At 36.3% G+C, this 60,948-nt stretch overlaps 1 protein-coding gene across 2 annotated transcripts; it reads left to right on the top strand.

Annotated features, from left to right (window-relative positions):
- Positions 1–4,074: 4,074 nt before the first annotated feature.
- LOC131157188 (uncharacterized) lies at positions 4,075–34,950 on the top strand. 2 transcript variants are annotated; one of them, XM_058111159.1, is made up of 7 exons: positions 4,075–4,455; positions 12,983–13,070; positions 14,235–14,320; positions 14,580–14,638; positions 25,841–25,932; positions 34,603–34,721; positions 34,848–34,950. In XM_058111159.1, the coding sequence occupies exons 2-6, from the start codon at positions 12,990–12,992 to the stop codon at positions 34,693–34,695; spliced, it is 411 nt and encodes a 136-aa protein (XP_057967142.1). In that variant the 5' UTR covers positions 4,075–4,455; positions 12,983–12,989; the 3' UTR covers positions 34,696–34,721; positions 34,848–34,950. The 2 variants fall into 2 exon arrangements, with proteins under 2 accessions (XP_057967142.1, XP_057967143.1); XM_058111160.1 differs by having other exon boundaries at positions 14,580–14,644; positions 25,850–25,932; positions 34,603–34,950.
- The last annotated feature ends 25,998 nt before the right edge of the window (positions 34,951–60,948 follow it).

Genomic DNA, 60,948 nt, shown 5'->3' with positions numbered 1-60,948 from the left:
GGAAACTGAGCCTTACCTTGATTTTAGACCAAAACCCAAAACTGCTCGAAATGAGATTTCGATCCGCTATTCGTGAAGAGAATCCCGCCCTAATCTACGTGGTAACGTCGGATTTATGAATCAGGCGATGAATGATGAAGAAATCTAGAGAGAAAGAGTGGTCTTCAAGTTTTAGAGAGAGAGGAAGGGGATTTTTTTTTAGATTACTTAGTTTGGAAGTAAGGAAACTGGTATTTATAACCCCTTTGACTCTGCCACCCTCGTCGACGAATGGCGTCCTCATCGACGAGGCCATATAGATAGCTCGTCGATGAGACAAGGACCTCGTCGACGAACCTGATATTACCAGTTTCCCGAAATCCCTCGGCTTCTCCTCGTCGATGAGCCTCTGAATTTCATAGACGAGAACATAAGGGACTTTGTCGACGAACTTTGGCTTCGTCGAAGCTTGCCTAATTTACCAATTACCCTTCTTTATATAATTAATCCATATGTCACAGTTCGGGTTCTTACACCCGGCCACAAAATACAACCCAACTAAAAGCCGTTTAAACAAAATCCCCGCCCTCGACCGTCATATCAAATCTCTGCATTATTCACAAGCAGTTCCAATATGTTTCACAAATAGTTCCAGTATGTTTTACAACCATTCTCAATTTTAGTTTCACGATAAACCATAAAATTATTCATCTACCACACAATTTCAGTATTTGGAAACATTCTAGAAGACAACTAAGATACACAATATTTTTAATTTGTAAAATAACTCAAATTTTCCACCGTTCATAATATTCAAAAATACCATACCATATATCTTAGGTTTGTAAAATCCACTCCGAACAATTGGTTTTCAAAATAATCTTTAAATTCTGAAATAAATAAATAAATAAACAAATAAATAAAAATATAATCAGTTCATATTTAATAAAATTCTGACTTAACTTAATCCCCTTACCTGATAACTAAAAAGCGCACTAACACCCTAGCCTACGCCCCATGACGTTCAAAATCCTTGAAACCCTAAAATTAAAATTTCACTACATTACTCATCACAATCTCTAGAGTAATTTTTCCTAAAATTCTCCTAAGTTCTAAATACCCTAAATAGCCTAATAAAACCTAAATTATTAAACTTACCCCCGATTTAGGGTTGGTACCTCGGAGATCCAATTCGAAAACCCGCTCCAGCTAGATTGTAAAGAATCTCCCTACGAGTCTCCCTAGGAGATATGCCTATGCCGCTCCCACGATAGATCTGCTCCAAAAAAAGTGTCGGTGGCGATGAACAAAGGCCAACAGTTTTTTCGAATTTCTAATCGACTGAATATTAGAGACGATATTGAGAAAAGTGGGAGAGAGGGGACGAAGACTGCGCAACAACAGAAGGAGGGGGGGTGGCGACTCTCTATTTAGGTTATTCCTGAGATTGATATAACCTTATCCCATATATATTATATATATGATAATAATTATGATTATTTAAATTAAAAATTAATTAAATTAAATTTTAATTTTAATTTAATTAATTAATTTTTTATTTTTTTAGGATCACTACAATACATAATTTATAGAATTATGATTTATAGTATATACATAGAAAGATATTTTACAGCATTTTTAGAATATTATGATATAAAGATTGCAGAACCATAACATTCAGATATTTACCGTTTACTCAGATAAGATATTACAGCTCATTCAAATAAGCTTTTATAGTATTATGGTTATTACAGTTGAAATAGAGTCATGGTACAACAGTAAGATATATTAAACAGTATTATATATTATCAGACCCTGATGGGACAGTTCATATTACAGAGCACGGTACCGTAGCTATTCAGATCTGAGTGCAACGACATATTTCAGATAATGTGCGGATTTTATGAGTAGTCAATCATGCCTTAGAAGAGATTGCAGGCTCCCCGGTAGTTTGGGTTGAGGCGGCCAATATGATGATAGAGGTTTCAGTTGACTTATCCTGGTAGACCAACCAGTGTCAAGTCTTGCCTACGAGCTGTACAACCTTGTTATGAGGGGTTAAATCATGACATACAATCATCTAGAGAAGTTTTCATAGTTAGTATATCTATAGATTTACAAAAAAACAGCAGATATATTTATAATTACTAGAAGTATGATTAAATAGAAAGTTCTGAAACAGTTGTATTTTAAGTTACATAGGTGTGAGTTATACTGTATATTATTTTACATGCTATCGTAGTTTTAGCTGTTTAACAGTATATTATTCATGTAAACTCAACTGCCACACACTGGTAATATCATATTTCGTTTTACTGAGAGTTGTCTCATCCCAGTATTTTAACATATTTCAGGTGACCCAACTAGACAAGCAGATCAAGCTCAGAGATAAAGGACACATTTGTACTACCCTGTCTGTAGGGTAAGTGTTTTAGGGAGATGTATTTTTGAGTAGATCTTAGGAGGTCTAGTGAATGTTTATAGAGTGATGTGCATGTACATGTTTGGGAAAATACTGAAATTTTGGTATTGTATTTATGGTAATATGATTTTATGTTTTCTGCTGCATAAGTGTGTTATCTTATGAACAAGTATTCCTCAGCGCCCACTTTGGGATTGAGATATTATAGTAGATGTTATCAAGGGTATCAAAGTAATACGGTTATATAGCATATATAAAAGAAAATGATATGATTTTTTGGGTTTTTATAGTTTGGTATCAGAGTTTAGGTTGCTAGATTCTGTAGGCTTTAGAATACAACGGAAAACAATACCAGAATATAGGAATAGAATTCTAGCAAGTTAATGTTGGAGAGTTAAGGCAAGAATTTAGTCTGCAATCTGGAGGTAGGGACTACGGGGTGGTTTATGTGATTTTCTTAGGGTGATGATTTCAGGAAAATCATAGTAAACTATCGTCGGTTTCTATTTCCATATGGTAGGACTAAACCTTAAATTAGTGATAGGTGGTATGAGGATTTCTTAGTTAGATTTATGTAAGAATAACATTATTTGGTTCAAATTCTTAGAATAATTTGGTATTATTGCAGGATAGACCCTAGAGATAGTAGTGCTCATGCTAGCGGCAATGATGGTGCAGGGCCTTCTAGCATGGGTGTGGGGATTCAGTGGGGGCAGATTGGCAGTGTCTGTGGGTGACTATGGTGTTGTTTTTGCAAAATCTATAGTAGAATTGGTGTTCTTGAACTGGCAGTGTTGCCTAAAAAATTCCAGTGATTGGTCCCACTTTCGACTGCTGCTGGCTGTTTTCTAAGGCTAGAGAATTGCTGGAAATTCTTTTATGATGGTAGAACATAGACCTGGCAAAATGGATAAAATCCGTTAATCCGAACCGCATCCGACTCGTTTTAATAGACTTATAATTAACTGCTTGCTAAGTGAGTTGAATATGATTTTCCATTTTCATATCTGCCTCCTTAGCAGGTCGGGTCAAGTTTATTAGACGGACAACCCGCTTAAAAGCCTAACACTAATTAACCCATAAAAGCCCAACAACACACAACTCAAGTGCCCGGAGCCCAAAGCCTAGTGCCCACATGTGACACGGTCCACATGCCACTATCGCCACATAGACGCAGCCGACAACCCCCAGCCCCTTTCGAGTTTTATACCAAAATATTTTTTAAAAAAAATAAAAGAACACAAATATGAAGGAAATTGAGAAAATTTACACAAATATACCCAATCGACTTTTCAAAAGTCGTTTTGAACTTTAAAATAATAAAAAAAAGGTTAGTAATCAACTCTTGTCAATCAAAAAAATAAAAAAAGAAATTGAGAACCGATAATTCAAAAGTTGGTTATTGACTGCAACAAGCCTCCCCCCTCTCCCTCGCCCAAATCAAATTCCCACCTCCCCCCTCCCAGAGTTGATTGCTGAGAGGGGGGAGACTTGTTGCAGTCAAGAACCGACTTTTGAAAAGTTGGTTCTCAATTTTTTATTTTTTAAAATTTTAACTTACTTGACAGAATTTTTTTTTAAAATTATTTTAAAGTCAAACCGACTTTTGTAAATTTTTTCAGTTTTCTTCGTATGTTTTTTTATTTTTATTTTAATATTTTGGTAACAGACCTCAGCCCCGTCCTCCCACTCCCAGCCCCATGCCAGCCCAGCACCCCTGTTCCAGATTCTCAAATTGCCAGTCTCCAGAGCAGAACAAGCCCTAGCCCAATTCCGGCACGAAACCCTTCTTCTTCGACCCTATTCCGGCACGAAACCCTTCGTCAGGAGCCCTTCGCGAGTTCGTCAGTAGCTTCGTGAGTTTGTCGTCGACCCTTCGTTCCAGCAGCAGGAGCTTCGTGAGTTGGTCTTCCACACTGCGAACCAGCAGGAGCCCTTCGCAAGATCGTCAGGGGCTTCGTGAGTTCATCGTCGACATTTCGAACCAGAAGGAGCTCTTCGCAAGCTCGTCTTCGTGCCTTCGAGCCTTCGTGAGTTCATCTAAGTTCGAACTTGTAAGTCTTCTCCTTCTTCTTCTTCTGCAGATCTGCTTCTTCCGCTTCTCTTTTATTGCATATTAGGACATTACAAATTTCTACAGAATTTTCTGCTTCTACACAAACAAGAAGGTAGGGCAATGAAAATTAATTCTTTCGCAGGCCTTTATAATTCATAAATTTCATCTTCTCTTTCTGTTGGATGTTTTGGTGATACATGACATGGCTTTAACCAAGTGCAGAAGCAGCAGAACTGTCCATGGTTGTAATCTGTGCTAAATCAGCTTGTTGTATTAAATTGGGTATGTTCTGGTATATATATGTACATGTATGCAGATGCAGTATGCCTGTTTGTACGTACATGGTCTCTTTCAGGATACTTCTAAAGACTACGGATATATCATAACAACTGATATTTCACAACTCCCTATCCAGCATAAAAATTAAGTTCAATGTTTGAGTTGAGAATTGATATCCATTTAAATTATATCATAGTTTAGCCTAACATAAGGAAAGAAAAGAAAGAAAAAAAAAAGTATACAGGCATGACACTGGATTTTCAAAATCTGTTTAAAAAAAATGCTGAGTAGATTAGTGGGGATTTTCTCAATCCAGCACTTCTGCAAGCAATCGTTCTAATGATCAAATGAACAGAAATTCTTCAATATTGATTTCTTCAAAATTTCATGAACATTATATGCATGCATGGTACCATATGCGTAAAAAGGATGAGGAGTCATATTCAGCCTCACTGCCTAGGCTTCCAGGGAGCTTTGGTTCTTTAATTGGCTGTGGTTCAATGTTATGTGGGTTGTGCCAAACTGCCTTAGTTCTCTTGTTCATTGCAGGAAAGGAGAGGATCAACAATAAATCGAGGAAGGTTTAGGCTGTGTGTTCTTGTGTTTTTGGAGGGAGAGGAATGGAAGAGGTTTTTAGATGGTTAAATTGCATGGGCAGAAAGTTGAAGAAATTGTATACTCTTGTTTGTTGTGAAACTTTTACCCCAGGCCTCCTTTTTTGGTTGGATTCTTTTGATAATCACCCCCTTATTGTCCGGCACTGTGGGCCTGGTGCCGTGAATACTTCTCAACGCAAACCATTACCTTTATTTTTCTTTTACATGCTTCTTGCTCATTGTTCTACCTACTGCAAATTCTTTTTGCAATTAGCACTCATGATAAGAGTCTACTCCAATGCTTTGAATTAAACAAGACCTCAATTTATATTGGGTGATTGCTTGAAATTAAACCTGAACGTTGTGTTTAAATGCTATGTTATATATAAAGTACTCTCAGATGCTTTGTAGCTCAATCCAAGGCACTCATTTTCTATTCCTTTTGAAGTTCTTTTTGGGGTTACCTATTGACTGCTACTGTTTAATGTAATTTATTTATGTTTAAAAAAGTTTTGGTTAAACTCATTTTACCCGCCATTATTGGTTACCTTTTATATTAATCTATGAATTATTTTATTGTTTGGTAATTTGTTTCTTTGAAAAATTATGTCGAAATAAATTATTATTAAAATTATACTTGAGAATGCCAGAATGGCGGATTATGTGCCCATCTGACGTGAATTATCCGACCCGAAACCGTCTAATCCGCCACTTAAACGAGTTGAATATGGATTATGATTTTTTCACCCGATGATCCGCCTTATCCGTTACGGATTATCCGACTCGATCCACTTTGCCTGGTCTAGTAGAACATGCAGCAGATTTTGGGTTTTAGGCTTTAGTTTTGATGTTGGTGGTAACAATTAGGGTTTAGGTTTCTATATCATGCTTTAATACCGTGTTGAATAATTGGGTAAAATGGAAAACCTGAACTCAATGATAGGTCTCTTCCTCTATTTATAATATTTGTCAAGTACAACATGAAGGACCATAATACCCTTACTAACTTACACTTACTACTAACAAAACTCTTAACACATAACAATAATGTTAAATGACTAAATGAACATTATTAAATACCAAGAAAGTAAATTGATATATCCTTGCCCCTCATTACCCAAGATTGTATCCATGTTTATTTGAGTGGATGTGAAGCATCATAATTAGGAAATTTTTTAGGAATTGAGCATTTCATTGTTTCCTTCAGAGCATGAACTCTTTTACTCAAATGTGTGCAGACTCCAGAGGCATGCACATAAATTGCTTCTTGGCTATGTGAGGGGGGTGGAGTGAAGTGAAGTGAGAGGGGCTGGAATGAAATTTTCAGGGTTTGATATTTATTGTAAGAAATTGTGTAACGTTTATGGGTGTGTTTGATTGCTTTTGTGTTTTTCGCTAACAAAATTAAATACTACTGTATTATAAGACAAATTTCAAAGACAGATCAACAGCATTACATTAACGTTTGGGAGAGAGAGAGAAAGAGAGAGATTTCTACAAAGCTGCATTTGTCCTGAATTTTTCAGGGGAAAAGATCAATTTGTGGACTTCTAATTGGTTAACCAAGGAGCGTAATTGAATCAATCAGGTTAATTGATAATGAGGTTAGGAAAAATCACGGATTCTGTGAGCTTCAATGCTGGTGGAAACATCTGATAATCAGATCGCCATTACTTACTAGTTTAATTTAAAAGTTGATGATCATATCATTCGTAAGAAAAAAACACCAAATCCATGAAACAAAAATTAGACAAGATTCATGCACCTTCCTGGTAATCCCTAACTGCAATACTCGAATTCAACTCTTCAAAATTGAGCCTTCTAACTAAAAATCTTCAATTCCTAATTATCAAATCTTCGATCCCTAGCTCCAAAACTTGCAACTTGAAACCCAAGCAGCAGTTCCTTGGTTACCAATGGCAGTGCGAAGTAACAAACGAGTGCCCTCTGGCATTGTGAAACTTTGATCTCAAAGCCAGACACGTTGACACATCTGCAAATAACAGCCAAAGTAGAAAAATAAAAGAAAGAAAGTCCACGTTCGCAAGAAGTATTCTTATGTGAGGAGCATACATAAAATGTCTAACCAAACAGTACCTTAAAAAATACAAACCTTAGCCTAGTGGTTTATGTTTTGATTTTCTTTGAGGAGGTTAGAGATCTAATTTGGATAATGACATTCTTTGAATTTTAGGTCATAGATTCTACTGATTAATAGTCTAGTAGTTTGTTGTAGAGGCTCCTATAGGACCTATGAAGAATATTACAGCTATCTTTAACCTGAAAAAAAAAACACTTTAGATGTTCCTCTATTTAATGAAATATTTATTTTGTGAAATAAAAAATATCAGAATTTGATATCTCACTCAAAAGAGAGAGAGATTGTTGTCATCATAAAACACATGATAACAAAGATATTTTTATTAATTTATGATTTCAAATTGATAAAAATGACTATTTTCAAATATTATCATAAATATATGTATTCTTATATAATTATAGCAATGCAAACTTTTCATTATTATTTATTTATGGGAAGCAAACAATATTTTTTTTCTTCATAAATCATCAAAATTTTATGTTATTACCATTTTATTTTTTATAAATATTCGTTCCATAAACCAAGTATAAAAAGACTAATAAAAGTTAGTGAGGACGTAACCATAGGCAGAATGTGAACTAATAAATTGTTAATTTTCTCCTTGACTACTTGCAAAGCATGGTGTAGGTAATTTAGTACAAATAAAAATTAGACAAAATACCAATAAAATACAAATACAATTTATAATTAGGCTGGCACATGGATATCTTGCTTTCTTTAAAGAGATTCAAGTCATCTGCGATTTTGTCTTAATCCATGAACCGATACAGCAGAACTACGCTTAACTTGTCTCCTAAGATACACAACTCGATTTGAATCATATGACTCTTCAATTTTGCACAAATAAAAGAGTCTAAAACTACACAAATGATTATTTTTTTTTTGGTTATTAAACTCTTTGTACTTAAATTGTGAATTTTTAGTTTGAACAATGTAACAATCTTGGGCCCAACTCCAGTGAGGTATTGTTTGCTTTAGCACACTGGCCTCACGGGTTTGTCCTATAAAAGGCACCTCACATAGTCGGAGCCCAAACCATCCTTATAAGCTCAAGATCTCCTTAGTACATCTTCGATGTGGGACTATGACAGAATCTCCCGTCCAATCTCTAACACCCTTGTCAGAGTGGCTTACACCCTTGTGTAGGATTCACCCACATGATAGTACCCCTAGGGTGACTTTGATACCAAATATAACTATTTTGGGTTTAAGTCTAGTGAGGTATTGTTCGTTTTGACCCACTTGCCTCACGGGTTTGTTAGTAAAAGGTGCCTCCTTACGTAATCGTAGTCAAAACCATCCTTAGGGTCCATTCATATCCTTTATGCATGAATCTAATACATAAAATATATTTAAAACAAATAAATACATGTGTAAATTCAAGTTTCACTCCATTAATATTGTGAACTTATGAAATTCATGAATCAACTACTCATTAAATACAAATACATATCCCAATTCAAGATACATTTATTAATATATGTAAATTAATAATATATTAAAATGCACTAACACATGGAAAAATACAAGGTGACATGAAAGGATTTTCTTAGAAAGGGAAGGGACAGAAGTTTCTAACTAAGACAATAAAGAATTTTGAATGGATCGGTCCAAAAGAAAACCAAAAGGCAAAAGCTAACCTCCCTCCCACCAATAAAATGGAAAATGACATTGGCACGGGGCATGCAGAACATTTAAAACTGACGTCGTTTGACTCTGTTTTGTACGAGCCATGCAGTGAAGGTAGCCTGTTAACATCACTTCTTTAAAATTGAAATAAATGTTTTTTGGAGTGATCTGTGCCTGCAGCTTGCTCCCTCATCAATAAAATGTCACCCTCTGTTCTTGATGTAAAATCCCATATTTTGTTATCTTCCCTAAGGCTCCTCTGCTCCTTTCCCCCTCGTATATTCGACTGTGTGTCCTTCGTGCATCAGTTAACTCTAGGAATAGATGAGTTGGATCCTCGTGCTATCAAATGTATTTTTCTAAGCTATTCCTATACTCTAAAGGGATATCGATGTTATAGTCCTACTTTACATCAAATCTCTGCTGATGTCACCTTTTTTGAGTCTACACCAAGGTTGTTAGAATCAAGATTCTAAGTGGGATCGTTGGAGGGGTCTGCAAAATCAAATCGTAGAATCGAATCAAGAATCGTAAGATTCTACTTTCAATGTAAAATAAATGTTAAAAAATTATGTATGTGGAACTTTATGACTATTCTTAAGACTAAGAACTTGGGTAGTAACTTAGTCAGTATAAGAAGTTAAAAATACAACAAAAAGTTCAAACCATAAAAAGAAGAAAAAAAGAAGAGCAAGAAAAGGAGAAGAAGAAGGAGAAAAACAGTGCTTACTATTGAGTCTTTTCAAGAAGAAAAAAATTTGTTTGAAAGCATACCTCTGCAGCTCTGCTAGGCCAGCTGGCTTGGCTCTTTTCTTGGCTGCTGCTGATCAAACAAGAACTCTGTGTTGAAGAGGACGGATGTGTTCCTGTCGAACACCAAAGAAGGAAGAGGACTGAGGACTGAGTTTTTGTTGAACCCCAGGAACTCTGGTTGTTGAACACCAAAGAACTGTTGATCAAACAGCAAGTCTACTAGCTGCTGCTGATCAAACACCAGTCTCCAGATGGAGGTCTCTCTGGTTGTGAACAGGAGAGAAATTCAGGTGCTGGTTGCTGAATTTCAATGAGTAGAGGACTGAGTTGTTGAACTCCAGGGAAGTCAGGTGCTGATTCCGCTGAATCTGTTCACTGATGGGAGGCTGGGAGCCATTTTGCCCTGGTTTTAGAAGACTTTGGACTAAACATAAACCTTTTGGGGCCTTTAGGTGAATAAAACCACGTATTGGGCCACATTATTGAAGCCCAAAAAGGGGAGAAAAAATCCCAATCCAGGTAACAGAGTAGGATCTGTACAATCCTGCAATTCCTATTCTACGATCTACCGATTCTTTTATGATTCTACCACGATTCTACTTGATTCTGATTTTTGTTGCAACTTGGAATGTTTGGGTGAATCCGGACCGTAGAATTGTACAATCCGATGATCTATATCGCGATTTGATTCATTGAGTTTTGTTGACTTTGATGTGTCCCTTCCTCTGCCTTGCCTTCCAGACCCCAACCTATTATCTATGCCCAATCCCCCTACATCTTTATCCAGTTTGAGTTCATCTTGTCGCTTGGGTCATCCCAATTTGCAAGTATTCACATGACAACTCAAGGGGGAAGTGCCTCCTCCAGCTTTTGCTACTGTGCCTCTAGTTTCTCATCGGATGATTTTATTTCCCATGATGTTGATCCTTCAATAGCTGTTCAAAGAGGTAAACACACTTGTACCCATCCAATCTCTAACTTTGTTTGTTATGATTTCTTGTCACCCTCTTATTGTTGTTTTGTTAGTACTCTTTGTCTTCTATTGCTCTTCAAAAATCTATTTTTGAAGCCCTATCCTATTCTAGGTGGAGGACAGCAATGGTTGAAGAGATGTGTGCACTACATGGTAATGATATTTGGGATTTGGTACCTCTTCCTCTTGATAAGTTTGTGGTTGGTTGTCGTTGGGGTTACAATGTGAAAGTCGATCCTGATGGTTCTGTGGCTTGTAAGCTCGTCTTGTTGCTAAGGGGTACACTTAGGTGTATGATTTGGATTATTCAAACATACTCTCTCCGGTCACTAAACTTGCCTTAGTACAATTTGTTCATTTCTTTCACCATCACTTGTTATTGGCCTCTACATCAGTTAGATGTGAAGAATGCTTTCCTCCATCGTGATCTTCACGAGGAGGTATATATGGAGCAACCACTTAAGTTTGTTGCTCAAGGGGAGTTAGGCTTAGTATGTCCTCATAAGAAGTCATTGTATGGATTAAAAAAAATTTCCAAGGGCACATTTGGTTGTTTTAGTGTTGTAGTACTTGAGTTTGGCCTCCATTGATGTGTAGTGGATCACTTTGTATTTAAATGGGGAGACTTCATTTTTCAGGATTTTGCTTATTGTGTATATGGATGACATTGTGATCACTAGTGATGATGATCGAGGCATCTAAGGACCTAAAGATTTTCCTAGAAAGTAAGTTTTAGACCAAGGACTTGGGACCATTGAAGTACTCCTTGGGTATAGAACTATTGAGATCTCGTACGAGAACTTTCTTGTCATGAGGAAGTATGCTCTTTTAGATGAGATGTGGCTTTTGGGATCCAAACCTATTGATACACCCATGGATCCCAATAGTCAGTTAGTGCCATATATGGGTGATTTGTTGCCTAACGCAGGTCGGTACTAGAGACTTGTTGGAAAGTTGAATTATCTCACAATTACTCAACCAGATATATCCTTCAGAACAAGTGTTGTGAGTTAGTTTCTCGATTCCCCGAGAACAAGTCACTGGAATCTAGTAATTTGCATTTTGAGATATCTCAAAGGTGCACCGGGAGAGGTCTCTTATATCAAAATTGGGTCACTCTCATATTTATGGATGTACAGATGCAAATTGGGTCGGGTCACCTTTTGACCAAAGATCCACAACCAGGTATTGTGTCTTTGTCGGTGGTAAATTAGTGGCTTGGAAAAGTAAGAAACAAACTGTGGTGGCTAAGTTGAGTGCTGAGTCAATGTATAGGGCTTTGGCGTATACTACACGTAAACTTGTTTGGTTGAAGAACATGTTGGAAGAACTAGGTTTTCCACATTCTCAGCCTATGGAGTTGATGTGTGATAATCGAGCTGCTATTCATATTGCCGGCAACCCATCTTCCATGAGCAAACAAAGCACATGGAAGTTGATTGCCACTTTATTCGAGAGAAACTTGTACCAAAGCTCATTACAACCACTCATGTGAAGTTTGAGTTTCAACTTGCTGATTTGTTCACTAAAGCCTTGGGAGGTGTTCATGTGAAATTCGCTTGTAACATGCTAGGAGCATATGATATATATGCTCCAGCTTGAGTGGTAGTTAATGGTTATTTAGTCATTTAGCATTATTATTATGTGTTAAAGTTTTGTTAGTAATAAGTGTGAGTTAGTAAGGGTATTATGGTCATTCTTATTGTACTTGACATATATTATAAGTAGAGGGAGAGACCTATAATTGAGTTTAAGTCTTTCATTTTACCCAATTATTCAACAGTATTAGAGCCATGCTCTAACAAATTCTAATTTTGGATTACTTTGATTGCTAAAATATTTTACCTAGTCTGTATTATTGATACTCTCTCTTTTGCTTTATTTGGACTGCTGTGAAAGCCAAGGGAGAAAAAAATGCAAAAATAGATATCTGGCTTTACATTTTCATCTGTTGGGTTCCTCGATAAAAATAAAGAAATTTTTTTTTTTCAACTCATCCAAACAATTACACAAGATTCAATTTAGTTAGTTTAGGGATTTTTTTTATGTATTTAAACATCAAAAACTGTTAGCTTTGTACTAACAAATTAGAGCACTGATTATTGAATTCTTTTGCTTTCTTTATGTGATACTTGTAATTTCAGCTGCTTTCAATTTGACAATAATTAGTTAACAATTACTCATGCTTGTGCAGGATAGGCATGGCTAGCACAGCGTGTTTTATGATTGTGAGCAGGAATGACATTCCCATATATGAGGCTGAAGTTGGCTCTGCAGCAAAAGTATGAATTCTTCCCTAGTTTTGAGTTTCACCTATTCTTCTTTGCTGTCAACGTAATTGATTGGATACTGAGAAGTTTTGAGTTTCCCCTGTTCTTCTTGTAGCATAAATTTTTTCTTTCATGATAATTGATTGGATACTGAGAATTTTCCTAATTATTGTAATTTACAGGGAACCATGGAGTTAACATTATGATTACCTGTCATCCATCTGTCAAATTCTGCAATAGTTTCTTTGGAAATGCATAGGGCAAGAAATCATTACCCTTCGTTTAGTTTCCAAACGAACTAAGAAAAATAGAAATTGAATTTATGCTGAGTGTTCTTTTGGTTTCCACCTAAGAGGGGTTCTATTTTTCTTCAAATCCTTTATTATTCTTAATTTTAAGATACAAGAAGAAGATATTTACCCTCTACTTAGTTTCCAGCTAAGAAGCAGGTTCTTAGTTGGTTTCCAACCTAAGCATAGGTTTTAAGTTTTCTCAGGGTCCTAGACATTCAGAATTTTATAATACTAATTTTTAATTCATTTTTCTGCTGAGCTATTTAACAGAGACTTATGGACAGCATTTTTTACAGTACTTATTATATTCAGTACATTCTGAGGCATATTTCTGTAAGTCTGTAATTCAATGTCTGACCATATTTAGTTTTTGCAATTGATCCGATCACAGCTTTATTTCAAGCTTCCATGCTTATTGAACTGCTGACAATAGAGTAAAACCGAAAACATAGAATCCTATAATATGTTTGGCATGGAGTTGCTGTCATTAGATTTTGAGCTCTCTGTTTGTTTCTATAAAACCTGTCAGTTTTAAGGCTTGTCTAAGGATTTCAGATCTTAAGTGTCAATATTCTCCTCAATTTTCTTGTCAGACGTTGTAGTCTTTTTCATATTTATCCAGCTTGCATTGTGAAAATGTGGATAGAATATCGCATTAACTTCCAAGACTTTGCAATTTTGAAAACATTGAGTGCGTTATATTTACTTTTTAACTTTCATTATTCCCATCAGTTCTTTTTCTGGAGTTTCACATTTAAACTCTTCTCTAGAATACTTTGAGCTTATTTTCAGCTATCTGTAGTTTTTTCTTGATAGATTCATATAACATGTTGTTTATTGTCGAGTGCTTACTAATATCACTGGTGTCATTATCAACTAGTAGAAAGAAGATGCTGCTCATCAGCACCAGTTCATATTACATGCAGCTTTGGATATTGTCCAGGACCTTGCATGGACAACAAGTGCCATGTAAGTTTCTCTCACTACTGCCCCCATCTTTGTGTTCTTCCTTTTTTCTATTTCTTTTGTCCCTTTCTCCTGCATCATGAAATTTTTACTGACGTGAACTGATGGGTTGAAATAGTGTTTTTTTTTTTTTTTTTTCATGATAAGCAAGTGAGGTGAAATAAACTCTGTTGCATGATGATTTATAAGGTCAACATCTTGATTTCCATCAGCATAGCATCTTCATAATACTTTTTTTTTTTTTTCCTGTTTGTTGATCCAGGTTTTTAAAAGCAATTGACCGATTCAATGATTTGGTGGTCTCAGTATATGTTACAGCAGGTCATATCCTACAGTTTTACAAATTGATTTAAAATTTATGTGTCCACTTTTCTATTTCATGAAGATTCTAGGTCACCCAAGTCATGCCTATTTATCCATCTTGATAAAAAAAGTGTCCCTGGGCCACAAGGCTCCTTGCTTGCAAGCATCCCTGTGTAGTGTACGCAGCCTTACCCTTTTATGCAGAGAGGCTAACCCCTTGGACTCAACCTATGTCCAACCTCCAACCAGTCACAAAGGAGTGACCTTAATGTTGATCCAAGGCCTGCTGTCATTTATCCATCTTGTTCGCTTTTGTAATTTGTTGGAGTAATGTGACATGTAGATCATGGTTAATTGTGTTTTTTTTTTTTTTTTTGGCTCTTCTCATGTGGTTTTATGCGACCTACATTCCTTTTGAGATCCAACTGGCCTTAGCTAGCCTTGCATCAGTTAGGTAATTTTCTTTTAAGATTAGGTTGGCGTGAGACCTTTCAGTTGGAGTGTATTGGATTTAAAGTAATTTTCTTCTGAAAGAGAAAGCAACAACAACAACAACAATAACAAGCCTTAAGTCCCACTATGTGGAGTTGACTATATGAATCCTCTTCCACCAATTCACTCATTTGAGGCATTTTCTTTGACTAACTTAAGAGCTATTAAATCCTTCCTCACTACCTCATTCCAAGTTATTTTAAGTCTTCACTTTCCGTTTCTAGTATCATTTATAATGACTAGCTTGCTCTTCCTCAATTGTGCACTAATTGGCCAATGTTTCAAATGTCCAAACCAACTACGTTGTCCTGCCTTTATCTTATCTTCTATTGGTACTATGCCCAACTTACTACGAATATTTTCATTCTATACTTTATTTTTTAATGTTATAACACTCATCCACCTTAACATGCACATTTCAAATACTTTCACTTTTTGAATGTGTTGTTTTTTAGTTGGCCAACATTCTGGCCCATAAAGCATGGCTGGTCTTACAGCCGTCTTGTAGAACTTTCCTTTTGGTTTCAATAGTATTCTATTATATTGTAGCACACCCGATGCACTCCTCCATTTTACCTAACCTGTTTTGACTCAGTACTACATCCTCTTCAATTTCTCCCTCTTTCATAATAGAAGCAAGATATTGAAATCTTTTAGTGTTGTTGATTTCTTGATTATCAAGTTTAATCTTGTCTTCAATATTCCTCCTTATATGGGTGAACTTACATTTCATATATTCTATAATATTTCTACTTATCCTAAATCCTCTAGACTCTAATGTTGCTCTCCAAAGTTCTAGCTTAGATTCTACTCCACTCTTGCTTTTATCAATCAAAACAATATCATCTGCAAACAACATACACCATGGGATATCATTTTGGATATTCTTAGTAAGTTCTTCAATCATTAGAGCAAATACATAGTAGCTTAAAGTAGAACCTTGATGTACATCTGTTGTGATTGAGAATTCTCTAAACTCTCCTGCAACCCTAATGCTAGTTGCTACTCTATCATACATATTCTTAATGACATTAGTATATCTGGCTGCATACTCCCTTATTTTCTAAACTCACCATGGAACTTCTCCGGGTACTGCATAATATGTTTTCTTTAAGTCAATATAAACTATTTGCAAGTCTCTTTTTTTTCCTAAACTTTTCCATTAATCTTCTTAATAGGAAAATAGCTTCTTTTGTAAATCTCGTAGGCACAAAGCCAAATTGATTCTCTAAAACCCCCGTTTTCATTCCTATTCCTTGCTCAATTACCTTTTCCCACTATTTTATCATATGACTCATAAGTTTAATTTTGCGATAGTTATAGCAATTTTGAATATCCCCTTTGCTTTTGTAAATGCATTAATGTGTTTTTCCTCCATTCCTTTGACATTTCTTGGTTTTTATGATAGTGTTGAATATATTAGTTAACCATATACTTCCTTTATTCCTTAAATGTTCAAACTGCAATTGGAATGTCATATGGTCCTAGCGAACTCCCACATTTTTTTTTTTTTTTTTAAAGCCATCTAACTTCAATGACTTTAATTTTGCAAATAAATTTTAGATTTTTTGTATTTTCCTCATTGATACTTCTAGGTTTAAGCTTTCATTTGATTTCATTGAACTACTTGTTAAAGTATTTTCGCCACCTCTCTTTTATTTCTACTTCTTCTTCTACCAAGACATTATTATTCTCATCTTTTATGCATTTTACATTCCCTAAATCTTTACAATTTCTTTCTTTAGCTCTAGCTAGTTTATATGTCTCCTTCCCCTTATTTTGTATCAATTTTAGCATATAAATTATCATAAGCTTTGTGTTTAGCTTCACCAATAGCCGTTTTTGCCTCTTTATACTTTTCAAAATTTTCTATATTTCTACACTCTGCCATGTTTTATATCAATTTTTTTTCTTTGTCTTTACTGCTCTTCAAACATCTTAATTCCACCACCAGCTTTCTTTGCTATCCAAGACTCTTCCTTTGGATTCGCCTAAAATCTCTTTCCTTATTTATTTATTTATTTATTTTTTATAGAGTTACCCATTCTACGCTGCAAAGTGTTTGCATACTAGATCCCCTATTGTCCAATACCACCCTTTAACAATTAGTTTCAACTTTTACTATATTTCTCTCTTTAAGCTCCACCACTGTCTCCTCTTGCATTGATTTATGTTGCTCTTTTTCTTTTGTATCTTTGTACAAATATCTAATACTAAAACTCTATGTTGTGATATCAAACTTTCCCTTGAGATAACTTTACAATCCTTACAAGGTAAATTGTCTCCCCCCCTAGTTAAGAAAAAATATATTGGCTTTTATTTTGTCCACTCTTGAAGGTTATTAATTGTTCTAGTTTCTTAAAACAAGTATCCATCTTAACAAGATGGTAAGAAATGGCGAGATCTAAAATTATATCACCAGGCTCATTTTTATCTCCTTAACCATGGCCTCCATTGATTATCTCATAACCTTTATTTTCCTTTCCAGTGTGTCCATTCAAATCAGCTCCCATGAATTTTTTTTCCGATCCTGGCATCCCTTGTATAATGCTACCAGTATCTTTCCATTATCCAAAATTGTCTTTTAAGGTTTTGCATTAATCCTAGTTGGGGAATATACATACTAATAAAATTTATTATCACTTGGCCTACAACTATCTTGATTTTTATGATCCTATCCCCCATTCTTTTAGCACCTACCGCATAATCTTTCAGGTCCTTATCTACAATGATTTCCAACCCCCCCCCCCCCCCCCTCTTTTTTTTTTTTCCCCTTTTTCCAGTATATGAAAGTTAAAATCGTGATTTTTCAATTTTTCTAACTTTCTCCCTTAACCACCTAGTCTCTTGGAGCCATAATAACTTAAATTTTTTTTCCCAATTATTGTATTGAGTGTCCCTAGGTTACAAGTTGCTAATCTAACCTAGTTTCTTGAACTACCTTGTTGACCCTTTTTCTTCTAGAATGGCCTCGTCTTGCCCACCCTTGTCCATTTGTTGCTACTTGGACATGATAAGTGCAACACCTCACTTGTAGGGCACACCCCAATGAACATTTGGTAAGGATTCATCTCATAAATACTTGACAAATTTTACACTGGCTATTAGCTACCTAACGCAACCCTCCTTAATCTCGGCTTGGGACCGGCTGTGTATAAAGATATTCATGGCAAGAGCAATTGGTGGTACACAGATGGAGTCCAAGTTTCTATCTAAAGAAGAAGAATACAAATTAAGTAAATGTTGTGAAAGAAAAAAAAAAAATGTAATAGAGAACAATATTATGCCAAACTTGTTGAAAGTAGTGCTTTGTATGATGTGCTGTGAAATTTCAAGTCATTTTGCATGCGTAATGTATTTATATGTAAAGTTAAGGGAGTGGATTCATTATTTAAGTTTCCTTGTTTTTTCACTTTTTTGGTTCCTCTTTCTTGCTAGAGTTGCAGATTTGGGGTGTAATTTAGCCAATAGACAATATGAGCGGCATAATATTGTGCCAAACTTGTTCAAAGCCGCAGATTGTATAGTGTGCTTTGAATAGGAATTTTGCTTGAACAAGGTATTTATATGCAATAAGGGGAGTGGATTCATGAACTAAGTTTCCTTGAATTTTCAGTTTTTCTGGTTCCTCTTCATTTTCTTAATCTACCTTTAAAAAAAAAAATTTTTTTTAACAGCATTTTGTATGTTTTTAAAATTTGGATTCTTTTAGCAGTTGTATATAATTTTACATGGGCACATGGATATAGACTTGCACTCCATATTACACAATGTTTTGTTATTTATTTATTTATTTTAGTTAATGTGCAGTGTGATTGTTCTGATTTGGATGAAGGTTGCATGTGCATGCTTCGTCTTTCACCGAGGGAAAGGGAGCGGTGCTGTTTATACAATAACATTTTATTTTTTTAGAGTAATGAAATTGGAAAAAGGAATAGAAGATTGTATGTGAGACAAATAAATAACAGTGCTAATTTATGTGCTTCATTATGCCTAGCAATGGGTCTGAGAACCTTAGATCTGTACCATTGAGAGGTACTTGGTTGGTTTCCTTTGTGGTTTGTGTCTGTTGCAGTAATTTTCAATTCTTTTTTATTTCTATTTTCTTCATCTATTTTTTAAATAAAAGAAAATTTTGACAGCATTCTGTATTTTTTTACATTTGAATACTGTTAGCAGTTTGATAGAATTTTACTTGGGCACATGCACACAAACCTACAATTTATATTATGCAATGTTTTGTCATTTTTTTTTAAGTTAGCATGCAGTGTGATTGTTCTGATATGGATGAAGATCACATGTGTGCGCTTCTTCTTTTGCTGGGGGAGGGGAGAGAGATGTTGTGTATACAATAGCAATTTATTTGTAAGTCATGAAATGGGAAAAAAAAAATAAAATAGAAAAGAGTTATTTGAGACAAATAAACAACAGTACTTACCCATGTGCTTCATTAAGCCTAGCAATGGATCTGAGAACCTTAGATCTGTATCATTGAGAGGGACTTGTGTTGGGCTTTGTAGAGCCTAGTTGTGTTTGATCCATGGAGTATCGGCCCAAGCCTGGCTGAGCCAGAAATACTGAGAGTCTCGTCCAAGTGCTCGACCAAGAAGACCTTAAAGGGCGACCAAGTTGAGATCCTGAGCTTTCCTGAAGAACGAGATCCTGCAAGTCTCGACTAGCATCTCGACCAGCAAGACTTAATGGTGCAACTAGGTCAAGGATGTTGAAGTTCAAATTCTTGATTTCTCATGATCCTCGACTGGGGCGCGACCATGGAAATACAGGGTTTTACTAGGCCGATGGCGACGATCTTCTGTGTGAGATTTTGGCAGAACTTTCCTATTTTGAAAGCTCAAACCTTTTAAACCCTAATGTATATAAATCTAAAGTCCTACTATGTGTGTTGTAGAGTGTGAGTCCTTGTGCGCACGATATAAAGCTGTTTGCTTTGGTGATTAGGGTTGGTGCATATAGTTCTTCTCCAAGAGAGAGTGAGAGAAACTGTACTTTTGCACTTTGTATTTCTCTTCCCTGATTCTAGTGAAATCCCTGCAATTCCGTGGACCTAGGCAAAATTGCCGAACCACATAAATATTGTCTTGTGCGTGTGATTATTTCTCTAGTGTGTGTTCTTCTCCATTTTGTTTCTCACAAGCTTTTGGGAATTTCCGTGTTTAATTTCCCCTTCAACTTTTTGGTCTTCTTTTTAGTTTTTGTCTGTTGCAGTATTTTTCAGTTCTTTTGATTCCTTTCCATTTTCTTCATCTACCCTTTTAAATAAAAGAAAATTTTGATAGCATTCTGTTATTTTTTTTTTTTTTTTTAACATTTGAATTCTAGTAGCAGTTAGATAGAATTTTACATGGGCGCATGCACACAAACCTACACTATATCACATAATGTTTTTTCATTTTTTTTTTGTCAGTTAATGTGCAGTGTGATTGTTCTGATTTGGATGAAAATTGCATGTGCATGCTGGGGATGGGGGAGCGGTGTTCTTTATAAACTAGCATTTTATTTGTGGGAATCGTGAAATTGGAAAAAAGAATAGAAAAGTGTGAGACAAATAAGTAAATAATTAATAGTACTTACCCATGTTCTTCAATTTGTCCGGTGATGGGCCTGAGAACCTTGGATCTGCACCATTGAGAGGGACTTGGTTGGTTTTGTAGTTTGTGTCTGCTGCAGTAGGTTGATCTGTTCTTATGTGGGCCCATACCAAATTTATAAATTTGGATCATCATCTGATGGGGTGGTTATCAGATCCCAGAGAAAAGTCAGCTCATCTATCATGCTTTGACTAACTTCTTTGCCCATTTAAGAAAATTTTAGTTAGAAAATTGCTGACAATTGGATATAAATGTGGTTGAGTTACATCTCAGTGGGGCTATTTCTTTTTCGTAATGCATCATTTGTTTTTTCTTCATCCTGAGAGTAATCTAAGGTACAATCCTAAAGATTGTTGGACTGTAATTGTCAGCAAGTCAAGTGCAGATGAGTGTGTTACTCTGCCGTTAAAACTAAAGGGGGAAACTAGGTTGAATGTTTTGAAAGAGGTTTGACTTGTGTTTGAGTGCTGTTGCATGTTGGTCTACTTGGAAATTGAAGGGAAATGATTAGGGTAAATGCATTGAAATGGCCTTGACTTATAGTGAAGTGCCGTGGCATATTAGGTTCTGAACTGACTATAGAAACCTGGACTGTGATTTGATAAACTGGAAGAATTGTTTTGGAGGCTTATATCTAGGGTTGTTTGATGGCAAAAGGATCGAAAAATATGTAGGCAGTTGAGGCTTATAAAGGTTATTGTTAGGATCTGTATTGGATGAGGAAATCTAACCCTTATAAGCCTCGATTGCCTATATATTTTTCGATCCTTTTGCCATCAAACAACCCTAGATATAGCCTCCAAAACAATTCTTCCAGTTTATCAAATCATAGTCCAGGTTTCTATGGTCAGTTCAGAACCTAATATGCCACAGCACTTCACTATAAGTCAAGGCCATTTCACTGCATTTACCCTAATCATTTCCCTTTTATTTCATGGTAAGGTTTTCAATCGTAAAAGTTTTAGAGTTTGCTGAGAATAAAACAAGGGCTGTGTTAGATAAATGTAGGAAAATTATTGAAAGAATATTAAGAGGTTGGTTCTGTGTGCCATACCTAGAATTCTTGGACATTGCAGCAAGTTGCATTGGCATTACACTTGATGTTAGAATTGCTTCACATATTCTCAAAATAAAGCATGGTTACTTCAGGAGTTCTCATAGAGTATGTTATTTATTTCTTTTTATTTGAAAGAAGTTACATGCATGTGTAGATTTTTTTGTTATCATCACACAAGGACTTGATATCAGATATAGGAAATTGCTGAAATTGACTTGGCAAACTAGACATAGCCTAGGCAAGGCCTCACATATGATCTTATTCACCTAACCAACCCCAAATACTAATAAGAGAGACCTGTGGACAGGAACTGCAGCCCATGTCCAGCAAAATAAAACGCTAAAACCTCCTATGGTTTATATCACCACCATCCTGACCCTCACTGATAGCCATGCCTTAAATGCCCACTAGGTTTGATCAGATACATGAATTCTATTTTGCCATACATTGTAGGGAAAGTTGGAGTGCCATCAACTCCTTACTCTCAATCCAAGTTACATGGTCTACTGTTCTCCTTCCTACTACCACTATCGATAGTTAACTCATTGTCATCACTGGAGCATTAGCTGGCTTCTGTTGTAAGTGTCAAACCATCTTCACCGTGGTTTCCCTATCTTCTAGAAGTGATACCCCTAGCATACGGTAGATGAGTTCACCTCTTAATTCATCTTTTAAACTTATACCACTCATCTATCTCAGTATTCTCGTTTTTCAATTTCTACTTTGGATATGTTGCTTCTTAGTTGTCCAACATTTTGCCTTATAGCCATCCTATAGAACTTTTTTCTTGTAGAAAAAAAAAAATTTAATGTGTTCTATGATCAAACAAAATGCTAGAACCACTTCTCTATTTTACTCAAATTGCTTTAACTTTACGTTTTTTATGCATTCTTTAATTTCTCCTTCAACGTGCTTAATAGATTCAAGGTACCAAAATCTATTCACGCTAAGAGTTTCTTGACTATCAAGTGTAATATTTCTTCCAATATTGCTCTTAAAACTACAAAAATCACATTTCATGTATTTTGTCTAGTTTTTGCTTATTTTAAAACCTAACTCTAAATCTTCTCTCCTTGCTTCTAACTTAGATTCTACCCCACATCTAGCTCCATCAACCAAGACAATGTCATGTGCGAATCATATACCTTGGAACCTTATTTTGGATATTCCTGTTCAGTTCATGCATAACTAAAGCAAAAATATAAAGACTCAAAAACTGACCCCTTTATGTACCCCTATTGTGATTGGAAATTTTCTAGACTCACCCTCCATAGATTACCCTATTGTAAATATCCTTGACATCATCTATAAGCCTTTTTCTTGAATAGAAGAGGAATATGTGTTAGAAAAAAAAGAGAATGTACAACAAAAAGGGCAAGGCTCCTCGTACGAGAAGGAGAACATACAAATAAAATCCAATCAGCTCAATTTAGTTAACATCCTCAAAAAAAGTACCATAAAACAACCTGCACAAAAAGCCCGAAGGGATGCCAAATACAATATCTATCCCAAAGCAATGTACATGCATCCTGTTCCAACCAATTTGCCCACAAAACAGCAAAGAATATCCAGCACCAAAAACTAACTGCATCCTTACTCCTGAATCCTGTAAAAGAAATACCAAATAGATCTTCCACTGTCTTTGAACACACCCAAGCCTCACTAAATAAGCCAAATAATGATGCCCCAAGTACATTGAACGGTGCAAAAGTAAATGAGAAACAGCCTCCAAATGCTAATTTGGAGAATTGGCTTTTTAAGGCCTCCTACGTTGTGGTGGGTGTTAAATCTAATAAGGGGCACCAACCAAATAAGCTCTTTAATCTTAGAAGGGACTTTAGCCTCTCAAATATGATGATGAAAGGACATGAGTAATTGCCTGAAGAATCCAAAATCCACATCCTAACATTCCTATTATTAAAGGTATGGCAACCCTCCTACAAAACAAGCAAAGAAGAAAGCTCCTCCAGCTTTCTATCATTCAATATGTTCTAAAATGAAAATCTCCAGAGAAGGAGTCACAATTTGGAATTAGAAAAGAACAAATAACACCATGGACCAATGAAAGATGATTAATTTAAGCAAAAGTAATCAATAATACTGAATCCCCCACCTGGACATCCTTCCAAAGTGAATACGATTCTAATCTCCCAGATTACTTCATGTTCCTCTGCCTTATCCCCTGCTTGGTTGCCGAAAGGTCGGGGGCAATCCAAAGGAGATTCTTTAGGGGAGCTTGGGGGAGGATTTCAAGTACCACCGGGTAAAATTGGGGTTTGTTAAATAACATATAAAATATGGAGGTTTGGGGTTTAAATCTCTATTTACTTTCAATAAGCCTCGGCTTTGGAGATTTATGAAGGAGAAGGATAATCTTTGAGGGGGGTTAATTGCCTCAAAGTATGGCATTTGATTTCAGAATAATGGGTGGCATAATGGGTGGAAATTCATTAGGAAAGGTTGGGAAGATTTCTTCCCTTGTATCAGTTTTCGATTAGGGAGTGGGGACAATGTTTTCTTTTGGCATGATGTTTGGTGCGGCCAATTTTCCAATAAAGGGAATTTTTTGAACATTCCTCAACTCAAGAATGCATTAGATCACTACAGTGACTCCACAAAAAATTTCCAGTGTACCCTGGTCAGATTCTTCTATAGGAAACTCACTCCCCCAAGATAACCATCAAATGAGGGAAATATTGATCAAATCCTCTTGCATGTCAGTGGGTTATTGCTAGAACAGTGGAAGGAGTGCAGTGGGCTTGGAATGGAATCTGTGCTAGCAAGGAATAAGAGAGCTTTTGAAGGAACGGCTAGCCCCTTAATGTTTTTAAAGAACAACAGGTTACTACTTTTACTAGCTGGCATTGTTGTTGTCCTTGGTGGACTCACTTGTAATTTTTGATTTTTTTGACACCTTGCTCAGTAGGTAAGTGTTGGCTGTTTATACATGGTTGGCAAAGTGGCATCCCCTTGAGGCCCTTCAATGAAATTCTCCTAAGCTGATTGAAAAAAAAAATAAAAAAATAAAATTCTAACCAGTTGAAGAATCAACCTCTAAAATATGATTTTTGCCAACCTATATAAGAGATTTATCTTCAATTAGTTTAAGTTCAATTCTTGACTATTTGATAGTAAATATGATAAATAGAGTTTATAAATTCTATTTCAAGATTTAAAAGCTTGAAGTATTTTTTTAAAAGTACAAAATCAGTTTAAAAGTGGTAAAATTAATTCACAATCAGTCTAGGGGACGTAACGTGCTTCGCTTTGAGGTGATGACCCAACCCGCTCTTGACTATTTTTTACTAAATGTGGGTCGTGAAATTGCAATGTATTGCTTAAGGGAGAGAATAATTAATAAGGATTCATATCATAGAAAGCTGACTAGTTGCATGTTAGCTGTCAACCTCCTAATGCCACCCCTCTTTATCGGGCTTAGGATTGGCTGTGTATGGAAAGAATTAAGACTCCAAAGTGCAACGCAGGCTGAGTTGTAGCAACTTACTAATTAAAAGTAGAAGAAGCAACTTACTGACAATCTGACGTAAAGATCGTTTAGTTCCCACATCCCAAGCAAGCCTGACATTAAATTTAAGCCATGTGCCTTGGAATCTTGGACATCTAAACTTGTTTTTCTTGAGCTTTCCTTTAGTATAGCATTGAAATTCTCAAAACATTCAAATAATAATATTTTATTGCTAGAACACCCAGACGAGATGATACATGATATAATTGAGCCATAGAATGAGACATGTTGGAGGTGTCCCAATTCTCACTTTCTCGTCTCTGTGGTATATTTACAAGAATTCTAAAGTGTGAATGTTGCAAAGCTCTTGTGTCCTGCGGCTTACCTCTCCAAGCTTTCAAAAGGTGTCATTTTTGTTACACTTTAGCCAACAGCTTCATTGCGTTTTAAATTAGTTTATATGACTTGTTTTATTTTGGTAATTGGGCAGCTCATTATTCTTGATTTTAGACTTTTTAATTTTTCTCTCTTTCACAACTTAAAAAAAAATAAAAATGCATGTTTGCTTAACCATTTTGTTTTCTTAACCAATCAAGTCATACATACGCGATTTATGCTGCTTCATGACTCCCGCAATGATGATGGAATTAAAAGTTTCTTTCAAGAGGTTCATGAGCTATATATAAAGGTATATCAACACCTTTTTCCCCTGTAAAGCAATAATTTAACCTCTCCTCAATTTGTTTTAGATTGTTGGGATCTTGCTATTGTGCATCAATTTTATGCTAATCTAGATTCTAATTTCTCTAGAAAATCATGCTGTTACCTGTTTCTCCGATGGTATTGTTCTGATGCTGTGGTAGGTTTTTAAATAGATACTTTTTTCTTGAGCAAATTACTTGCTGGGTGAATTTGCTATTGACAGACTTCCATGTGGAGCGGTTTGCTGTTTGGGCATGTGACAAATTGAATACTCTGTTTCAATATTATGTCCAAAGATATTATTTGTTATGCTTTGAGCTAAATGGCGTAGATTATCTTCTCCTGTGCATTGTACTTGTCCCAGTTCTCTATTCTCTTATCTTTGATACGGCTGGGAAGCTGCTTTTGCTAAGTTCTGCATAAATTAACAGCCCACTAGTTTGATTATTTATTTATCATATCTTCAATTAGCATCTCTTTTATGCATAGTCCATTTTTGCCTACTTATCATTTGTTCAGGTTTACAATGATATTTCCACAGTTAAAAGAAAATTCTCTGTCTTCTCCTTCCTTTTTGGTAGTCCTTGGTTTTGTCTGGTGTGTGGTCAACCGTGGCTCCTGCTTGCCATGACAGTAGCCTTTAATCTGAGCTTAAGTGAGAGTAGGCGAGGGTGAGGGTGGGTTTGTTTTGTTTTTTATGAGGAACTCCCTTTGCAATCATTGAGTTATGGTTTCTTTGGCAGTGACATAGTGGTTCATCAATGGATTATCTTGAGTGTCTGGCTGGGTGGGGGGCATTTCTCTCATAAAACGAGGTATGGGAAGGTGGATTATTGGATGGTGTTTAGATAGACAAGGGAAAAATTTTTTGGACTTAGGTTTGATGTGGAATGGGAAAATATTTTCCATTTTGGTGTCGTGATGAAGGCTGGTGGAGTTTTGCTAGTGAGCTTTGTCTGTTGGTGGTGGATTCAATTAAGGAAGATAGCTGTAAAGTGATTGGAATTCCTGGTGCAGAGTGGTGAGCACCTCGATCTTGGAAGGATGTTGTCTCACAAAGGAAAGAGGAACTTTGTGTGAAATGTGGTGCGAATCGGCAGCAAAATTATTTTTGAACTGACATGTGACAATCAGATTGACGACAAGAAGTGGCTGGTGTGCTGCCTTCTGCAGAGGCAGCTAGGGCTTCAGAGGAGGCTACCTGGGGGTTGAAGGTGAAGTGTCTGGGCCTGCATCTATTTCTATTTTGTTTAGATTTGGGCCTATTTCAGGGTTGGCCTGGACTGGACTGGACTGAAATATTTGCTTAGCTAGGTAAAGCAGCCAAAGTTAATAAAAAGTTAAATAAAGTTTCTCCAATCTCCATCTCAGGTCCAATTATCTCAAAAAGTGTCAAGGTTGTCGGCGCTATCTTAAAAAGGATTCCCTAAAGCAGGCCCAATGTTCATCTCAGGCCTGGCAAGTAGGAACTAGTAGCATCCTGGCCCAAAGTTAAAATCAGGCCCATGATCTACCATCTGTTTCGTAGCTGGAGAAAAAGCAGACAACTATCTTCTCTTCAAACAGCCTTGAATGTCCAGCAGAGGACTGAACCTAAGTAAATCCTTATGACTGTTGAAAATGGGGTATTACAGAGGATTTAGAAGCTGTTGTGGACAAGATTTATGACTTGAAAAAAGGAGTATTACAAAGGATTTAGCAGCTGGTGTAGACAAGAACAGTAGAGAAGATGATGGTTCTATTTTATTTTATTTCTTTTGGGAAGAAGGAGAGAAGAGGGGGGGGGGGGGGAGGACCTGATGGTACAGGAGTCAATTTCAAAAAAATTAAGGCCAAAAGGGTTATGCTTGTTGGAAGGCAGCTCAGATGGGTGTGGAAATGAGGAAAATATATGAAGAGAAGAGAGAGCAGTGAGCACTTGGGTGAGATAGTGCCAAAGATCTTGATGTAGTGCAGCAGCAGAACCTTAGTTGAGGGAGAATTGAGAGAATTATAGAAGAGAAATGAGGAGAGGAGTGAAGAAGAAGAAATAAGGAAGAAGAGGGAAATAAATGCTGCAGGTAGGATGCAGGGACAGAACAGAGAACAAAAAGGGAGTTAAGAACAGAGAGAGAGAGAGAGAGAGAGAGAGAGAGAGAGAGAGGCAGAAAGAGAACTAGATACAGAACAGAGGAAAAAAAGAAGAAGGTGGTGAGAGAGAGAGAGAGAGAGATGATTTTTCCCAAACTAAAATAAAAAACCCTAGCTACAATATAAACATCCAAAGTTCTCCATTAGTGGTTCTCCATCTGATCTTAAGAAGAGGTTTAAAAGAAGAACCAATGATAGCATTTGCAGCTGTCCAATTGATATATAAGGCTGGCTGAGTTGGATGGTACTGTTCTTTCTGTTCCTAGTGCTGTGGCAAGGGAGGTTGATTATCCAATAACATGTGCTCTACTTTTTTTAGGGGTTAGGGAAGTATTGTGGAAGATCTTCATGCTAAGAAAGGTGTATCTAGTGATGGGCTAGCAAAGGAGAATACATAAAGAAATGGGGAGACCTCTCTTGGATAATGACAGTGAGGACCATAATGAATTTTGATTATGATGAGGGGCTGCTTTTGGATAAGATTTGGGAATAGTATGGATATGTTTGTGAATCTTCCGCTGTACTTGGGGCTTTATCATTTGCTCATCCATCCCTTTTGGAAGGATTGGAGGAGGTTTCTATCTTTTAGGATGATGGTTTGGTTAATTTACATAGGTGTGAGGATTGAATTATTCCTACACAAGTAGAGGAGATTCCGAAGAAGGATTTAGAAGCTCAAGAATTAATGGATAAGATGGAGTCCGAGCTGTCTGATCTTGGAGGAAATGAAGTGCGTCTCAATGATGGTAAGGTTAATTTACATTGGTGTGAGGATTGAATTATTCCTACACAAGTGGAGGAGATTCCGAAGAAGGATTTAGAAGCTTAAGAATTAATGGATAAGATGGAGTCCAAGCTGTCTGCTCTTGGAGAAAATGAAGTGCGTCTCAATGATGGTAAAAATAAAGTGAAGAAAGGTCGGAGGGAATCAACTAATTTGAAGTGCTTGGTGAATGGCAACAAAAAGGGATTGAAGAGGGGTTTTCTTTGTTAATTTTGTTTAGTTCATTTCATTGTTTTGTTTTGATTTTTGATTTTTTTTCCCTGTGCAATTCTTGTCCCACTTAGGTTGTATTTTTTGTTGGCTCTATCTCATACATCTATTTTTTAATCCAAAAAAAAAAAATCATTTGTTTAGGGTTTTTTCTCCCTTTTTCAAACTTGCTATATAGCATTGATGGCATCTTTGCATCCAATAGAATTTCCTTCAATTTTTTTTGAGGGTTTGTGAAACTTTTTACTATTTAAACAGGCTCTTTGGTATCTATTACACAACATTCATAGTTAAAAGAAGTTTGATTTGAGGAAAACTCAAGCATAAGCAATGTTTTGGAAATTGAACTAGGCAATGAACCAAAAGCCCAACTAGTCTTGAGGTCAACTAGTCTAACCGGTTTGAGTAGTCTGGATTAGGAAGAAAGCTGGAACATTATGAGTGTTAGGATTCCCAAATCAATTGGGGATTGAGTCCATCAAGAACTTGGATTGAGATATATTACATTCCTAATGGGGTAGGGTTCCCTACCCTATAGATGTAACCCTACTTGGTTTTTTATTTCAAGCAATAACATAATTCATAGCTTTTGGCTAGTTTTGAGGCAAATCCCCTTAAAGTGACCAATCGTATTTTCCATCCTTTCGATTTCCCCAATTTCTCTATGACTAACCCCTAGGGTCTTATCGTTTGGTATTTAGAGCCAGTGTTCTTTGGATGTTGTTAACCCGGCAAAAAAAGCAAGATCTTGGAATTCTCGATCTTCACTCATGCACAATGGCCTCAGAAAGTTCAACAAAATCCTAAATGGAAGCTAGGCTAAAGGCTGAACTTACTAAATTGTTTAAGCCTCAATTTGAAGAGATCCAAGCATCCCTTTCTAAACTTCTCATTACATCTTCCCATAAATAGAGAGAACATGATGCCTCTAGATCAGCTAATTGTAAGGATCATCCATTTGTGCGTGAGGGAGGTTACCTAGGAGAGTGTAATCATGGCCCTTCTTGTATTAAGGTAGAATTTCCTTAGTGGGACTGTGGTGACCTACTGGTTGGGTTCCAAGGGAAGAAAAATATTTTTGCTTTCATTGCATTCTAGAAACATCTAAAGTTGAGATTATTGCTGTTAGTCTAGACGACAATGCAATTCAATGGTATGACTAGTTTGAAGGTTGTTATGGAATGCCTTCATGGGTAAAATTTGTTTTTGGATTATTTGTTCAATTTGGGCCTGCTGGATATGAGAATATTGATGGAGAGATTGCCAAATACGCCAAACTAGCATTGTCTTGGAGTACCAAAAACGACTTGAGCAGCTCAAATAGGACTAAAGATTGGAATGAAAGCCAACTCGTCGGTTCTTTTTTCAAAGGTGGAGGTCAAAGTGCATCGGCCACGGACTATGACTGCTGCAATTTCCTTTGCACAAGTAGAAAAAAGAGAAGTTGAGAGAAGGACAACTTCCCTCTATCAAGACCATTAACAAGCAAAATGCTAGCAACACTATCCTTCCACTTGCTCCTCACTATCTTCTTGCCAAACAATTAACTCAGGAGGAACTTAAAGAGCGACAACAAAGGGCTTGTGTTAGCATTGTAATGAGAAGTGGCATAGAGGGTACTGTTGCAAAAAGGGATGACTCTTGATTATTGAACTAGTGGAGGAACCAGAAGAGGTCGAGGATGACTGGACTGATTCAAATTAGGAAGGTGTGGAATCTGGTGATAAAAATGAATCCATCACTTTAGTTCATGCTTTAGAGGTCGTGCCTTGGTGCGATGGCAAGTGCCTCCGCCTCGGTACGAGTGGTGTCGGGTTCGAGACTTGCAAGTGGCCTCTCCAAAAATGGGGGTAAGGCTTGCCAACATCCACCTCTCTCAGCCCCCACTCAAAGTGGGAGCCTTGTGCACTGGTTATGGCCTTTTTTTTTTTTTTCTCTTCTTTAGTTCATGCTTTAGCTGGGTATGCTAATCCTCAAACCATGAAAATTAATGCCTTTCTAAAACACCAACTTTTTACTATCTTAATTGATATGGATAGCACTAATAATTTCATGGACACTAAAATTGTTGAACGCCTAGCCTATCTTGTTAGAGCATTGTACGTGAAAAGTTTGGTGTGAAGGTTGTTGATGGAAAGATCTTGACATGTTAGAGCAAGTGTCCAAAGGTTAAACTTACTATGCAAAATCATAGGTTGTATGTTGATTTCTTTTTGCTAGCACTAGAAGATTATGGAGTGGTTTTGGGTATTGAAAGGTTAAGGGCTTTAGGTGATATATCTTTTAATTTTTCCAAATTGGTTATGAGTTCGCCGTGAACAACCAAAGAGTGACTCTCAAAGGCAAGCATTTGGTAATGTCACTATAGTTTCAAACCATTGTATGGAGAAGCTCCTTAAAAAGGAGTGACATGGTTGCTTGGCACAACTTCGAGCATCAAAGGAGTTACAACATCAATCTGGTTAGGATGAAAATCTAGAATCTCTTATTTCAAAACTTTCTGACCTATTATTTATGGAGCCACGCGTATTGCCACCTTAATGAATACGTTTTCATCCTTATCCTTATTTTAAAAAAAAAAAAAAAAAAAAAGAAATAGAAAAGATAGTGAAAGAACGTTAGATGTTGGCATAATTCAACCAAGTGTTAACCCATATTCCTCCTTTGTCTTGTTGGTGAAGAAGAACATTGTGAAGGATAAATATCTTATCCCTATTGTGGATGAGTTGTTTGATGAGTTGGGAGGTGCCCAACAATCCACCAAACTCAACTTGAGATAAGGCTATCACTAAACTCAAGTACACGAGGATGACATTTAGAAAACTGCATTTAGAACTCACGATGGCCATTACAAGTTCTTTGTTATGGCTTTTGGGTTAACCAATGCGCCTTCAACCTTCCAATTCGCATGAATGACATTTTCTAACCTAACCTACGTAAGTTTGTTTTGATGATATCGTAACATATAACTCATCTCTTGAAGATCATTTATGTCATTTGTGAATTGTACATGTCACTTTTCGTGAGCATCAACTCTTTGCAAGAAATCTAAACATAGCTATGTGTCATGGTCTGACTTTTTCACATCGTTGTGAAGGGCCATGCGGCGCTAGCTAAAGCACTCTTGCTTAACTAGCCAGCCTATTGTTTACCAACATTTATCCACGAAGCACTTTCATTAACTTTCAATCAGATAGCAGCGGAAATAATAATCAATTCATGAAAGCCGTGGCAACCAAGCAGTAAATATTGAAGCAAACGTAATTCATTAACAAATCCTCCGTTGACATGTTGTACTTAGCGAGGGAGGCAAGTAGGCTAAGCACGTTGACAATTGCTAGTGAGTTTTACAATGATTGATGAACACTCACCCTCCCCTAAAGAGCTTTCTAGGCCATTCTCACTCTGGCACTAGGAAACATCAAAGTGATGAGGAGTCATACTGCCTTATTTGGCTTACAATGAAATACATACTAGAAAATAACCCTACACTAGTATTTACATGATGAAAACCCATCCCAAACACACGAGATAAGCGGTCATAGGCAAGCATAATGCCCTGAACAAGCTTAGCCCGTGACACTTTGCTTGACCACTTGTAGAATACTTTGGGCATATTGTTTCTCAAGAAGGTGCTTCAGTTGATCCTTCTAAAATTTTAGTGATGATAGACTGACATATTCCACAAACAATCAGAACAATGCGAGGATTTTTGGCGTTGACTAGTTAGTGTCGCATGTTCATCAAGGATTATGGAAAGATTAGCGCTCCACTAACCACTCTACTAAAAAAGGATGCATTCAAATGGGGTGAGGAAGCTAAACAATCCTTTGTCTAGCTTAAGCACGCAATGTCCACCGCACCAGAGATTCCCAGAGTTTATTGTTGTCCAGCTGTGAAGACAAGGCTAATTTGAAGGAGGCGGGAATGTTAGGATTGCCAAATCAATTCGGGTTCCTAAATAATGTGTTAGGATTTTCAAATCATTTGGGATTTCTATTGAGATTTTTATTTAATGTCTTAGGATTCCCAAATCAATTGGGATTGAGTCCATTAAGGACTTGGATTGGGATATTTTACATTCCCAATAGGAGTAGGGTATGAACCCTATATATAAATGTAATCCTACAGGGCTTTTTCATTCAAGCAATACCAAAATTCATAGCTTCAGGCTAATTTGGAGGCAGAACCCCTCAAAGTGATCAACCCTATTTTCCCTTTCTATTTTCCATCATTTCAATTTCCGCTTTTTTTCCAACAATAAAACCATGGGGTCTTATCATAAGTAAAAAACTATAATGTTAATTCGAATAGGAAATATAGATAAGTGAAAACTAAGTAAAAAAAAAAAAATTTAGTCAAGTTGGAATTAAGAAGAGAGCCCTACATTGATCTCATCTATGTGCATCAAATTGAAATTTAAATATAGAATATTAAGATTAACAACATAGAATCAGTAAGAAGTCAATACAACAAAACTTTTATTAAAAATGAAGAAAACCCATTTCTCTAATCTTCAAAATACAATATCTTTTGTTTTAAATCCAAAAATTAATTTCAAGAAGGGGCAGTTGGCTTTGCTAGCAACAATGACATGAGAGCTTCAGACGGGCTGTAGCATTAGCTTTGCAATCTGCAGAGGGGGCTCTGACATTCAACAAATTGGAGATGCGTTGGGGAGTTGGGGGGGGGGGGGGGGGGTGCTACCTGAATATCAAATATACAACAAAAAAATGGCGGCCCGGTGCACAAAGCTCCCACGTATGCCGGGTCTGGGGAAGGGGTGGACCACAATAGGTCTATAGTACGCAGCCTTACCTTGCATTTTTGCAAGAGGCTGTTTCCACGCCTCGAACCCGTGTCCTTCAGGTCACACGGCGACAACCTTACATTGCGCCTAAGCTCCCCTTGAATATCAAATATACAACGTGGAACTGAAATTTCTGAGATATAGAACTGGCGGCTGAGAAGCAGCTCCAGAGGCTCACTAGGAATGAGAACTTAGAAGGTTGAAAACTTCTCAAAGGCCTGAGTCATTATCATTTGCCGAGAGTGCTAAATCAATAAAAACCAGCCGCTCATTTATAGAAGTTGGTTGAACCTGGTTCTGTCCAGTTCATCTGGTTTGCTCAGTTCACCGGTTCAATCCAATTTCACCGAAGTTTGTTTTTAATCAAATAACATATTCACCCCAATCTGGAAAGGAGACCAGCTCCCTGTCTGGCTGGTTTAATGGGCCACTCTATTCCGGTTTTCAAAACATTGGGTGTAAGAAAACCAGCTGTCCTGACTCTTACAACTCACCATTTTACCCTTTTTTTGAGCTAGTGGCGTGATTGCTATTTGGCATCCTCTAAACTTGTAATCCCTGCAATTACAATTCCATAGAGACTTAGATCTTTTTGTGTATTTGTGCTCATGCGAGGGCGTGTGCGTTCTCTGTTCTGTTTTTTGATTTCCTTTTCATTGTTCCTTTTGTTTTGAATGGTTTATTTTCTGAAACTCATTAATTATTCTGTTTGACAATTTCAGATCCTTCTTAATCCCCTATATTTACCCGGTTCTCGCATTGCGTCGTCACATTTTGATACAAAAGTTCGAGCCCTTGCAAGGAAATATCTATGAGGCTGCCCTTTTAGGTGCTGAGACAGGTACTGAGAATGGAAAAAAAAGGCTTGGAGTTATGAAAATCTTTGGGTTTTAAATTGCACATCCAATTCACTTTGGATGGGTAGTTCCTTACAATGGCATGTTCAATGTTGTTTTCTTTTTCACAGATGTCTAGTTCCTTATTGAATGTACGCCCATAAAGCTTTGTATAGCACATTCAATGGTTTCTTTTCGGCTTGATGAAAGAAATGCTTCTTAAAAGCTTTGCTGGTTTCTACAATGTCTGGACTGTTAGCACTATGAATTGTCAAACTTCTTCTGGGCTCAGTGGTGCTTAAATTCCTCTGTTAGCCAAACTCATTAGTGTGCCTCACCTGCTAAAAGCAATTACTAGGGGGTGGTGTGGATATAGTCTCCAATTAAGGACCCAGCACAACTCAACCAGTCCTAAACTACACTATCTTGAGTAACTAGACTCTAATCTACGACATTTTTTTTTCTACTATATTATTGGGGCACCTTGTACCTCTCCTAGTATTTTATTATGCGCACAAGATAATTTAAATGTGTGTGCATGTGTGCATGTATTTTATATATATATATATATATATATATATATATATATAGAGAGAGAGAGAGAGAGAGAGAGAGAGAGAGAGAGAGAGATAACTTGCTTCAAAACCTTTGTCAAGGTGCAGACGACAGGGATAATCAATAATAACGTTCACAGGTATCAAAATATTATTTCTTGCAGTCAACAACATTTAAAGGGGAGTGAACCATGTCGCTCCAAGGAGATGCTGATAACAATAACTAGAATAGAAGAGTAGAGGTGAATGTGTACAACTATATTATGATCAAAATTTATAAAAAGCCATTTAAAGGTGAGGTCTCTGACACGACCGGCCTACCAACCCAATTGCTTAGGCTTATCAGTTATTCTATATAGGCCTGGCCCATATCCTTTAAGAAGCTAAGCCTAGTTCTTGTAAGTAGAATAGATAACAGGGAGAAAATAGTGTTTTTGTTTTCAGGAAAAAAAATGTAATAGAGAGCAAAAGTTAAGAGGATAAAATGCTAACCCAAAAAAGGGGCAAAGAAAAAAAAATTATAAAAATAAGGAACGTCAAAATCTAAAAACTCATAAACCCCTGTACTAGTTTTTAGAGTGCTTTCATCTTGATGGTTACACTATGTATGTATGCATTAAGCTTAAAGCAAAAGTACAGCAAGCAAAAAGGATAATAGGAACCAAGCCTTACTACAGATACGAGTCTTGAATTACACCCAGAGGAACTGATTTTCTTAAAGCCCAAACATTTGTCCCCTATCCTTAAACGAAAATTTATGAACAAAGTGAACAACAGAGTTTATGTCAGCAGGAGTGTTCTTTTATAGTTTTAATTCCTAGCCTTCCAAATGTGATAAACTGTGGCTGCCCAGACCAATCTGCAGACTAGAGAGGCTAGAGAGTTGCTGGTACTTGTGGAAGAAATCACTATATGAACAAGGAAAACCCTCTGAGCAAATGCCCTGCATATATGTTAGAAATCTGGCAGCTGAAGAACAGGTATTCTCGTCTTCTAACATCATGATAAGGAGTGCAGGTAGAAGAGTTTGCCCTGCCCCATTATACCAGTTTATCCAAAGTAATGATTTTGTTCACAATGACCATCAGTTTATACAAGCTTAGGCACATGTTTTTTCTTGAACCGCAATATGTTAACCTAGTTAACCACTTTCTAGGATTCCCAGGTTGTTTAAACTAGGAAAATGCCAGTAGAAACAGGTTCCCTGAGGATGGTATCATCTACAGCCTCATTAGAAAAAACTTTTGAGGGGTTTTGGATGTAATATCATTAAGACTAGGAGATAAAAGTCCTTGGCCAGGCCTATGAATTATGATCTCCTATTAAACCATCGACCTTAGCTTCATTAGGGAGTCCAAAATCCATTGGAAGTTGAGCACCATAGGTCAGGAAAAAAAGGACTACCACGATGCCAATTTTCCACTAATATTGGTATATCTCATCCATTGCGAAGATAACTTTTAATACAGGGGCACCTCTGTATCTTCCTTCAAGTCCATGTGCAATTCTGTGGAATTAATATATATTCAAGTGAGCCACAAAAAGTATAGGATCAAAATGGTCCTTATCATTCTGAAAATTGAGGCTTCGTTAGTGTTAGCCACCAATTTAAGCTCCAGATCTCCCTCAATATAAGGATTACAAAGATTTGATGTCTTAGCAGTGCAACTATTTGTTTTTCAATCATTCCTCTTGAAAGGAAAGCTTCTCTGCCCAAGATCCTCAACAAATGATTTATGGATAACAAGAGGTGAACACCAGTTGTGTTGAATACTTAAAGAGAATGGATTTGAATATTTGATCAATTGAAGGCTGCCAGCATAAGAGATGCTTATGAGCCAGGAGTGAAATACTGTTATAAATTTTCTCTATTAACAGCTCAGTCATACTAGCTGATTCTCTTAGTAACTGAGGGTAAGTGAAGGTATTTTACAGGCAAAATACCTTCAAGAACACCCAAAATATGCACTATAGCTTGCTTGATGGATGGGGAAGGCTGGCAGTCAACAGTTCTGATTAGATGTGTTTGCTTTCAATCCAGGAAGGTGATTTAAAATATTCAGAACATTTTAATGCTGGCAGCAGAGGTAACATCCCCATGAGGTGAAACATAGTAGGTCATCTGAAAAATTGAGATTGATAATTCTTACCTTGCTACATTTACTATCAAACTTTGGGCACGAAAAAATAGAAGCTCTTTGAGCAACTTAGCAAGAGTCTCAATAATGGTGTAACAGAGGCAGGGAGGAATTTGATCTCCTTGCCCTAAACCTTCCATGGAGGCATTTGCGTTTTAGGAAAATAAAGGGGCAGAAATGCACTCCTTGATCCAGTTAACAAAATAGGAGAGTAAATATTAAAGTGAAGATGAATAGAAAGCCCCCAGTCAAATGAGAAAGGTTTTTCTAATATTCTCTTGTAAAGCAATCCCAGAAGGACCATTGCCCTTGTGGTGATCTTGAAGTAATTCTTGGGCCAACAAGATTTGTCCTGAATGCAAACAGACTTGAAGGTTGGCCATAATTTTTGCCGTGCATTTATAGAGGAGATTAGGATGAGTTTCTGGCCTGAAATCAGAGGCATGGATAGGATATCTTTTATTTTTAGGAGCCAAAGTCTGCAGAATGGTATCAACTTATTTAAGTAATCTTGGGCTTCTGAAAAATGACTAAGGAGAACTCCAGCTTCAGTCTTAGCCCCTGCAGAATTAACTGCAAGTTGCAACCATTTCAATCCTTGATTTTTACCTGCAAATATCCTCGGCAATCAAAAGGTGTAGGTATACTTGTAAGCTTGCATTTGCATAAGATAAATAGAGCCAGTTTCCTTGTGCTGCAAAAGATCAAACTGATACCAAACCATAGCTGCTTTAGCTTCCTTTAGTCTATTGTCCTATTTAAGTGTCGCTTATGGAAGAACTTCAACTCCCCGTGCAGCTTTTTGATTGAAAATTTTGGCTAGCTGATTCCACGGCATCTCTATCCCAGTGACGCAGTTTGATGCATGCGCAAAAGTAATGTAGGAGTGCTAGCTATAGTTTTTGCTTTAGAAGAAGCGAAATTGGGGATATAAGCCACCCACATTCTTCCCAAATAAGCCAAAGATTTTATTTTATTTTTGCTACTCTCGCAGAAGCTTGTAATATACCATTCAATGTGGAAGAGGGAATAGATAGAAATTAATTTTGAGAATAGTTTTTGTTTGTCTATTTCTTGGTATGGCTTCATAAATATTTTTTTTTTCGTTTTTTCCATTGTTATTTGCTTTACTATAATAAATTTTTATTTTTTGTGTAGATATCTTAACAATTTATTATTAGAAATAGGCATTTGGTGAATCAAAAATATTAAAATGAGGAAAAGAAAAGTATTATTCCCATCATTAGAAGAGATTTAGAAACCAGAGTTTTAGAATTTACTCTGGTTCTTTTGCAATCCACTTCATCTTAGGTCACCCTTTAAATAAAATTATCAAATTATATTTCCTTCTTCAAGTGTAAGTTTGGAAGTTGAAAATGTTAGTGAAAGAAAATAAAATTGTAAGGCAATTTATTTTTTCATGGTTATTTTGCAGTGAGAAAGAAATTAAATATTTAACAAATCAAACATTTGATTTTTGTTAATTCTATCAGTATTAATGGTATTTGATCCGGAAAGAAAATATAATAACAAATGAATTTAATTAATAATTTGCTTTACTTTCCTTTTCTGGAATAAATCTTAATCCAATGGACCCTAGAGAAATTATTTTTCTTAAAGTTAGAAACGGAAATGAAAATTACAATGAAATTTCTTTCTCCAAAATTTCCTTGGCACTTTTGCTTTCTTATCTGTCTTAATTTTATGAATGATAGCCATAGCTGTTTTTAATCCACGCCCAATGTTAATATTTTGTATTGCTCAAAGCCCAAATTAAAATTGTAATATTATTTCCTTTTGAATTAAATTTTTATACAAAAGTGATTTTTTTTTTTTTACGCCAAAAAACAGAGGGAATGTTTAAAGGGTTCTAGAATTTCTGGAGAAAATTTTGAAGCACAATATGCTTGTATTTTAGGAATCTTGAAAAATGTTTGCACGAGTATTAGAATATTTTCAAAGAAGAAAAAAAAAAAATAAAGGAAAAAGGACTCTTTCATCTCACCAAAAATGGTTGATCAATAAACTTTTTAAATTTTATCTAGTCGACTACACTATCAAAAGTAAGAAAAAAAAAAAAAAAAAAACCAACCTATGTCAAGGTTGGGGGGCACAAATATAAAACCCAAGTGGTTGACGTTAAAGTGGGTATTCATTTTGTAAGGATTTACAAGAGGGAAAAGTTTAGGCCATAGAAGTAAATTATAGAAGTACTGAGGTGCAAATAGCTGAAAGGGGAAATTCATTAACCATGGATTCTCATTCACAAAACTCAGATATTACACCTGCTCGACTCTCTTCTTCCATCTCTCTACCCTCCACTATTAAGAAAACCACTTCTTCAAAGATTACAAACCCAGTAGAATACTCGTATATTCCTGATTCTGCACAAATACAGGAAACCTCTCTTCTTCTTGTAAATTCTTACAATATATTTAGAAGGAAAAAGTCTTTAGCCAATCAAGTACGTACACTTCTCATCTCTCACAACCGACCATAAGTCAAAGAGTTTGTACAGACAACCGCTCTTGACAAGTGCCTTATCCCAGCCACAACTAAAGAACAGTATGTCGATCTTGAACGCGATCAAGATCTCATCAACCAGTGGATTCGAGAAGGCTACACACATCTTCACTTTGGTGCTGTCAGACTCTTACTGACACTCCATGGCAGAAAAGGTCTTCCGGTCACCGCCAGAATCACTTTGCTGAATACGACGTATACGCAGTATGAACATGCAGCCATCGGTACCTCGCTAACCACTCTCCAAGCTGGTAGCGTGTGTCTCACATTCTTTCCCAACTTCAACATTCCTCTTAGAGACAAGAACCTGAGGAACTGTATGAAGGTTCAACTGCAGATCACTGGCGCTCCACAAGTCTCATCAGCCTACATGGCTACTCTGCATCATCAACTGATCTACAGACTCCAAGATCACGCCGTTGATCTTCCTCTACCAGGACAGTCCGAAGATACCATTCTGATCACTGCGGAATGAGAAGATGACGTTCCAACCATTCTGCAGATCCCACGGCAAATACCTAGAGAAGAACTGAAAGATCTCATTCCTCTTGAATGGATCTCCAGCTATGAGCAGCTTCATCAACAGTCCTCACCAATCCATCTTTCAGATCCAAAATTCCAAAGACTCCCAGATGGTATGGTAAAGACAGTTTTCAACCCGAAAGATATAGCATCATCCAGTACACCTCCGGTGTTCCAGTCATTAATGATAAAGCCTGTTACTTTCGAGGATGACATTCCAGTCAGTCATGTTGAAGCAGACGGATCTCCTATCTACACAGACAAGATTGAAGGTCACTTCATATGGGATGTTGACCCATCCATGTGCGATCCAGACTGCTCATGTCGCCAAACACAACAAAGAGAAACTAAACCATCCTGCAAGCCGTTTTCTCCCTACAGAAAACCCGATGACCCATCCAGCCCATGGATAGGCATCCGACGTCCAGATCCAAAACCAAAACCCTTGTGGATCTATGATAGAGCCCTTGAAATTCTTCGAGAAGAAGGTCTCCTTCCTCCTGAAGAACCAGAACCAGAACCTTAACAACCTGAACCCTACCAAACTTCAGTTTTCAAACCTCCAGAAATTCAGCCAATCCCTTGTTTCATGGCTTCTCCATATGACAAACAGTTTCCACCCTTGGAACCCAGATCATACGATTCCAACCTTCACTCTAGACCATTCATCCAACCCTCTGAAGTTCAACCAGACGAATCAAGGAAACTTCCATCACAAGCTGAACAAGTTCTGAACTGGCAAACCCAGAATGCTAGAACACAGAACACGACGCTGAATGCCATTGACAACAGAGTTGACAGACTCATCAACCATGGCGCTCAGATGAATCAACGATTTGATACCCTTGATTCCAGAATTGAAGCATTATATGATGATCTTAAAAGGAGAATCGATGTTCTTAGTTCTGAACTCAGACATTTCATCTCTGAAGGTTACTTTGGCTCTTTATTCAGTGCTAAAGAAGAAGAAATCAGAAGACTCAGAGAAGAAGTATCACAGATTGAACGAGAATATCGTCCAGCTCCTCCTACACCAACCTACACACCAAAAGCATTTCCATATGCTCCATCATATTCCTTCATTCCTCAATCACCACCAACACCATCTTACAGACAGCCTGATTATTCCAAACACTTCAAATCTACTGTTGAAATCCTGAGAAAACATTCCCTTATTCCAGCAGCTCCTGTTGCTCACAGATCTCCAATCCTAGCAAAACCTTTGCCACCTGAACCTATTCATCAGCCACCTGAACATGTTGATCAGAAACTCAAAAGCCCATTTGTTTCACCTGATCAATCTCCATCCTTCCTTGCTGACCCAATTCCTGAAATGCCTATTGAAGATAACAGTGATGCTTCCACTGAAGCCAAAACATCTTCCTCATCCACAGATCAAGAGATCACTGATCTTACCAGCATGATGATGGCATCTCCCACAGAACCAGGATCGTCCATAACTCAAGATTTCCATGACGAGTCCGATACCACAGTCCCTATTGTGGAAGAACCCTCGGAAGCCACCTCGGCTCCTCTTCAATCGGCTCCTCATCATTCAAACAACAACTCATGGTTCTCTTTTGACGGATTACCTCCGACCAAATGGAGAGACAGAATTGGTGAATTTGGTGCATGGATTGATCTCCAACTCTCAAAGCCCGGGAACACATTACAATCAGTTCTTGTTGAATTTACATCCAGATTTACTGGTACACTAAGAGATTGGTTTCAAAGTCTTGGTGAATTCAGACAAGTTACATTCATTAATTCCCAGATTCCCTCATTTGCATTGGGAACACTTTACAGAGAATTTGTTGGTGATCCAGACATTCACGCCAACGTTGTTCGTCAAGAATATTTTGAAATGAGATGTTGCTCTTTAAAGAAGAAGGATCTTGATTTTCATTATCAAAGAATGTCTAAACGGTATTATCTTCCTGGTGGATTTCATGATGATAATCTCAGACAGGTTTATATTAATTCATTACCAGAAGATATCCAGCCAGACTTACAGAGAAAGATCGCTTCACTCTCTCGACCTCTCAAAGAAATCTCTCTTGGAGAAATTCATCAACTGGCACTCACAGCCCTTGAGAAGTTGTGTGACACTCATCAGCTATTCTCAAAGATGATCAAGCAGAACCATAAATTCACAAAGCAATGCAAAAAGCCCTACCTACAGATCAAATGCAAAGAAAAGAATTGCATCTGTAGTCCCAAGAAGAAGAAGCATTTCAAAGACTACGGTTCTGACAAACTGTCAAAGAAAGATCACAGAAAGAAGAAAAGATTCAGATTTTTCAAGAAGAAGAACAGAAGAGGACATGACAAATCTCCTCGCTGTTTCATCTGCAAGAAGAAAGGACACTATGCAAAACAGTGCCCGAAGAACAGGACAAAGTCTGCAAAGCTTGCTCAACAGTTACAAAATGAAGAATTAGATGCAGACGCAGAATCTATTCTTTCGGAGCAAGAAGAGATGACAGAGGAAACAGTTCTCGTCCTCACTGATTCAGAAACTTCTGATTCAGACAATGATTATCAGACAGATGAATCTCTTCAGATTCAACCAGTCCAGCCTGTTCTATTTTCCCAGAATCCTCAAATCAGTCCACATGTCCAGATCCAGCTCATTCCTGAAAAACATGGTAAACCTATTCCTGCTGTTGCATTCATTGATACAGGATCTCATAAGACCATGATCAATCCTAAAGTCTTACCATCAGACTGTTGGTCTTTCCATACTCAGTTTTTCAGAGCAGCTAATGATCAAATCTTTACAACCTCTTTGATTTCCAAAAACAAAATTGGGATTAAACTCCTTCCTAATTGCATCATTTGGACTCAGGTAATCGGTAGTCCACTCCCTCAAAAGGATGTTCTTTTAGGTTGGGATGTTTATTGTCTTTCGAAATCATTAAGAATTCTTCTCACTGGAATTAAGTACAAAAGAGAATTCAAGCCCTTTACCCAGACAAACAAGATTTATTCTCTTTCGTATTTCTATCCAGATTTCCAGTCCATCCAAAACAAACTTCTGAAGTTATGTGCTGAAAGTCATGATCAGTTCATTCATGATCATCCTCTTTGGAAAAACCCAGATTTCTTCATCCACATTTCCTTCAAGCTCAATGAAGATGTTAGTCCAACTAAGGCTACACATCCGGGAATGTCTCCTTCAGACCTTAAGCTTGCCAGAGAAGAATGTTATTCTTTATTAAGACAAGGTCTAATCGAACCAACTAATTCCTCTTGGGCATGTCAAGCATTCTATGTTGAAAAAAGATCAGAGAAGATCAGAGGAAAAAAGAGATTGGTTATTGATTATAAGCCGTTGAACGTGTTCATCAGGGATGACAAGTTCCCTATTCCAAAAGCAAGAACACAGTTCATCCATCTTGCTGAAGCACAGATATTTTCAAAGTTTGATCTTAAAGGTGCATTTTGGCAACTCGGCATTCACCCAGATGACAGATACAAGACAGCGTTCTGTATACCGAATGAACAATTCCAATGGACAGTTTTACCCTTCGGTTTAAAGATCGCGCCGTCACTGTTTCAAAAAGCGATGACTAGGATCTTCAATCCTATTTTGCATAGTATGTTGATATACATCGATGATATATTATTGTTTTTAAAAAGTCATGCAGAACACCATCAGCTTCTTGAACATTTCCACCAGCTGGCATCACAGTACGGGATCATGTTATCAGAAAAGAAAGGCGTGATTGGACAAAAAGAAATTGATTTCTTGGGGATGAAAATTTCCCACGGTACCTCTGCCCAGGTCCACATCTCGTAGAACAATTATTGAAGTTTCCAGATACTAATCTTTCTGTCAAAGAAATTCAACAATTTCTTGGCATAATTAATTATATCAGAGACTTCATCCCGCACGCAAGCCATCACACCAGCTCCCTGTCACAGCTGTTGAAAAAGAAGCCTCCACCATGGGGCCCTGATCAGACAAGTGCTGTCAAACATTTGAAAAAAGCTGTCAAGGATCCATCGCCTCTGACTATTCCATCTACCGGCAATCTCATCCTCCAGTCAGACGCAAGTGATCATTATTGGGGTGCACTGTTACTTGAAGATAAGGACAACAGAAGAGCCTACTGTGGACACGCAAGCGGAGAATTCAAAGACTCACAGAAACATTATCACACCGTATTCAAGGAGATAATTGCGGTGAAAAATGGAATCCAAAAGTTTGACTTTTACGTCAGATCGAAGCACTTCACTGTCGAAATGGACAACTCATCCTTTCCGAAGATGCTTGAATTCCACAATAAGATTCTCCCTGATCCGCAGATACTCAGATTGAAAGACTGGTTTTCCCGATATGACTTCTCCGTGAAGCATATAAAAGGCGACCATAATGTTCTCGCAGACATGTTATCTCGCCCCAGGAAAACAGCCTTCCTCATTACCAGCCACCAAGCCATACCACTGATACTCATGGCTTCGTCCTCATCCTCTCCTCCTGATTTGCTTTACCTAAGTGCCTCTACCCATATCCACTTTCCTCCAGAAATGGAACCTGACCTCACTGATCCAGATAAAATCAAATCTTGTGCAAAAATCTCCTATTATCACTATGCCAAGACTATAGGCCAATACCCTACCTTTCCAGCCTACCCATTTCTTAACCCATACGTCATCGAACCATCCTCCTTCCACAAACATGTATTATGGTATCTCTGGTATATTTCTGTTTTGCAGGTACATGCTGTATTCATCCCTCTACAGGAGACGTATGCCCATTTTCATGATCCAGCTAACCAGAAATCACTATTCTGGACCTTCCTCCAGTTGTTCAATCCACTATCTACATGGAGAAAGAAGCTAACAGCTCTAATGAGAAACCACAACTTATGGAAGATGGACCCAGCGGAAGCAGAAGCCGTATACAGTATTTTCATACTCCATCGACCGTGTTTCTACAATCCTACCAGAAAGCTGTTATGGTCCCAGAATCAAGCATATGAATGGGATACTCTGTACAACCTTTCTACCTGGCCAAGATACAAGTTCTCACTGCTGAACCACCTCTGTGAATTGAATGACCTGAAGTCCTGCTCTGAACTCGTCGTCCTCATCCCTGACGAGATTCCTGCTCCAAAGCCACCAGACCCTCCAGATGATTCGATGGACACAGATGATGAAGACAACCCATACAAGAATATGACGTTCTACCATCCGATTCATGGACAGATAACGGATGAAGACTACGTCAACCTGAATCTCTCACCATCATGCAGAAGTCCAAAATGACAGGCCATGTCCGTGTCTACTTTATGTATTATTAGTGTTAAAGTCCACAATGGTGGGCCGTCCTATGTCTGTGTGTGCTGTAAGTTTGCTTAAAGTCCAAGTTTGTTGGCTTGACGCGTCAATAAGTCTTGCATAATTAAAGGTGGTGGGTCACTCCCGCACAAATGCAGCCGCCCATGTGCTGTCACCTTTATTTATGTCAGTTGTCAGTTGTTGAGTCCTTTGACAAAGTTGCCAGCCGATGCCACAAAGTCTTTACCGACTTTGCTTTATGTCATCGTCCAACTTTATGTCTCCGTCTAGTTTGCTTTATGTCACTCTCGTTGTTTGCGTATCATGTAAGTTTTCGGGGTCTCAGACCTCTATAAAAAGGGACTGCCTTCCCTTATGTAAGGCAGAGCTAGTTGGAAAGATATTAGAGCAAGTTGAATTGAAATCAGAGCTAGTGTTTGCTTTCTTCCATGGCTTTCTAATCTCCTTCTTTCCCCTAAAGGCTAACTGCCCGAAGGACTTCTATCTTCTTACTTCTATGGACTTGTAATGTCTATATGATGTTACGAGGGATATCTTTACAGTGGATACCCGTAACCTGCCAAGTCACCGAGGAGTGGCGTTAGGCTAACTTCTGGTTTAACGAAACTGTAATGGGTTCCTTGCAACGATCGTATCATGGCGCTGAGTATGCTCTGTGCTTGCCTCTATGAGGATCCTGCACACCAGAAAGGTAGTACGGTCCCCGAAGACCTCCTCTGAGAAAGCATTTGGTTGAAGGACCCGAGTTCTCCGTTGAGTGGCCGTGTGGAAGGCCTGTGTTGGAGATGTGGTCTAAATTGGGTTGCTTTCCTTTGGAAGGTCTTGGGGCTCCCGACTCTCGTGTGGTATCAGAGCCATGTCCTTGCCTGGAGTTCAGGGAAAAGTTTAGGCCATAGAAGTATTTATTTCATTAGTTTCATTACCTGCATCTATTGTGGTATTTTAAAAAAAATAATTATGTTTTCTATCAGGGGTGTTATTTATCATGTGTTTATCTTTTCACGTACTCTCGGGTTACACGTGCGGAGGAGTACTAAAACTTAAACTTTTAAGTAAAGTGGTCATCTAACACGAATAAAAAACACCAAGCACGTAATCAAATTAGTAAATAATGTCAATCCTATTGATTATAAGAAGTTCACTCTTTCAGGTGTATAATTTTAGTTTATTTGGTTATAAATCGTAAAATCAAGTGAAAAAAACTTTAAAAAAATAAATAAAAAATTTGAACAGAATTTCAATATTAACTAAAAACTATAAATTGAATAATTAATTCAATTTTCACATGGTAATACACGCTACTAGTCAATTAATTCAATTTTGATAATTGATACACAATTCTAAGTATTTTCCCAATCCAATTTAAATTTTTAGTTTGGATAAAATTGTATTTTTTTTAATTTTATAAATTCATACAAATTCCAACTTAAACTCAAAAAATTTATAATCTCAAAACAATGCTAAACCTAACTTTATTGTTTATAGAATTTTAAGATTCAACATGGGGATGGTAGCAATGATGATTATTAGGGATGAAGTTAGAATTATTGTTGCTAAAGCTATAAAATTAATTAGGGCTCAGATTGAATTTAGAGCTTAGGTGGAGGGCAATTTGGCAGTCATTGAAATTGTTTAAATACCCATGTGAAGAATAATTTTTGGTTGCATGTATAAGACTAGCTGAGGTAATTATTTATAGTAGACAATATTATTAAATTAGAAAATTAGATTTCTTCTAGGCTTGAACTTTTAAAGATAATACGTGAGAGAGATCAGCATATTAATATTGTTTAATTAAACTTTATTGGTAACTTTTTGTTGGCACTCAATTCTATGTCTGCCCAGGAGGGGCAGAGTGCAAATAACAAAGCTGAAATAGGTGTTGAAGGATAGGGAAAAGGAAAAAGAAAACAAGATTTTCTCTTACTTTTTTCTGTCTTCTCGTTTGAGTGCTTTAACGAGAGAGAGAGAGAGAGAGAGAGAGAGAGAGAGAGAGAGAGAGAGTAAATATTTCTCACGCTTAGATTGCTTTAGTAAAACAAAGGGGAAGAGGTTATGTTTGATTTACAAAATATATATATTTAAAAATAAATTAGTCAAAAAATTTTCTCCAACTTTTTTTTTCTTTCGTTTGAATGCTTTAACTTAAGAGAGAGAGAGAGAGAGAGAGAGAGAGAGAGGAGTGTAAATATTTTTGATTGCTATAGGAAAATAAAGGAAAAAATTATAAGGTTACGTTTGACTTGCGGATGTTTATTTTTAAAATAAATTAATTTTAACAAATTAGTTACATTTTGTTTTTTTGTTAAAAGAGAGCGGAACCTCTAATTATTTATTAATAAACTCTCACTTTTGGCGAAGGAAAACCGTGGTTACAAGTTAAAGTCAATCAACTAAATTAGGACAAACAAAATTAAAAGTAACTAACAAATGAGATAAAAACATAAAAACAACAAAAAATAAAATGAAATACACCAAACGAAACTTTAGAAATGAATTAACGACAAATGGAAACAAGACCCCACCTATCCATCCGAAGGATACCTTTCAGATAACGTGGTAGAAGATGTTGTTATTCGTAGATTACATTGTTTCCCATTTCTCCTTCTTTAGTAAGAAAATCAGCTGCACTATTGCCTTCCCTATACTGATGCATCACCATGACATTCACTCCTTTTAACTTTACCACGAGCTCCTCCCAAAATTCTCAAAGATACCACAAAGTACATCTCTACCTTTCCGAAACCAACCAACTATAATTCACAAGTTACTTTCAATAATCACATTAACATAATGCAAATATTTACACAAATGAATTTCTTCTCTGATTGCTTTTAATTCTGCACTATCATTCGTACCATTGACAAAATAACTTGAAAAAGCCGCTTTTATCATGCCATGGCAATCCCGAATAATTCCTCCACTTCTGAAGTACCCGGATTGCCCCTACAACTCCCATCATAATTAAGTTTTATCCACCCTACTGGAGGTTTAACCCATGAAATAATTTTTCTAAGCCTATCGCAAACTCGTTGAAGCTTAATTTGAAACTCATTCAAAATCTTAATGTCTGACTTCTTCAATTTTTGAAAAGAAATGGTGCTCTCAACAATAAAACTAATTCAGAATCGAACACTTCTCCACATCTAATCTGTACTTTGATAAACTCTTTCTATCTCGCTTTACATTTTCGATTCCAAAGGCACCACGTAATCAAACATGGAATCAGTCCGATTAAAATACCTTTAATAGACGATTTTTTTTGCATAGTGGAACCAATTTGCCATATTATTTTTCCAAGGAAGAGATCGTTGGAAAGGAATCCTCAATGCCACACTAACCCGACGCCAAACCTCTGAAGCCACCTCTCCTAAAGAAAGAATATGATCAATGTTTTCTTAACTTCTCTGAATGCAGTAATCACAAGTTGAAGCCATCGATATTTCTTTGGTTTGAATTTTATCATGTACAGTCAAGCATCTAAACCAGACTCTCCATAAACACATTGAGATTCTTCTGGGCAATAAAAAATGCTAAAACCAGTCATTCTACAAAAAAATTATCACTTTTGCTCCTCACTGCCTCCCAAGCCGTTTTTGTAGAAAAATTACAGTCCGGGGTAGGCTTCCAGACAAAAACATCTTGCCCACTTTTATTCGCCGGCACCTGTTGCAAAATTTCCTTTGTTTTATCAGCACCAACCAATTCCCGTACTAAATCAGAGTTCCAATTATTATTTAGCTAACAATTCTAAATACACAGTTTCTTATTCAAAATATCCTTAATGCTCACAGATAACGGGCCTAATGACAGCCACCTGTCAAATCAAAAAGAAGAGTTCTCACTTTTCACCAAAATTTTAACATTATCCATAACTTCTGGAATGGTGGCCATAATTGATTTCCAAAACTGAGAGTCATTTGGTCTCCTTTTTCTTATTAATAAATGATCTTTTCTGCAATATTTAGCTCTGAAAAAATCTGTCCACAAATTGTTAGAAGTGAGCAATCTGAAGGCAAATTTCATGAGAAGAGATTTCTGAACTTCCTTAAGATCTCTCAGGCCCAGACCCCCTTTCGAGGTAGGATTACAAATTTTCTCCCAAGAGCGCCAATGAATCTTCCTTTTATCTTTCACCTCTCTCCATAAAAAAATTTGAAAGAAGAGAGTTAATGCAAGAATATGTGACCTATGAAATCTTAATAACAGACATCAAATGAATAGGCATGCTAGACAACACATGTCTTAATAAAATTAATCTTCCACCTTACGAGAGCAATTTAGATTTTTACCCTGTAATTTTCTTTCTAATCTTCTCCACAAGAGGCTCCAATGTCCTGGAAGACAATTTTTCAGATACCAAAGGCGCACCAAAATATGAAATAGGGAATTTACCTTCCATGAAACCCGTGATTCTCAATAAACCATGCTTCCTAGTGGGAATGATGTATTTTAAGAGGAATAACACTGACTTAGTCTTACTCATTTTTTGACCCGACCACTTCTCATACCTTTCCAGAGCGTAAACTAAATTTCTCATAGACCTCTTCCCACCATTTGCAAAAATAAGAATATCATCCGCGTATAACAAAATTAGTTACAATTAGTTATTATAAAGTAAATAATAATATGAAATATTTTATAAATTTATAATAAGGAAGAAATAGAGAATGATTATTTTTTAATTTTATCATAGGTCTATTCTTTTCTTATTATATATTGAATAAAATAATTATGAATACATAAGAAATAACTATTCTTTGATATTCAAAATTTAAGCTATATTTCATTTTATTTCAAAGAATAGATATTCTGTTGAACCAAACAAGCTGTGAAATTTATTTATTTATTTTTTAACAAAGTCCATAGACCTAAATTGGATGAGAAAAGACTTAAACTCCTATAATTTCATCCTGAATCTATTTCATGTTGAAACTCTTTTTTCTCTAATGCTTTCCTTTCTCCAAAAAAAAAAAAAAAAAAAACAAAAAACACATATTTCACCATTGATGATTAATTTTTACTTGTTAAAGGGAAAGAAGAGTGCGCATTTATTTAGTCCAAGGACATCTGAAAAGAGGTTATGTCTAAATTAGTTTACTAAGTAAGTGAATTGATTAGATATTTGAGCATTTGATGACAACTTTTAATTTTCTTAAAATTCCTTTAATAGAGTTTATAATACCCCAAATTTCGAAGGATCTGAGATGTTTACTTTTTATTATTGATTTCCAGCGGAAGTAAATAAACTCGATTATTCTTAAACCAGAGCACTAATTAACCGTATTACAATTATTTATTCCAAAAGAAGAAAAATTATACAAACATAATCATTTGACATCATACTAATATTTCTAATCAAACTTTCTTTTTATATTCTCACTCGCAAGTTTGTTATGCCTGCTTTTCAATGTCTTTCAGAGTTATCTGAAATGTAAAATATGATTGGGGTGAGACGACGGTCAGTAAGTAAATAAGACTATTATTAATGTGTGATCAAAATGAGTTTTTATAATTTCGTAAAATAATATTTGATACTATAACTTCAAAAATACTTTTAAAATAAATGTAAATTTAAAAATTTTCGCTTAAAACTTTTACCTTCAACTATAACTGTAAAATTTAATAACAATATACTGTAACTATTAAATTAAACTTTTAACTTTAAAACTACAACTAAAATATTTAATTATATATATATACTTTTCTTTATACATTTTCTTTAGATTATCATTTAGACACAATAATGACCCTATTCATATAAACATATACTTTTCCTTCAAATCATTAATAACTCTGTACACATAATTAAATATGTATATACATATATTATAAAAAGCACCCTTAGATATGCTAGTCGTAAATCATGTTTTTGTTAGCCGTAAGTCATGTTTACCTCCATAACTGGGTTATGCGGTCTGAAAATTAGACTTATCTGGCTGGATGGTCAAACTAAATCAACGTACATAATCATTAAGTGAGATTTTCCTTATTAAGTATTGGTTTGGAACCAGGTGTGCACTTAGGAGAAATCCACTACCATATATAACTATTCTGTAAACAGTGTGGGTGCACTCTAATATGTTTAAACTTTAAATTATGGTATCGAACATTCGTAATTTTCTGTATCGTCTGAGTCATAAGGGATTTTGAAAACATCTTATTATATAATTTATACAATTAAAATAATATCATGAAAATCTCATTTTTACTCATATTTTTGTGAAATACGCAATATAGAAATCAACTCATGTTATCTTTACTTATATTTTTATGAAATATGTAACGTAAAAATAAACTAATGTCACACAATTTTCGTGTTAAAAATATTTTCTTAAATAAAAATTAATTCTGTAAAATACCCAAGGGGTTTAGAACATTTCTTAACTAAAAAATAATCGCAAGTATATTAAAGATAATGAGTATAATTAAATATACGTAAAAATAAATTCAGAAGATTTTTATGAAAATGACTAATATAATCAAAATTTACTTACAAATAAACTCGACTATATATTTTAAATAAAAATATAATATAATCAAATTTACTTATCTCTTACTTAATCTTGTGATACGATCGCAACGAATATTTATAAAAAAATGAAATCGGAATGGGTGAGTGAGAATTTTAATTATAGCAAAAATTTTCCCTCTACCACTAATTCTTTCACTCACTAATCATTCTATTCCTTTGAAAATTTTTTATGAAAAATGAAGGTTGAAAGTTTCCTATTTATAGGAAAATTTTGGAGAAGAAAATGGAATTTATAAAAGTGTGGGGAGAGGGGTGAAATTATAATTTTTTTAAATAAAGGGACGGACATGAGATTAGCATGAGATAAGAGGTATGAGATGGGGATGGGGGTATATGTGGGGAGAATGGGAGTGCTTGCCGACACTTTCATTTAATTAATTTACTTAATTAATTAATTAATTATTTTTTAAAATCATTATTATTATCATTATTATTATTTTTAAATTATGTTGTAGTATATATATATTTTTGAAAACGAATTAAGTTCGATTTTGGAAAACTTATATGGGCCCCCCATGGTCTTGTGGGTCCCATACAACTTTGAAATTCAAGTGGATCTTACGTAACTTTAATAGTCCTCACACAGTTTTATGAGTCCTACATAACTTCGGAACTCATATGAACCTCACACGACTTCATGCCTCATGTGGGTCCCACACGGTCATGTGTGCCCGCATAGGATACTTATATTAATAATAATAATAATAATAATAATAATAATATTATTATTATTATAGATTTTTACAAATTATGTTAGTCAAAATATTATTTTATATATATGTACTTATTTACGTGTATAAGTAGTGTCTATCCTGTTTATCCAATGAAATTCCATTTTGATCAAACCGACCGACCTCTAGGGAACGACTAAACCGCAATGATTCTTGAGCACTCGCTTAGACATGATCTTTTTTAGATATCAAACATGGAATCAAGGATACTAACAGAGAAACACTTTCATTTTTATATTAATTAAATGACCATTATTATTATTCTATATTTTTTAAGTTATTACATAGTCGGACATGGAAATATGTCTGATTATGATTTAGAGGTCTCATTTCCAATGTTATCCCTTTTAAGAAAATGAAAATGATAAAAATAAAAATCATTACCCAAGTTATTTAAAATAAAATAATAAATTTAATTTTTTTATAGTGACAAAATATATTACATTTATTTATAATTATTAGTTAAATATATGACTAGAAATTATAATTTATGTTAGATAAAAAAACTTTGGTTTATGTAATTGCTTAATAATTTTATCAAATATTTATGTTCCTAAGCTTTGGCAATTAAAATTAAAAGACAACACGTGTTCGATATTAGATACCAAAAAATTAAAATAAGTTAGATTTTAAATTCATCGAACAATTCATGTTCAATTCATAACTAGTTCATAAAGTTATATTTGAATTCAGTGTTTAGAACTTAATTTTATCGAACATCCTCTTAGACTACTTAATGTGTGTTAAGGGCAAAAGAGTACAAATATTTTTTTAAAAATATTTTATGGTAGATAAAGAATGAGATATAAGGTATAAAGCCGCGTTTCAGTGCACAAATTTTAGATCTTAAATTATATTTATATGGATTTAATGAAACGTAATATATTTTTTATTTATATTTTATATAATTTAAATTTAAGATCTACATATAAAATTTTTTAAACATAATCTACTATTATATGACACGCATATTCAATTTTTAAATAATAATAATTTACAATTTAATGCAAACATTTTCGAAACTATTTGTAGAAGATATGGATGGATTTGGTCGACGAAGCAACCTGTCATTTCAAAAAACAAAAAAAAAAATTGTCGGCAACGCCGTAACGTTTTTAACGACGAAAATTGAAACGAATAAAATAAAATAGGCTGCGAGGAATTAAGTCAAATTTGGTTGCCGGGTGACAGATAATGTCAGACTGATGGATGGCCCGTTACGCAATTTTCGGCTGCCCACTCATTTCAAAAAGACCCAACAAAATTTGGGCCCCACTAGAGCGGATCGTTTTGGCTGCTCTCTCATTTTAAAAAGACCCAAAAAAATATGGGCCCACTAGAGCGGATCGTTTTGGCTGCTCTCTCATTTTAAAAAGACCCAAAAAAATATGGGCCCACTAGAGCGGATCGTTTTGGCTGCTCTCTCATTTTAAAAAGACCCAAAAAAATATGGGCCCACTAGAGCGGATCGGGTCGGGGCTTAGCTTAGCTCAAGTGGGGCCGAGCACAGTAAGTACAGATCATCGGGGTGATTGTCGGTCTTGGACCGTCCGATACGAAATGTCCACATCCGGTGGTCCAAAAAGCCATCATTAACCCTAGACTCAGCCCCTCAGCCGCATGATATACTCATCATCACTGGGTTGAAAAGCTCGGGGCCACTTTCGTCGCCTTTTGTGTGTGGGGCCCACGCGGAATGGTTTCCCATTGGATGGCGCGACGTGACGTCAGTAATGGTAAGCCTGCTCGGCTACTCCTATTAGCGACGCGGAGGTAGGCGTCGTCGCCGCCAATTAAGTACACGTGTTAAAAGCCAAAAGAGTGGTATGAATAGAATGGACTGAAATTAAACTGTATGGATTATAAATTATTTACTTTGTTTATTTATGATCTATTTATATAAATAATTTAATTTCTTTATAATTTTATTTCAATATTTTTATTAATGCATTTGTTCATTTTAATTTGAAATTATACAAGGATAATTATTGAAATATTTGTTGAAACTCAAAATTTAGTATTTACCATTATACGGGAGCACAATGTTGAAAAGATTATAAATAAAATATATGAGAACATTATTAGTGGTGAAAGGTTCGTTCACTATAGTAAGCATCACAAAAATTTTTTGTTTTTTTTTTTATTATTATTTTATATCTTTCTTGTAGACACCTCATTTTATTTGGGGTTTATATAGTAGAATTTATTTTTTTTTGGCCTAATTCTAGTGCCCATTTGGATTTTTTCTTAGTCCAATTTTTGGAATTTATGCATAATTGTGTAAATATCCATTAATTCAATAAAATGAGAAAATATAGAAAAAATTTTGAATATAGGGAAAATGAAAAAAAATTGGATATTTTTTTTTTCTTTTAAAAAGAAGAAAATCTAGTGGGCTATCATTTTTAAACTTGCAAGCACAAAAGGAAAAAAATGAAATTAGACATGTGTGATTACACAATTTACATGTGGGTAAAATTAGAATTTAATGTATAGTAACTTGAATCATTTAACTTAAATTTAATAGATTAGTTAGATTTTGATTAATCAAATCAAAATTGATTAAATTGATCCCCTAACTTTATTTATAGTGAGCTTTAGAAGGGTAACAGACACACACAGAGAGAGACAGAAAAAAAGAAAAAAAGAATTGCTTAGGGAAAGAAGAGTGGGGAGAAAATTTGAGAGAGAAATGTTGGGAGAGTTTGAGGTTTGAAGGAGAGAAGCAAAAGGCTAAAGGGCAGAAGAAGCAGTAAAGACATTGGCAGTGAAGATTCAAAGTAGCAGGCTTAAAGATTGGAGGAGATAGAAGGCAGGGTTGGTTCATTAAATTCTTTTCTATTTTATTTCAATTTCTTGAATTATTAAAATTGTAAAATTTTAAATTCAAAACTTTGAAATTTGTATGTGAGTAGAATTTTAAAGCAGAATTCAACGTATCTAAAAGGAAAAAGCCAAAAAAAATCCTCGAAATTCATCAAATAGCTTAGGTATTTGACTTGGATCCGGAACATCAAGAACTGAATACCCATACCCACATCTGCGTCCAGTAATTTAGATTCAAATAATCGGACCAAAGACCTAGGTCAAATGACCCATTTACCTTATCTTAAGTCCATCCATGAATCCAACTAGAACCATATTGGGTCTAACCCAATTAGCCAAGCCACAATTGATTTTAAAATAAAGCACAATCTCATTTAGTCCAAATCCAAATTAATAAAGTCATCTACCAGTGACCCAAATTACTTCGCCTAAAGCTTTAACCTAAATCTAAGTATTGTGATTGGTGACTCATTTCTTAAAATGAAAACTTACACAAGGAGGATAACATAGTGCAGCATTCTAGGAGAAAATCGTCGACGGTTTTTTGTGGCTTTTCTGAAATGGTCGATGGTCTCACTGAAATCTCAAAAACATGCTCTCGGTATCTCAAACAGTCGATGGTTTCACGAAATATCAAAAAATTGTTGACGGTTTCGTTTTTGGGCAGTGAGACAAAAATTCAAAATTTGAATTTGAATGTTAAATTGGTTGGTTTTTAGGGGGGAACCTCCGAAAGAAAGTCTATATTCTTGTTTGAAGGTATTGTGAGACAAGAGAGAGGGTGAGAGAAGGAGAGAAGATCATTGTATGTAATTGTATTGTGTATCTTTGATCTTCATAGTGAAATCTCTTGTCGGTTGCTCCCGTAGATATAGGCTTTGCCGAACCACGTTATTCTTGGTGTTGTTGCCTTTATCTTTATTTTCTTTATACTGTTGTGGTTGTGGATATATTTTGTTTATCACCATTTAGATTGGTTTAAGTACATGTTCGATCTTTTACAATAATATTGTTATTTCGCTATGCATTGTTGTAAGAGACATTATTTCACAACAATTGGTATCAGAGAGTGTTTTATGGCCTCTGAATTGAAGGTTTTTGTGGTGCAGCAAGGCATGGTGAAAGGTGTACATATAATTCAATTGGATAGCATTGTGACACAAGAGAGAGGGTAAGAGAAGGAGAGAAGGTCATTGTATTATATGAATTGGGAGCAATCATTCGTCTTTGTTTGACTAAGGACGTGTTGTATCACATCATGGATGAGAATTCTTTGGCATTAGTTTGGCGAAAATAGGAGTGCCGATATATGTCTAAGGGTTCGCCAAAATATACAAGTGTAGTGGAGAAAGATTCAGAATGTAGTGATGAAGATATGCTATGTGTTTCATCAAGTTCGGAGTGCCTCACGGGTAATTCTTGGATCTTGGATACCAGATGCTTTTATTCTAGAAAATGGTTTGACACCTACAGGTCAGTTTATGCTAGTTGTATTTTAATGGAGAATGATATTTCATGCAAAATATTTGTTATTGGAAATGTGAAAATCAAAATGTATGATGGTGTTGTAAGAACCATATGTGATGTGAAGCATGAATCGGGTCTAAGGAAGAATGATATTTCATTGGGAACTTTAGACTGTAATGGATATTGTTACGAGTCTAAATATGGAGAAATGAAAGTGTGTGTGACGGTAACTTGATAGTGATGAAAGGGGATAAAATAGTGGGAAATATCTATGCACTAAGGGATGTTACTGTTGTAGGTGGAGTTACAACTGTTGAATCTGAGTTGGATATCTTATGGCATATACGGTTAAAACATATGGGTGACTACATGTATTCATATGTTTGGGAACCGATGATGATAGCATCAGGGGATTCACATATGTATTTCGTGAGTTTATCACGAAGAGTCTTGGTGTACTTCATGCAGTGGCTGAGGTGGAGAACTAGATTGGGAGAGAGATTCTTAAGTCAAACATTGGGTTGAGTATGCTAGTTTCGTTCAAGAAGTTTTGTGAGCTAGGCAGGTTTTATGCAGGGCTTGTAGGGTACTTCTTGGTGAAGTCAGTGAGTATGACACTTTTCTCGTATGATCAATCGCCAGAGGTATCACTAGATAGGAGAGTTGTAGGTGAATTGTGGGTACATTTTGCGGTAGACTACTCGATTGTGAGTGGATGTCCACTGGTGCACTATTCTAGTGATGTAGGATCTAGGCTTGGTGTTATATCCAGACAGTACATCTTTAGGGGTGTAAGAAAGGTGGGTGCAAGCTGGGTGATCTTGTGGAAACAAAGGGGTGATTGAGGACATGACTTTTGGTGATAAAGTCATGGGGCAACGTACTCAGGTAAAAGAAGAGAAAGAAATGTCTAAAAACTACGACAGCAGCAATCATGTTATTTAGGTGGAGTTAGGGACTCAGGGCAGAAATATGGGGAGTTCTATCTCGGGTCAACAGTATCACGATATGAATGGGCATGTAATGCAGGTGGAGCAATAGACTCAGGGCAGAGATGACATAGTTCATATTGCAGGGTTTTTCAGCTCGGGAGACCAGTAGAATCACGGTGGGCCCATGTGCACTATCAGACCACCACTTAGGTATAAATTTGGCATTCTGGAGTTTTATGCATTCATTACTACTAGCAACAAAGTTTCTACTGTTTTTCAAGTTGCAATGCATGACAAAGGGAAAAATAGGTGGATAAGTGCCATGGTGGAGGAAATGGAGGTATTATATATGTACCAAATGTGTGAGTTGGTGAGACTTCCAATTTGGAAGAGGGTGATAGGATGTAGTGGAGTGATGTATCTATTGTGTGTGAATGACATATTATTGGCTAGAAATGCTTTAATTGAGGCTAAATAGTTGGGAAATTTGTTGAAAGGTTTTGACATAAATGTGTTGGGTACGACCAAAATGGTTCTTGGTTTGCTGATTCGAATGGACAGAGCTACAGGGAGATTGGTGTTATCTCAGGGTGACTTTGTAGACGGAACTGCAGGTAGACTTTGTTTGCCGTCTCAAGGGGGTTCTATGAAGAATCAATATGAAATGTCTACCGCTCAGTACCCAAAGACGGGCTGTGATGTCTGGGATATGTCAAAGGTCCTCCATGATTATGCAATGAAGTGTTTTAGCAGGCAACAGAGCGAATCGTTAGTTGTTAGTTTTGTTAAAGACTATGTAGGGGACTTTGGTGATATAAGACTTGTAGCAATTTTTGTATTTACTATTGTGGGAAGGTCTTATTGGAAGTCTAGGGTGAAGTCTTCGGGTGTTGCATCTACAACTTTGTTAGGGTTTATGGTAGAAGCTGAAGCTACCATTGGTAAGTTCAAGTGGTGTTGCTTGGATTTAGTCCATGTCTCCAAGTGATAGAAGGAAGACAAACCCAACTTAAGGTTCTAAGGTCGAGGTGGAGCATTAGGCTATGTTTTTTCATGATTCTCCTAAGGTGCAGAAATTCACCAAGGTGGAGATTGTTGTGATTGGTGGCTCATTTCTTGAAATGACATGTGACATCCCCAAAATAATATACTGTTACTACCAATATAAATAAAATAATTCTCTGATACCATACATGCAACCTACTCGGACCCAGTGGGGTCCAGGGTAATAACATCCCATAATTAATTTAAACAAACAAACATCATAAGCAAAATATTCTTCTAATATCATACATACCAGAGTACTAACCCTCAACCTTTGTATCAACATCTCCTAAAATATATTACAATCTAGAATGACCAAAGACATCTAGATGTAAACAAAATAGTGTTCTACTAACACTCACTCTCAACTAGCTCATCTAGATCCCATCCTGGAGTTCCTAGACTCAATTCCTTGTAGGCCCTGAAAAGTTGATGTATTTATTGGGGTGAGACACTTCTCAGTAAGATAGAATATATTATTATCAGTGTGTGGCAACATGAGTTTTTATGTTCCAAATATGCATTCATTATCTACCTTTTTGTTTTACTATGAAATCATGTAAAACTGTACACATGCATATAAAAATTATATTTCAAAATACTTACTTTCCTTTCAAATCATGCTCTAGCATATAAATATCTCTGTATAAGTAAATACGCATATATGCATAAAAGAACTGGCTTGGATGGATAAACAAACAACATCATGAATTAACCCCGCATGACCAGGTTGTGTGGCCCGAAGGTGGGACTTAGACATGGCTGGCCTAACCCAACTAAGTTAACTATAATTGTATCTGTATCTGTATCAGTAAGTTTGATTTGCCTACCCGGTTGGTTCAGACTCTAGGGGGTAACTCTATACTTCAATGGCCAAATCGACTGTATACCACCAACACTCTTTCATTGGTGTGGATGCACTGGTATTTGAGAAGCTACGATACCATGCTTAGCTATGGTCCATCAGGGTTCTTAAACTATATGCGATTGCTAAAATAATAAAATAACATGATTTCATTTCACAAACTCAGTATAAAACTGTAAGACTGTAATTATGTATATAAATCTATATAAAACTGTAATTCGGGTTGTGCAGCCCGAAGGTGAATGTGAAGGTGTGCATGAAGTGGGCTTAGTAGTTGAAGGTTAGGCATTTAAATTGAAGCACAAGGAAGCTATGTGAGCTAGGCTGTAAGTGGGTCGAGACCATGTGATGCTGGCATCATGAGTGAAGGAATTCCTTGAAGGGCTGGATATGTGGGTTATGTGTTGGGCTTGATTTGACCCAATCATGCAAGAGAAGCGGAAGGCCTGTGCGCAACATGTGGAGGCAGCAGGGGCATGTGGGTAGCCTTAGTTTTTTGGGCAAGAGAAGTAGCTTAAAAAGCCACGCACAACAACTTTGGGGGGGGGGGGGGGGGGACAAAAGTAGGGTATACTATTGCTTTTAGGTAGCTCTAGAGTAGGGTTTTATTTTATTTTGGGAGGCAGCGCCGCGGGAGACCCGAGAGCAGCAGCAGCAACAGTGGCTTTGCTGCCTGTGGGAACCTAAGCATCTCTCCCACTCTTTCCTCTCCATACCACTATTCTTCTCTCTCTCTCTCTCTCTCTCTCTCTCTCTCTCTCTCTCTCTCTCTCTCTCTCTCTATCTAT

This window comes from Malania oleifera, chromosome 6 (assembly GCF_029873635.1).
Source record: "Malania oleifera isolate guangnan ecotype guangnan chromosome 6, ASM2987363v1, whole genome shotgun sequence".
Classification (NCBI taxonomy): Eukaryota; Viridiplantae; Streptophyta; class Magnoliopsida; order Santalales; family Ximeniaceae; genus Malania; species Malania oleifera.
This window is presented reverse-complemented; position numbering and strand designations above follow the sequence as displayed.

Excerpts from the sequence above, each read along its gene's own strand:
- LOC131157188 (XM_058111159.1), top strand. The coding sequence starts at position 12,990 with ATGGCTAGCACAGCGTGTTTTATGATTGTGAGCAGGAATGACATTCCC. Across the intron at positions 14,321-14,579 it reads GCATGGACAACAAGTGCCAT|GTTTTTAAAAGCAATTGACC; the intron begins GTAAGTTTCTCT and ends TTGTTGATCCAG. Across the intron at positions 25,933-34,602 it reads TTCATGAGCTATATATAAAG|ATCCTTCTTAATCCCCTATA; the intron begins GTATATCAACAC and ends TGACAATTTCAG.